Genomic DNA, 72,089 nt, shown 5'->3' on the forward strand with positions numbered 1-72,089 from the left:
TAGCTCCATAGAACACGCCAATACAATTCAAACACCTGATCAACACACACAATCACTCAGCCCAAAAGACCGTTCCCCTAACCCAAGGTTCATAAAGCTTATATATTTTTAAAAAGTTACGTACGTGACGCGCACATACGGTCAAGCTATCAAATGTTTAGCAGCCAAGGCTGCATACTCACGGTACCTGGTATTCAGCTGGGAATGACTACAACAGTAAATAAACACAAGACATATATATACTCTATTAGCCACAACACAACCAGGCTTATATTTAATATGCCACAAATTAATCCTGCATAAAAACACCTGCGTGTTTGTTATGCTAGCTCCTAGCTCCTCTGCTAGCTCCTAGCTCCATAGAACACGCCAATACAATTCAAACACCTGATCAACACACACAATCACTCAGCCCAAAAGACCGTTCACCTAACCCAAGGGTCATAAAGCTTATATATTTAAAAAAAGTTACGTACATACGCAAAAAAAAGTTGCGCACATACGGTCAAGCGATCAAATGTTTAGAAGCCAAAGCTGCATACTCACAGTAGCACGTCTGCGTCTTTGTCATCCAAATCAAAGTAATCCTGGTAAGAGTCTGTGTTGCCCCAGTTCTCTACAGGCGTCTGTGTATCGAAGTCAAAAGTCCTCCTGGTTAGAGTCTCTGTTATCCGAGTTCTTCCATCTTGACTGCATCTTTCGGGAATGTAAACAAAGAAGCGCCGGCTGTGTACTGTTGTTGCTGACTACGTTCGAAAAATACGTCCATTTCGCACCGACAACTTTCTTCTTTGCTTGCTCAGCTTCCTTCTTCATAATGTAATGAACATGATTGCAACAGATTCACGAACACAGATGTCCAGAATACTGTGGAATTATGAAATGAAAACAGAGCTTTTTCGTATTGGCTTCAATGTGGAAGGCATACCCGTGTTCCCCGGGCTACGTCACGCGCATACGTCATCCTCAGAGGCGTTTTGAACCGGAAGTTTAGCGGCAAATTTAAAATGTCACTTTATAAGTTAACCCGGCCGTATTGGCATGTGTTATAATGTTAAGATTTCATCATTGATATATAAACTATCAGACTGCGTGGTCGGTAGTAGTGGGTTACTAAAATGATTTTTTTTATTTAAACGGGAATAGCAGATCTATTCTATGTGTCATACTTGATCATTTCGCGATATTGCCATATTTTTGCTGAAAGGATTTAGTAGAGAAAATCGACGATAAAGTTCGCAACTTTTGCTCGCTGATAAAAAAAAAAGCCTTGCCTGTACCGGAAGTAGCGTGACGTCACAGGAGCTAGTATTCCTCACAATTCCCCGTTGTTTACAATGGAGCGAGAGAGATTCGGACCGAGAAAGTGACGATTACCCCATTAATTTGAGCGAGGATGAAAGATTCGTAGATGAGGAACGTTACAGTGAAGGACTTGAGAGGCAGTGATGGACGTATCTTTTTTCGCTCTGACCGTAACTTAGGTACAAGCTGGCTCATTGGATTCCACACTCTCTCCTTTTTCTATTGTGAATCACGGATTTGTATTTTAAACCACCTCGGATACTATATCCTCTTGAAAATGAGAGTCGAGCACGCGAAATGGACATTTAAAGTGACTTTTATCTCCAAGACAATACATCGGTGACACACTTAGCTACTGAGCTAACGTGCTAGCATCGTTCTCAAATGAAGATAGGAACAAAATAAATAAACCCCTGACTGGAAGGATAGACAGAAGAGCAAAAATACTATTAAACCATGTACATGTAACTACACGGTTAAAAATTCTCAGCCTGGTAAGGCTTAACAATGCTGTTGCTAACGACGCTAAGGCTAATTTAGCAACTTAGCAACCGGACCTCACAGAACTATGATAAAACATTAGCGCTCCACCTACGCCAGCCAGCCCTCATCTGCTCATCAACAGCCGTGCTCACCTGCATGATGAAATCTTAACATTGCAACACATGCCAATACGGCCGGGTTAACTTATAAAGTGCAATTTTAAATTTCCCGCCACACTCTATCTATGATGACGTTTGCGCGTGACGTCGATGGTTGAAGCAAAAGTATTCGGACACATTGTATCCCAGAACAAAAAGCTCTGTTTTCATCGGAAAATTCCACAGTATTCTGGACATCTGTGATGGTGAATCTTTTGCAATTTGTTTAATGAACAATGGAGACTGCAAAGAAGAAAGCTGTAGGTGGTATTAGCGGCTGGCTGCAGCAACACAACCAGGAGGACTTTGTGTTGGACGCTAGCCGCCGACCGCATCGATGATCGGGTGAAGTCCTTCGTCGCGCTGTCGATCGCTGGAACGCAGGTGAGCACGGGTGTTGATGAGCAAATGAGGGCTGGCATAGGTGGATAGCTAATGTTTTTAGCATAGCTCTGTCGAGGTCCCGTAGCTAAGTTAGCTTCAATGGCGTCGTTAGCAACAGCATTGCTAGGCTTCGCCAGGCGGCACAGCATTAACCGTGTGGTTACAGGTCCAGTGTTTGGTAGTATTGTTGATCTTCATTCTATCCTTCCAGTCAGGGGCTTATTTATTTTGTTTCTATCTTCATTTGAGAACGATGCTAGCACGTTAGCTCAGTAGCTAAGTGTGTCACCGATGTATTGTCTTGGAGATAAAAGTCACTGTGAATGTCCATTTCGCGTTCTCGACTCTCATTTTCAAGAGGATATAGTATCCGAGGTGGTTTAAAATACAAATCCGTGATCCACAATAGAAAAAGGACAGAGTGTGGAATCCAATGAGCCAGCTTGTACCTAAGTTACGGTCAGAGCGAAAAAAGATAAGTCCTGCACTGCACTCTAGTCCTTCACTCTCACGTTCCTCATCCACGAATCTTTCATCCTCGCTCAAATTAATGGGGTAATCGTCGCTTTCTCGCTCCGAATCGCTCTCGCTGCTGGTGTAAACAACGGGGAAATGAGAGGAGCCTTTCAACCTGCGACGTCACGCTACTTCCGGTACAGGCAAGGCTTTTTTTATCAGCGACCAAAAGTTGCAACTTTATCGTCGATGTTCTCTACTAAATCCTTTCAGCAAAAATATGGCAATATCGCGAAATGATCAAGTATGACACATAGAATGGATCTGCTATCCCCGTTTAAATAAGAACATTTCATTTCAGTAGGCCTTTACAGTCGTGGTCAAAAGTTGTAAAGAACATAATGAGTTTCCAATAATTTCTACAACTCTTGTTTTTTTGGTGGAGGAGGAATTATGATATGGGTTTGTTTTTCAGGAGTTGGGCTTTGCCCCTTAGTTCCAGTGAAAGGAACTTTGAATGCTCCAGGATAGACAATTCCATGCTTCCAACCTTGTGGGAACAGTTTGGAGTGGGCCCCTTCCTCTTCCAACATGACTGTACACCGGTGCACACAACAAGGTCCATAAAGACATGGATGACAGAGTCTGGTGTGGATGAACTTGACTGGCCTGCACAGAGTCCTGACCTGAACCCGATAGAACACAATTGGGATGAATTAGAACGCAGACTGAGAGCCAGGCCTTCTCCACCAACATCAGTGTGTGACCTCACCAATGCGCTTTTGGAAGAATGGTGGAAAATTCCTATAAAAGCAATCCGCAACCTTGTGGACAGCCTTCCCAGAAGAGTTGAAGCTGTAAAAGCTGCAAAAGGTGGACCCACATCATATTGAACCCTATGGGTTAGGAATGGTATGGCACTTCAAGTTCACATGTGAGTCAAGGCAGGTGGCCAAATAATTTTGGCAATATATATATATATATATATATATATATATATATATATATATATATATATATATATATATATATATATATATATGTATGTGTGGGAAAAAAATCACAAGACTATTTCATCTCTACAGGCCTGTTTCATGAGGGTTTTCCTCAATCCTCAGGAGATTTTTGATCCTGAGGATTGAGGAAAACCCTCATGAAACAGGCCTGTAGAGATGAAATAGTCTTGTGATTTTTTTCCCACACATACATATTACGCTCTACCACGGTATCGAGCACTATTTTTTGGATAATCTAATTAAGACATATATATATATATATATATATATATATATATATATATATATATATATATATATATATATATATATATATATATATATATATACATACATACATACATACATACATACAGTCGCGATCAAAAGTTTACATACACTTGTAAAGAACATAATGTCATGGCTGTCTTGAGTCTCCAATCATTTCTACAACTTTTATGTTTTTGTGATAGAGTGATTGGATCACATACTTGTTGGTCACAAAAAACATTCATGAAGTTTGCTTCTTTTATGAATTTATTATGGGTCTACTGAAAATGTGAGCAAATCTGCTGGGTCAAAAGTATACATACAGCAATGTTAATATTTGCTTACATGTCCCTTGGCAAGTTTCACTGCAATAAGGCGCTTTTGGTAGCCATCCACAAGCTTCTGCTGGAATTTTTGACCACTCCTCTTGACAAAATTGGTGCAGTTCAGCTAAATGTGTTGCTTTTCTGACATGAACTTGTTTCTTCAGCATTGTCCACACGTTTTGTGATAGAGTGATTGGAGCACATACTTGTTGGTCACAAAAAACATTCATGAAGTTTGGTTCTTTTATGAATGTTTTATCGTGACATCACATGGACAAAGATTAGACCTTCTGGAGGAAAGTTCTGTGGTCAGGTGAAACAAAAAATGTACCCGTTTGGCCGTAATACCCAGCAATATGTTTGGAGGAGAAAAGGGGAGGCCTTTAATCCCAGGAACACCATTCCTACCGTTAAGCATGGTGGTGGTAGTATTATGCTCTGGGCCTGTTTTGCTGCCAATGGAACTGGTGCTTTAAAGACAGTAAATGGGACAATGAAAAAGGAGGATTACCTCCAAATTCTTCAGCATTGGGTTGGGTCTTGGGCGCAGTTGACCCCAAACATGTCAAAAGTGGTCAAGGAATGGCTAAATCAGGCTAGAATGAAGGTCTTAGAATGGCCTTCCCAAAGTCCTGACTTAAACATGTGGACAATGCTGAAGAAACAAGTCCATGTCAGAAAACCAACACATTTAGCTGAACTGCACCAATTTTGTCAACAGGAGTAGTCAAAAATTCAAAGGACTAACATTTTTAACTCAATGCAGAATTGAACTGGAAGCCAATAAAGACTGGATAAAACGGGGGTGATATGGGCTGTTCTGGGTGCACCGGTCAAAAGTCTGGCAGCCGCATTTTGTACAGTCTGAAGTCTCTTTAGAGTTGACTTGTTGAAAAGGGTGAAGAGAGAATTGCAATAGTCAATCCATCCATCCATTTTCTACCGCTTGTCCCTTTAGGGGTCGCGGGGGCTGCTGGAGCCTATCTCAACTGCATTCGGGCGGAAGGCAGAGTACACCCTGGACAAGTCGCCACCTCATCACATGGCCAACACAGATAGACAAGACTACATTCCCACTCACATTCACACACTAGGGCCAATTTTTTAGTGTTGCCAATCAACCTATCCCCAGGTGCATGTTTTTGGTGGAGTACCCGGAGGGAACCCACGCAGTCACGGGGAGAACATGCAAACTCCACACAGAAAGATTCCGAGCCCGGGATTGAAACCCAGGACTACTCAGGACCTTCGTATTGTGAGGCACATGCACTAACCAATGCAAGACGAAATTAACGCGTGAATGATCATTTCGAGATCCAATTTTGACGACAAATTTCTCACTTTAGAAATATTTCTGAGATGATGAAAACAGTTTTTGGTCAGTTGACGACCGTGACCTTCCAAAGACATTGACTGATCAAACACAACCCCAAGGTTTCCGAGGCTGCTTTTAACAAATGCACCCTGAGCACCAAGGGAGGTCTTGATCAGGAGGACCTGGTACCCCAGCACACCTCCTGGTACCCAAGCACCTCCAAAACCCTCAAATCTAGACCCCAAACATCCCAGAACAAGCTAGTCAGATTACTTCTAGACCTCCACCCCAGATCACACCTCACTCCTACCCATACTTGCCAACCCTCCCGTTTTTACCGGGAGACTCCCGGTATTCAGCGCCTCTCCCGATAACCTCCCGGCAGAAATTTTCTCCCGACAAACTCCCGGTATTCAGCCGGAGCTGGAGGCCACGCCCCCTCCAGCTCAATGCGGACCTGTTCTCACGTCCGCTTTCCCGCAATATAAACAGCTTGCCTGCCCAATGATGTCATAACTGTAGAATGATCGAGGGCGAGTTCTTGGTTTCTTATGTGGGTTTATTGTTAGGCAGTTTAATTAACGTCCTCCCAGCGCGGTAACAACACACAACAACAGCAGTCACGTTTAGTCTACCGTAAAGCAGTTCGTCTGCCGTAAACAGCAATGTTGTGACACTCTTAAACAGGACAATACTGCCATCTACTGGATAGCCTCCAGAACACTGAAATTCAAGTATTTATTTTATTTATATGTATAATAAAATATATATATATATATATATATATATATATATATATATATATATATATATATATATATATATATATATATATATATATATATTATATATATATATATATATATATATATAGCTAGTATTCACCAACTCAAGTATTTTATATATATAATATATATATATATATATATATATAGCTAGAATTCACCAACTCAAGTATTTTATATATATATATATATATATATATATATATATATATATATATATATATATATATATATATATATATATATATATATATATATTATATATATAAAATACTTGAGTTGGTGAATTCTAGCTTAAATATATTCCCCTCTTAACCACACCCCCAACCCCCACCTCCCGGTATCGGAGGTCTCAAGGTTGGCAAGTATGCTCCTACCCACTTCTCCAAACTTGCACTGAGCCTAGTCTATAAAATCCGCTACACCTCCCTGATACCGAAGTACATGTCAAACTACTTCCATAACGTAAATGACCGCCATAACCACAACACCAGGGGGAGCTCCACTAACCACGTTAAACCCGAATTCCGATCTAACAAAGGTCTTAACTCATTCTCCTTCTATACCACATCAATATGGAATGCACTCTCAACAGGTGTAAAAGAAAGGGCATCTTTATCCTCCTTCAAAAACTCACTAAAAGAACACCTCCAGACAACTTCAACCCTAGACTAACACCCTCCCCCCACCCATAGTTGCCAACCTTGAGACCTCCGAATTCGGGAGATGGGGGGGCTTGAGGTGGGCGGGGTTGAGGGGGCTGGGTTTGGTAGTAGCGGGGGGTGTATATTGTAGCGTCCCGGAAGAGTTAGTGCTGCAAGGGGTTCTGGGTATTTGTTCTGTTGTGTTTATGTTGTGTTACGGTGCGGATGTTCTCACGAAATGTGTTTGTCATTCTTGTTTGGTGTGGGTTCACAGTGTGGCACATATTTGTAACAGTGTTAAAGTTGTTTATACGGCTACCCTCAGTGTGACCTGTATGGCTGTTGATCAAGAATGCCTTGCATTCACTCGTGTGTGTGTGTAAAAGCTGTATATATTGTGTGACTAGGCCGGCACGCTGTTTGTATGGAGGAAAAGCGGACGTAACGACAGGTTGTAGAGGATGTTAAAGGCAGTGCCTTTAAGACACGCCCCCAATATTGTTGTCCGGGTGGAAATCAGGAGAAATTCGGGAGAATGGTTGCCCCGGGAGATTTTCGGGAGGGGCACTGAAATTCGTGAGTCTCCCGGGAAAATCGGGAGGGTTGGCAAGTATGCCCCCACCACATCCCACCTCCCCGGATTGTAAATAATGTATATAATTCAATGTATATACTCTGGTGATTAACTTGTGTGATGACTGCATTATGCTGATAGTATATATTTGTACCATGAATTGATTAACGTGGACCCCGACTTAAACAAGTTGAAAAAGTTATTGGGGTGTTACCACTTAGTGGTCAATTGTACGGAATATGTACTGTACTGTGCAATCTACTAATAAAAGTCTCAGTCAATCAATCAAACCTTTTTGTCGGGGGCAATTATCAGAGTTTCTGTTTCGTTTGAAAAGCTCAGGGATCCAAACTTACCGAAATACGTCATGTGTGAGGAACCCACGTGGCTGCAATTGTCATGACCCCAAGATGCAGGAACCAGCAGACCACGAACAGGTAAGATGATCTTTATTATCATCTACAGAGGAGAAGCAGTCTTGCATGTAATAGTTCCTAACATAAAGTGATCTTCCAGCACTGAGGCGTGCTCGAGACAAGGCATGAATAGGAACATGCTGATTGGCAGCAGGTGTGGACTGGCTGCCAATCAACAGCAGATGAGGAAATAAACACAGCGCCCAGCGTGACAAACAGGAAGTGGAAACAAAACAAGAGCACTGACAGGAAGTGAATACCAAACAAAGGAAACAAACAGAAAGGAAGTGACAGATTGCCACATCATGCATTGCAGTAAAACTGACATGGACGAATGATAAAGACCACAACAACAATGATTCAAAAAAGCCCTTAGCCAAGAAGTTGTGTAGCATACTTGAGCAATAACAATGCAAACAACAGATGTCGTATTACTTTGATACTCTTCATCTTTGTTTACCACTTTAACCACCAGGCCACCTACTCAGTGGCCTAGTGGTTAGAGTGTCCGCCCTGAGATCGGTAGGTCGTGAGTTCAAACCGTGAGTCATACCAAAAGCTACAAAAATGGGAGCCATTACCTCCCTGCTTGGCACTCAGCATCAAGGTTTGGTATTGGGGGTTGAATCACCAAAAATGATTCCCGGGCGCGGCCAACGCTGCTGCCCACTGCTCCCCTCACCTCCCAGGGGGTGAACAAGGGTGATGGGTCAAATGCAGAGGACACATTTCGTCACACCTAGTGTGTGTGTGACAATCATTGGTACTTTAACTTTTTTAACTTATAAAGCACTCTTAAACCAATTCCGCATAGGTCAAAATATACAAACCCCGTTTCCATATGAGTTGGGAAATTGTGTTAGATGTAAATATAAACAGAATACAATGATTTGCAAATCCTTTTCAACCCATATTCAATTAAATGTACTATAAAGACAAGATATTTGATGTTCAAAATCATAAACTTAATAATAATTAATTAACTTAGAATTTCATGGCTGCAACACGTGCCAAAGTAGTTGGGAAAGGGCATGTTCACCACTGTGTTACATGTCCTTTCCTTTCAACAACACTCAGTAAACGTTTGGGAGCTGAGGAGACACATTTTTGAAGCTTCTCAGGTGGAATTCTTTCCCATTCTTGCTTGATGTACAGCTTAAGTTGTTCAACAGTCCGGGGGTCTCCGTTGTGGTATTTTAGGCTTCATAATGTGCCACACATTTTCAATGGGAGACAGGTCTGGACTACAGGCAGGCCAGTCTAGTACCCGCACTCTTTTACTATGAAGCCACGTTGATGTAACACGTGGCTTGGCATTGTCTTGCTGAAATAAGCAGGGGCGTCCATGATAACGTTGCTTGAAAGGCAAAATATGTTGCTCCAAAACCTGTATGTACCTTTCAGCATTAATGGCGCCTTCACAGATGTGTAAGTTACCCATGTCTTGGGCACTAATACACCCCCATACCATCACACATGCTGGCTTTTACACTTTGCGTCTATAACAATACGGATGGTTCTTTTCCTCTTTGGTCCGGAGGACACGACGTCCGCAGTTTCCAAAAACAATTTGAAATGTGGACTCGTCAGACCACAGAACACTTTTCCACTTTGTATCAGTCCATCTTAGATGAGCTCAGGCCCAGCGAAGCTGACTGCGTTTCTGGGTGTTGTTGATAAACGGTTTTCGCCTTGCATAGGAGAGTTTTAACTTGCACTTACAGATGTAGCGACCAACTGTAGTTACTGACAGTGGGTTTCTGAAGTGTTCCTGAGCCCATGTGGTGATATCCTTTACACACTGATGTCGCTTGTTGATGCAGTACAGCCTGAGGGATCGAAGGTCACGGGCTTAGCTGCTTACGTGCAGTGATTTCTCCAGATTCTCTGAACCCTTTGATGATATTACGGAGCGTAGATGGTGAAATCTCTAAATTCCTTGCAATAGCTGGTTGAGAAAAGTTTTTCTTAAACTGTTCAACAATTTGCTCACGCATTTGTTGACAAAGTGGTGACCCTCGCCCCATCCTTGTTTGTGAATGACTGAGCATTTCATGGAATCTACTTTTATACCCAATCATGGCACCCACCTGTTCCCAATGTGCCTGTTCACCTGTGGGATGTTCCAAATAAGTGTTTGATGAGCATTCCTCAACTTTATCAGTATTTATTGCCACCTTTCCCAACTTCTTTGTCACGTGTTGCTGGCATCAAATTCTAAAGTTAATGATTATTTGCAAAAAAAAAATGTTTATCAATTTGAACATCAAATATGTTGTCTTTGTAGCATATTCAACTGAATATGGGTTGAAAATGATTTGCAAATCATTGTATTCCGTTTATATTTACATCTAACACAATTTCCCAACTCATATGGAAATGGGGTTTGTATGTACAACTTAATTTAAAATCATAAATAAATAAAAACAAGCAGATATTTAACTATTTGTTTTTATCTCACAAAAATAGTTTTGCAATACAGCATATACCGTATTTTGCGGACCATAGGGCGCACCGGATGAATTTATTTTCTCTTTTTCCCCTAATATATAAAGCGCACCGGATTATAAGGCGCATTAAAGGAGTCATATTTATTTTTATTTTTTTCTAAATGTAAAAGACTTCCTTGTGGTCTACATAACATGTGATGGTGGTTCTTTGGTCAAAATGTTACCTATTTGATGTTTTACACATCATCATCAAGTCGCTTTCTGACAGTCGCTTCAGGATGCGCCGTTTTGTGGGCGGTCTTATTTACGTGGCTCACCTTCAACAGAGTCTTCTCCCCGTCATCTTTGTTGTAGCGGTGTAGCGTGCAAGGACGGGAGTGGAAGAAGTGTCAAAAGATGGCGCTAACTGTTTTAATGACATTCAGACTTTACTTCAATCAATAACGGAGCAGCATCTCCTCATCCGGAAACAACAACACCCGAAATGTGTCCCGTGAAAAACCGTCCGACCGGAACTCTCTAATAACTAAAGTTCCTTGGGTGAATTATGTAAACTCACCACACCGGTATGTTTTAGTGCTTTCATGGCGAGTTTACTGACAGATATAAGTAAGAACTTTACACTACTTTATACTAGAAATGGCAACAGCGGAGGATGAATGTCACATAACAAGAAGATAGAGAAAAAGAAGAAGCTTATTGACTACGGTGTCCGCACGGACTACAAAGGCGGACGGGTGCAATTTTTCAGGATTTATGCAGATCCCTAAAATAGATCAGCAGGTACACAAAAGGTAAGAAAAGTTGATTTTGCATAATATTGCAAAACAAAACACCAGATAATATGTCTTACCTTATGCACACACCCTAACAACACTCGTATGTTTAATGTGCCGACAATCCATCAAGCGGTGTGGCTTCAAAACATTTTGATAGATTTTCTAGCGCCGTGTGTAACTTTTTATATTTTCAATGGAACATATAAAATGTTAGTGTTGTTTACTTGAGCCATATTGCCATCATAGTGCAGTTTAAATGGATCTCCTATGTTTGACTGCCATCTACTGGTCACACTTATCATTGCACCATGTACTAAATGAAATTCTTTGTAGGTCGTCGGTAAGCAAAACCAGAATTATTCCGTACATTAGGCGCACCGGGTTATAAAACGCGCTGTTGAGTTTTGAGGGGGGGAAAAATGATTTTTAGTGCGCCTTATAGTCCGGAAAATACGGTAATAATATAATTGGCATGATCAGATAATATTTAATATCTAATATTTTATATTAGACTACTGCAACTCACTTCTTGTCGGGATCCCCAGCAAGAACATCCAGAAGCTGCAGTACTTACAAAATACTGATGCTAGGATCCTGATGAGAGTGCGGAAATATGACCACATCACACCGGTTCTCAAATCCCTTCACTGGCTTCCTGTTCCACTCAGGATTGAATACAAAGTCTCCCTACGAACTCACCAGTGCCTCCATGGAAATGCTCCCCTCTACCTCAAAGAACTGCTCACCCCCAAATCCTCCACACGACACCTCCGCTCCGGACAGGCTAACCTCGTCCAACCTCCTAGGACAAAGCTCCGAACTATGGGGGACCGGGCTTTCTGCTACGCCGCTCTAAGTCTGTGGAACGCCCTCCCTGACCACCTGAGGGCACCATAGACTGTGTATGCTTTTAAAAAAGGCTTAAAAACCCTTCTTTTTTTTCCTTTTTTTTAAAAAGGCTTTTTTTTTAGATATATATGTGTGCTAGTTCTAGCTATTTGGCTGTTCTAGTTTTTATTTTTTTTACTATTTATTTTACTTGTTGGGGGCAGCTATTTGTGGTTCTAGCGTTGTTGTTTTGTTTTGTTTTTTTTAAATGCACTGTAGCACTTTGGGGTTGTTTGTTCAATTTAAAGTGCTTTTACAAATAACATCTATTATTATTATTATATTAAAGTTGAAAATATGCATTTTTTTCCTGTCAAAATTGAAAGGACGAATGCATTTATCCATCCATCCATCCATTTTCTACCGCTTGTCCCGTTCGGGGGGTGGCGGGGTAGTAAAAATAAATCAATAAGTATGTAGAGGTTGCCCTCTAGTGGGTTCTCCTGACCACCACACACTGGCACGAGAGCCCGGTATTCTGGATTCAATATCGTTTTATTAAGTCCACTCTGCGGCAAACGCACTCAACTTTTCATTCCTCAGTCTCTCTTGCTGCTCTGTTCTGCTCTCCAGCATGTGTCTCCCTCTCTCTCTCCAACTCCAACAACGTGTCTCGTTCCGGCTGCTGCTAATAAGGTCGACAGGTGATTAGATAACCAGCCACAGCTGGGCGTCGTTCCGGCTGCTGCTAATAAGGGCGACAGGTGATTAGATAACCAGCCACAGCTGGGCAATCTACTCACCTGCCGCTGGCTTCGAGGCCGGTCCTTACACACCCCGCTCCGCGGCAGGCCCGCAGACCACGCCCCCCTCCACAAAGTATTTTATTGAAACTCATTTTTTCCAGGCTTTCGCGGGCCACATAAAATGATGTGGCGGGCCAGAACTGGCCCTCGGGCCTTGAGCTGTTCAAATTAAGAGTGTTTGGCGGTTTTTTGCGTAGCCCTATTGGACTAGGTAACAAACTAACAAATAGTAAGCAAGTTGGGCTTTGAGCAATCTATAATTAAGTTGCATTTAATTTAAATTGTTTGTTGTTGAACTGACCTTTGCGCAGCACTCTGATAAAATCAAAGCTCCACTGTGTTGCCGAGGTTAAAGGTAGCAGCAGTTATCGTGTCCTCAGGAGGAAACTCAATAACAATCACCACCCTTCTGCCCCAAAGGTAAATATTTGGCTGCTTTTATTTTTAACTTAAAAAACAGGACGAGAGACTTTTTATATCAATGTAAATAATCTTCTTTTGTCCAGGACTACCCCGCAGAGTGTGGATGTGCCGCAGACATCTTTTCTTTTATTACTCCAAACAATCACGTAGATGCTGTGGGTCAAAGTAGCGTGTAAATAAGAATATCCTGCCCTCACCTTTCCGCCCGACTCACGGGTCCAGTGGAGCGATGCGATCTGTTTTGCGGGTCCGGAAAAAAAACAGCTAGCCATTCCTGATGCAGTTAAAACGGGAGAAAACATATTCTTTTTTTTTTTTTTTACTAGTGCTTTCAAACTGATGTTGTTTTTAAAAATCAGATTAATCACACTTTTGAATTTGGATTAATCGCAATTAATCTAGGTCAGTGTTTTTTTTTTTTTCCACCAAGTACTGCCTCAGAAAAGACTTGGCTCTCCAAGTACCACCAGAATGACCAACACTAAATTACAGTAACGTAGTAGGCCTAAATATGCATTAAAAACAAGGTTTATTTAACAAGTATATTTCATATTTTTGGCCACTGTAACATTACACACAGTTTGAACTAGGGTTGTCCCCGATACCAATATTTTGGTACCGGTCCCAAAATGTATTTCGATACTTTTCTAAATAAAGGGAAACACAAAAAAAATCGGCATTATGGGCTTTATTTTAACAAAAAAATATTTTGGTACATGAAACATATGTTTCTTATTGCAATTTAGTCCTTAAATAAAAATAGTGAACATACTAGACAACTTTTAGTAGTAAGTAAACAAACAAAGGCTCCTAATTAGTCTGCTGACTTATGCAGTTACATATTGTGTCATTTATCTACCTATTATTTTGTCAACATTATTAAGGATTATTAATCTACATGTTAATTTACTGTTAATATCTGCTTATTTTCTGTTTCAACATGTTCTATCTACACTTCTGTTAAAATGTAATAATCACTTATTCTTCTGTTATTTGACACTTTACATTAGTTTTGGATGATACCACAAATTTAGGTATCGATCCGATACCAAGTACTTACAGGATCATACATTGGCCATATTCAAAGTCCTCATGTGTGCAGGGACCTATTTCCTGAGTTTCATAAACATAACATGAATTTTTTTTAAAGGAAAAAAGATTTTGTCAAAATATTGATGTAATCATATTAGTATCGATTAGATACGCTCTTGTACTTGGTATCATTATAGTGGATGTCGGGTGTAGATCCACTGATATTTAAAAACAAATCAGATTAATCACACTTTTGAATTTGTATTAATCACAATTATTCTAGGTCAGTGTTTTTTTTCACCAAGTACTGCCTCAGAAAAGACTTGGCTCTCCAAGTACCACCAGAATGACCAACACTAAATTACAGTAACGTAGTAGGCCTAAATATTCATTCAAAACAAGGTTTATTTTCATATTTTTGGCCACTGTAACATTACACACAGTTTGAACTAGGGTTGTCCCGATACCAATATTTTGGTACCGGTCCCAAAATGTATTTCGATACTTTTCTAAATAAAGGGAAACACAAAAAAATCGGCATTATTGGCTTTATTTTAACAAAAAAATATTTTGGTACATGAAACATATGTTTCTTATTGCAATTTAGTCCTTAAATAAAATAGTGAACACACTAGACAACTTTTAGTAGTAAGTAAACAAACAAAGGCTCCTAATTAGTCTGCAGACGTATGCAGTAACATATTGTGTCATTTATCTACCTATTATTTTGTCAACATTATTAAGGATTATTAATCTACATGTTAATTTACTGTTAATATCTGCTTATTTTCTGTTTCAACATGTTCTATCTACACTTCTGTTAAAATGTAATAATCACTTATTCTTCTGTTATTTGACACTTTACATTAGTTTTGGATGATACCACAAATTTAGGTATCGATCCGATACCAAGTACTTACAGGATCATACATTGGCCATATTCAAAGTCCTCATGTGTGCAGGGACCTATTTCCTGAGTTTCATAAACATAGTATGAATTTTTTTTAAAGGAAAAAAGATTTTGTCAAAATATTGATGTAATCATACTAGTATCGATTAGATATGCTCTTGTACTTGGTATCATTATAGTGGATGTCGGGTGTAGATCCACTGATATTTTTTTTAAAATCAGATTAATCACACTTTTGAATTTGTATTAATCACAATTATTCTAGGTCAGTGGTTTTTTTCACCAAGTACTGCCTCAGAAAAGACTTGGCTATCCAAGTACCACCAGAATGACCAACACTAAATTACAGTAACATAGTAGGCCTAAATATTCATTCAAAACAAGGTTTATTTTCATATTTTTGGCCACTGTAACATTACACACAGTTTGAACTAGGGTTGTCCCGATACCAATATTTTGGTACCGGTCCCAAAATGTATTTCGATACTTTTCTAAATAAAGGGAAACACAAAAAAATCGGCATTATTGGCTTTATTTTAACAAAAAAATATTTTGGTACATTAAACATATGTTTCTTATTGCAATTTAGTCCTTAAATAAAATAGTGAACATACTAGACAACTTTTAGTAGTAAGTAAACAAACAAAGGCTCCTAATTAGTCTGCAGACTAACATATTGTGTCATTTATCTACCTATTATTTTGTCTACATTATAAAGGACAGGCTGTAAAAAATTATTATTAATCCACTTGTTCATTTACTGTTAATATCTGCTTATTTTCTCTTTTGACATGTTCTATGTACACTTCTGTTAAAATGTAATAATCACTTATTCTTCTCTTGTTTGATACTTTACATTAGTTTTGGATGATACCACAAATCAAAGTGTCGATCCGATACCAAGTAGTTACAGGATCATATTCAAAGTCCTCATGTGTCCAGGCACGTATTTCCTGAGTTTCAAAACATAATATGAATTTTATAAAAAGGAAAAAAAAAATTGTCAAAATATCGATCTAATCATAGTAGTATCGATTAGATACGCCCTTGTACTTGGTATCATTATAGTGGATGTCGGGTGTAGACCCATGGCATTTGTTTACATTCAGGAAAGCTAGCTTTTGTTAGCGGTGACGCCAGTGAGCTATTGTGTGCTCCTATGGTGTGTAGTGAAACATGTTTAGCTATTCCTCGTCCTCCAGTGATAATGCTACTTGTAAGAAACTTACTTTATTTGTCGCCATGGAGGCGACAAATTCAGTGTTAATATTTGAGTGGGTCCCGGGCCCCACTGTACATATATTATGCAAATATTACGTATATATGTTACGGTATATTTTATATCGCTATATTTAGTCTATTTATACCTGCATTGTCCTTTCCATCCTTACACGAGCTACTGTGTGGAACAATTTACCTTGTGGATCATTAAAGTTTGTCTAAGTCTAAGTCTAACAAGGTTAAGAACGCCTGATTTAAAGTAACTTATACAATTCGGACACAAATGCAACTTTATTGTCAGAATGTCATTTAGCAACATTTTTTAAATGTACGTCACTTATTTTCTCAAAACTTGTAACTTTATTTGATATACAAACCCCGTTTCCATATGAGTTGGGAAATTGTGTTGGATGTAAATATAAACTAAATACAATGATTTGCAAATCCTTTTCAACCCATATTCAGTTGAATATGCTACAAAGACAACATATTTGATGTTCAAACTGATAAAAAAAATTTTTTTTGCAAATAATCATTAACTTTAGAATTTGATGCCAACAACACGTGACAAAGAAGTTGGGAAAGGTGGCAATAAATACTGATAAAGTTGAGGAATGCTCATCAAACACTTATTTGGAACATCCCACAGGTGAACAGGCTAATTGGGAACAGGTGGGTGCCATGATTGGGTATAAAAGTAGATTCCATGAAATGCTCAATCATTCACAAACAAGGATGGGGCGAGGGTCACCACTTTGTCAACAAATGCGTGAGCAAATTGTTGAACAGTTTAAGAACAACATTTCTCAAGCAGCTATTGCAAGGAATTTAGGGATTTCACCATCTACGGTCCGTAATACCATCAAAGGGTTCAGAGAATCTGGAGAAATCACTGCACGTAAGCAGCTAAGCCCGTGACCTTCGATCCCTCAGGCTGTACTGCATCAACAAGCGACATCAGTGTGTAAAGGATATCACCACATGGGCTCAGTAACACTTCAGAAACCCACTGTCAGTAACTACAGTTGGTCGCTACATCTGTAAGTGCAAGTTAAAACTCTCCTATGCAAGGCGAAAACCGTTTATCAACAACACCCAGAAACGCCGTCAGCTTCGCTGGGCCTGAGCTCATCTAAGATGGACTGATACAAAGTGGAAAAGTGTTCTGTGGTCTGACGAGTCCACATTTCAAATTGTTTTTAGAAACTGTGGACGTCGTGTCCTCCGGACCAAAGAGGAAAAGAACCATCCGGATTGTTCTAGGCGCAAAGTGGAAAAGCCAGCATCTGTGATGGTATGGGGGTGTATTAGTGCCCAAGACATGGGTAACTTACACATCTGTGAAGGTTCCATTAATGCTGAAAGGTACATACAGGTTTTGGAGCAACATATGTTGCCATCCAAGCAACGTTACCATGGACGCCCCTGCTTATTTCAGCAAGACAATGCCAAGCCACGTGTTACATCAACGTGGCTTCATAGTAAAAGAGTGCGGGTACTAGACTGGCCTGCCTGTAGTCCAGACCTGTCTCCCATTGAAAATGTGTGGTGCATTATGAAGCCTAAAATACCACAACGGAGACCCCCGGACTGTTGAACAACTTAAGCTGTACATCAAGCAAGAATGGGAAAGAATTCCACCTGAGAAGCTTCAAAAATGTGTCTCCTCGGTTCCCAAACGTTTACTGAGTGTTGTTAAAAGGAAAGGCCATGTAACACAGTGGTGAACATGCCCTTTCCCAACTACTTTGGCACGTGTTGCAGCCATGAAATTCGAAGTTAATTATTATTTGCAAAAAAAAAAAAAGATTATGAGTTTGAACATCAAATATGTTGTCTTTGTAGTGCATTCAACTGAATATGGGTTGAAAAGGATTTGCAAATCATTGTATTCCGTTTATATTTACATCTAACACAATTTCCCAACTCATATGGAAACGGGATTTGTATTATTGAGTTTATTTTGTGACCATGCCAGTCAGAGTATCCTCAGCCATCCGTATTCATTGAAATGATCATTGATCATAGGTAACCATCTACACTGCAAAAACTGAAATCTAAGTAAGATGAAATATCTCAAATAAGGGTGATATTTGCTTATTTTCTGTCTGATAAGATCATTCTTCTCACTACGCAGATTATATGTTAGAGTGTTTTACTCGTTTTAAGTGTTTTGGTCCTAAATGATCTCAGTAAAATACTACAGCTTGTTGCTGAGATTTGATGACCTATATTGAGTAAAACATGCTTGAAACTAGAATATCAACTGATGCAAAGCTGTGTCATCAACACTCACTAGTATAAAACTACTTTTTTAAAGTAATCATTTCTTATTTCAAGCATGCAAAAAAAAAATCATGACTTTGACACAATTGTGTCTCATAATTAAAACAGATGACAGCCAAATGGACTTTGCTGTTTTATTTTCAATGAAACAATAGAAAATACGTACTCATATAGTAGTACAGTTGTTATTAGTGAGAATATACTTATTTTAAGGTATTTTTGGGTTCATTGAGGTTAGCTAATTTTACTTGTTTTGGAAAGTCTTGACAAGCCAAATTTTCTTGTTCTATTGGCAGATAATTTTGCTTAGTTCAAGTAAAATACCCCTCATTTCTTGTTTTTGAACACTGCCTTTTTGCAGTGTATAGTTAAGGTAAAGAAGCATGCGTGCTCAAAATATTCTGCATGATTAATCTGCCTACAACAGACTTGGGCAAAATACGGCCCGCGGATCACATGCGGCCCATTAAGCTTTTCAATCCCGCCCGCCGGACGTTCTACATAATTTTTCAAAACTGTCACCGCCATTATGATGTGCAGTGCTGTTTTTAAATGACCTTAAGTCTTGAACTATAGAAAGTATTTCAACGGTTGAAATCTGCTCTTTTATACGAGTTGTTACGGTAATCTACGTCACAGCAGCTCAGACCAGGAACAAAGCAGGTGGCCGGGGTTTGTTTTCAGAACGCATGTGTCAGAAACAGCTGCGGAAGCAGATTTTTACAACAAAGTTCTGGATAAAAGTGATAATACATCATATTATAGGTGTTTATTACACTTTGCATTCATATTTTGCTTGATTGTAAAAGGCCCTAGCAACCCCGCCCGTGACCCCGGAAGGGACAAGCGGTAGAAAATGGATGGATGGATGTAAAAGATGTCTTTCGAGGAGCTGGTCTGAAGTAAAAGAGGAGCGATGTTCATATGTTGTTAATATTCAGTGTTTTATTGTTCGTAGTTAATATTGTACATTTCTTTATTTCCATGTACATTTTGGGTGTCCCATTTACTAAAAAAATTTAAAATTCCATTCCATTTTTTTTTGAGGTGGTCTGTCATAACTTTTTTAGAATTCTATCAGACATTGTGACTTTTGCTATTAGTGTCTCTGAAAAAAGGGAGCCAAACACACATACTGTACAGCAGATTTTTACAGCTAAATGTGTACATATCATTTATACACACATCAAAATGCAACACGGAACGACACAGGAAGTCCTTCATACCGACAGCCATCAGACTGTATAATGCATATGTTCCTTTTTGACTGTACTTGAATGTATAATAGATTGTATTTATATTATTTACATGTGAATTATGCTGTATAATAGACTGTATTTATATTTTTCACATGTGAATAATGCTGTATAATACACTGTATTTACATTATTCACATGTGAATAATGTTGTATAATAGACTTTATTTATATCATTCACATGTGAATAATGCTGTATAATAGACTGTATTTATATTACTCACTTGTGAATAATGCTGTATAATAAGTTAAATAATAAGTTAAATAGACTGTATTTATATTATTCACATGTGAATAATGCTGTATAATAGACTGGATTTATATTATTCACATGTGAATAATGCTGTATAATACACTGTATTTACATTATTCACATGTGAATAATGTTGTATAATAGACTTTATTTATATCATTCACATGTGAATAATGCTGTATAATAGACTGTATTTATATTACTCACATGTGAATAATGCTGTATAATAAGTTAAATAATAAGTTAAATAGACTGTATTTATATTATTCACATGTGAATAATGCTGTATAATAGACTGTATTTATATTATTCACATGTGAATAATGCTGTATAATAGACTGTATTTATATTATTCACATGTGAATAATACCTAAGTGTTTATTGTTTATTGTGAGCGAACTGTGGTGATGAATTTCCCCCAGGGATCAATAAAGTACTTTCTATTCTATTCTATAGGCCCCCCAGAAAAATTTTTTCTCTCAATATGGCCCCGACTCAAAATATTTGCCCAGCTCTGCCGTAGATGGTCGAGGTAGTTAATATTGTAAATGTCTTTATTTCCATGTACATTTTGGGTGTCCTATTCACTAAAAAAATTTAAAATTCCATTCCATTTTTTTTGAGGTGGTCTGTCATAACTTTTTTACAATTCTATCGGACATTGTGACTTTTGGTATTAGTGTCTCTGAAAAAGGGAGCCAAACACACATACTGTACAGCAGATTTTTACAGCTAAATGTGTACATATAATTTATACACAAATAATGCATATGTTCCTTTTTGACTGTACTTGAATGTATAATAGATTGTATTTATATTATTCACATGTGAATTATGCTGTATAATAGACTGTATTTACATTATTCACATATGAATAATGCTGTATAATAGACTGTATTTATATTATTAACATGTGAATAATGCTGTATAATAGACTGTATTTATATTATTCACATGTGAATAATGCTGTATAATAGACTGTATTTATATTACTCACATGTGAAGAATGCTGTATAATAGACTGTATTTATATTATTCACATGTGAATAAAGCTGTATAATAGACTGTATTTACATTATTCACATGTGAATAATGCTGTATAATAGACTGTATTTATATTATTCACATGTGAATAATGCTGTATAATAGACTGCAAATTTTTGACAAAGGAACCAGAATGACATGTTATGTGGACCACAAGGAAGTGTTTTAAATGTAGAAAAAACAAATGACCTCTTTAAGTGAGGTTTACACGCACAGCCATACTAGCTGGAATCTGTTACATAAGCACGTTCAAAAGCCTATAAACTATTACCATGTGTGACTTAGAGACAAGATAATCACCCACACAAGACGCTTTGAACACTGAGGTGACATTTTGGAGGTACAGTCCATTTAAACACACATTCTAAACGATTGTGAACACTCAGCGTGGGACGACTTGAAAGTCCTGACATTCTTAGCAGATAAGACGCCTCGGAAACAATTGGTGGAAGTCGCTGGCTAAGATGGGAGGCTTTCTATTTTCCCATTATTCCGGTGCTACAAATATATGCTGAAGGATGGACGGGTTCAGCACATGAACTCAACTTATTTGCCGATACCAGGGGTCGGCGACCCAAAACGTTGAAAGAGCCATATTAGACCAAAAATACAAAAAAACAAATCTGTCGGGAGCCACAAAAAATGAAAAGTCTTATATTAGTGTTATAATGAAGACAACACATGATGTAAGTGTCTATATTAGCTATATTACCCTACTATTAAAATTACTTTAAATGTCTTATATAGTGTTATAATGAAGGCAATGCATGATGTAAGTGTCTAAATTAGTTATAATAGAAACACTTGAAACGGTACATACCTTCAAGGACCTTCTAAGTTGCTGAAATACTTGAAACGGTACATACCTTCAAGGACCTTCTAAGTGGCTGAAAGACTTGAAACTTTACATACCTTCAAGGACCTTCTAAGTTGCTGAAAGACTTGAAACGGTACATACCTTCAAGGACCTTCTAAGTTGCTGAAAGACTCGAAACGGTACATACCTTCAAAGACCTTCTAAGTTGCTGAAAGACTTGAAACGGTACATACCTTCAAGGACCTTCTAAGTTGCTGAAATACTTGAACCAGTACATACCTTCAAGGACCTAAGTTGCTAAAATACTTGAAACGGTACATACCTTCAAGGACCTTCTAAGTTGCTGAAAGACTTGAAACGGTACATACCTTCAAGGACCTTCTAAGTTGTTAAAACGGTACATACCTTCAAGGACCTTCTAAGTTGCTGAAAGACTCGAAACGGTACATACCTTCAAGGACCTTCTAAGTTGCTGAAAGACTCAAAACGGCACATACCTTCAAGGACCTTCTAAGTTGCTGAAATACTTGAACCAGTACATACCTTCAAGGATCTTCTAAGTTGCTAAAATACTTGAAACGGTACATACCTTCAAGGACCTTCTAAGTTGCTGAAAGACTTGAAACGGTACATACCTTCAAGGACCTTCTAAGTTGTTAAAACGGTACATACCTTCAAGGACCTTCTAAGTTGCTGAAAGACTCGAAACGGTACATACCTTCAAGGACCTTCTAAGTTGCTGAAAGACTTGAAACTGTACATACCTTCAAGGACATTCTAAGTTGCCGAAGGACTCAAAACGGCACATACCTTCAAGGACCTTCTAAGTTGCTAAAATACTTGAAACGGTACATACCTTCAAGGACCTTCTAAGTTGCTGAAAGACTTGAAACGGTACATACCTTCAAGGACCTTCTAAGTTGCTGAAACGGTACATACCTTCAAGGACCTTCTAAATTGCTATAAGACTCGAAACGGTACATACCTTCAAGGACCTTATAAGTTGCTGAGAGACTCGAAACAGTACATACCTTCAAGGACCGTCTAAGTTTTTGAAAGACTTGAAACTTTACATACCTCCAAGGACCTTCTACGTTGCTGAAAGACTCGAAACGGTACATACCTTCAAGGACCTTCTAAGTTGCTAAAAGAATTGAAACGGTACATACCTTCAAGGACTTTCTAAGTTACTGAAAGACTTGAAACGGTACATACCTTCAAGGACCTTCTAAGTTGCTGAAACGGTACATACCTTCAAGGACCTTCTAAGTTTCTGAAAGACTTGAAACTTTACATACCTTCAAGGACCTTCTAAGTTGCTGAAAGACTCGAAACGGTACATACCTTCAAGGACCTTCTAAGTTGCTGAAAGACTCGAAACGGTACATACCTTCAAGGACCTTTTATGTTGCTGTGAGACTCGAAACGGTGCATACCTTCAAGGACCTTCTAAGTTGCTGAGAGACTCAAAACGGTACATACCTTCAAGGACCTTCTAAGTGGCTGAAAGACTCGAAACGGTACGTACCTTCAAGGACTTTCTAAGTTGCTGAGAGACTCAAAACGGTACATACCTTCAAGGACCTTTAAAGTGGCTGAAAGACACGAAACGGTACATACCTTCAAGGACCTTCTAAGTTGCTGAGAGACTCAAAACGGTACATACCTTCAAGGACCTTCTAATTTGCTGAGAGACTCAAAACGGTACATACCTTCAAGGACCTTCTAAGTTGCTGAATGACTCGAAACATTGCATACCTTCAAGGACCTTCTAAGTTGCTGAGAGACTCAAAACGGTGCATACCTTCAAGGACCGTCTAAGTTTCTGAAAGACATGAAACTTTACATATCTTCAAGGACCTTCTAAGTTGCTGAAATACTTGAAACGGTACATACCTTCAAGGACCTTCTAAGTGGCTGAAAGACTTGAAACTTTACATACCTTCAAGGACCTTCTAAGTTGCTGAAAGACTTGAAACGGTACATACCTTCAAGGACCTTCTAAGTTGCTGAAAGACTCGAAACGGTACATACCTTCAAGGACCTTCTAAGTTGCTGAAATACTTGAACCAGTACATACCTTCAAGGACCTTCTAAGTTGCTAAAATACTTGAAACGGTACATACCTTCAAGGACCTTCTAAGTTGCTGAAAGACTTGAAACGGTACATACCTTCAAGGACCTTCTAAGTTGCTGAAATACTTGAACCAGTACATACCTTCAAGGACCTTCTAAGTTGCTAAAATACTTGAAACGGTACATACCTTCAAGGACCTTCTAAGTTGCTGAAAGACTTGAAACAGTACATACCTTCAAGGACCTTCTAAGTTGCTGAAATACTTGAACCAGTACATACCTTCAAGGACCTTCTAAGTTGCTAAAATACTTGAAACGGTACATACCTTCAAGGACCTTCTAAGTTGCTGAAAGACTTGAAACGGTACATACCTTCAAGGACCTTCTAAGTTGTTAAAACGGTACATACCTTCAAGGACCTTCTAAGTTGCTGAAAGACTCGAAACGGTACATACCTTCAAGGACCTTCTAAGTTGCTGAAAGACTCAAAACGGCACATACCTTCAAGGACCTTCTAAGTTGCTGAAATACTTGAACCAGTACATACCTTCAAGGATCTTCTAAGTTGCTAAAATACTTGAAACGGTACATACCTTCAAGGACCTTCTAAGTTGCTGAAAGACTTGAAACGGTACATACCTTCAAGGACCTTCTAAGTTGTTAAAACGGTACATACCTTCAAGGACCTTCTAAGTTGCTGAAAGACTCGAAACGGTACATACCTTCAAGGACCTTCTAAGTTCCTGAAAGACTTGAAACTGTACATACCTTCAAGGACCTTCTAAGTTGCTGAAAGACTTGAAACGGTACATACCTTCAAGGACCTTCTAAGTTGTTAAAACGGTACATACCTTCAAGGACCTTCTAAGTTGCTGAAAGACTCGAAACGGTACATACCTTCAAGGACCTTCTAAGTTCCTGAAAGACTTGAAACTGTACATACCTTCAAGGACATTCTAAGTTGCCGAAGGACTCAAAACGGCACATACCTTCAAGGACCTTCTAAGTTGCTAAAATACTTGAAACGGTACATACCTTCAAGGACCTTCTAAGTTGCTGAAAGACTTGAAACAGTACATACCTTCAAGGACCTTCTAAGTTGCTGAAATACTTGAACCAGTACATACCTTCAAGGACCTTCTAAGTTGCTGAAAGACTTGAAACGGTACATACCTTCAAGGACCTTCTAAGTTGTTAAAACGGTACATACCTTCAAGGACCTTCTAAGTTGCTGAAAGACTCGAAACGGTACATACCTTCAAGGACCTTCTAAGTTGCTGAAAGACTCAAAACGGCACATACCTTCAAGGACCTTCTAAGTTGCTGAAATACTTGAACCAGTACATACCTTCAAGGATCTTCTAAGTTGCTAAAATACTTGAAACGGTACATACCTTCAAGGACCTTCTAAGTTGCTGAAAGACTTGAAACGGTACATACCTTCAAGGACCTTCTAAGTTGTTAAAACGGTACATACCTTCAAGGACCTTCTAAGTTGCTGAAAGACTCGAAACGGTACATACCTTCAAGGACCTTCTAAGTTCCTGAAAGACTTGAAACTGTACATACCTTCAAGGACCTTCTAAGTTGCTGAAAGACTTGAAACGGTACATACCTTCAAGGACCTTCTAAGTTGTTAAAACGGTACATACCTTCAAGGACCTTCTAAGTTGCTGAAAGACTCGAAACGGTACATACCTTCAAGGACCTTCTAAGTTCCTGAAAGACTTGAAACTGTACATACCTTCAAGGACATTCTAAGTTGCCGAAGGACTCAAAACGGCACATACCTTCAAGGACCTTCTAAGTTGCTAAAATACTTGAAACGGTACATACCTTCAAGGACCTTCTAAGTTGCTGAAAGACTTGAAACGGTACATACCTTCAAGGACCTTCTAAGTTGCTGAAACGGTACATACCTTCAAGGACCTTCTAAATTGCTATAAGACTCGAAACGGTACATACCTTCAAGGACCTTATAAGTTGCTGAGAGACTCGAAACAGTACATACCTTCAAGGACTGTCTAAGTTTTTGAAAGACTTGAAACTTTACATACCTCCAAGGACCTTCTACGTTGCTGAAAGACTCGAAACGGTACATACCTTCAAGGACCTTCTAAGTTGCTAAAAGAATTGAAACGGTACATACCTTCAAGGACTTTCTAAGTTACTGAAAGACTTGAAACGGTACATACCTTCAAGGACCTTCTAAGTTGCTGAAACGGTACATACCTTCAAGGACCTTCTAAGTTTCTGAAAGACTTGAAGTGAAGTGAAGTGAAGTGAATTACATTTATATAGCGCTTTTTCTCAAGTGACTCAAAGCGCTTTACATTGTGAAACCCAATATCTAAGTTACATTTAAACCAGTGTGGGTGGCACTGGGAGCAGGTGGGTAAAGTGTCTTGCCCAAGGACACAACGGCAGTGACTAGGATGGCGGAAGCGGGGATCGAACCTGCAACCCTCAAGTTGCTGGCACGGACGCTCTACCAACCGAGCTATACCGTCCCTTGAAACTTTACATACCTTCAAGGACCTTCTAAGTTGCTGAAAGACTCGAAACGGTACATACCTTCAAGGACCTTCTAAGTTGCTGAAAGACTCGAAACGGTACATACCTTCAAGGACCTTTTAAGTTGCTGTGAGATTCGAAACGGTGCATACCTTCAAGGACCTTAAAAGTTGCTGAGAGACTCAAAACGGTACATACCTTCAAGGACCTTCTAAGTGGCTGAAAGACTCGAAACGGTACGTACCTTCAAGGACTTTCTAAGTTGCTGAGAGACTCAAAACGGTACATACCTTCAAGGACCTTTAAAGTGGCTGAAAGACACGAAACGGTACATACCTTCAAGGACCTTCTAAGTTGCTGAGAGACTCAAAACGGTACATACCTTCAAGGACCTTCTAATTTGCTGAGAGACTCAAAACGGTACATACCTTCAAGGACCTTCTAAGTTGCTGAAAGACTCGAAACATTGCATACCTTCAAGGACCTTCTAAGTTGCTGAGAGACTCAAAACGGTACATACCTTCAAGGACCGTCTAAGTTTCTGAAAGACATGAAACTTTACATATCTTCAAGGACCTTCTAAGTTGCTGATAGACTCGAAACGGTACATACCTTCAGGGACCTTATAAGTTGCTGAGAGAATCGAAACGGTGCATACCTTCAAAGACCTTCTAAGTTGCTGAGAGACTCAAAACAGTACATACCTTCAAGGACCGTCTACGTTTCTGAAAGACTTGAAACTTTACATACCTTCAAGGACCTTCTAAGTTGCTGAAAGACTCGAAACGTTACATACCTTCAAGGACCTTCTAAGTTGCTAAAAGAATTGAAACGGTACGTAGCTTCAAGGACTTTCTACGTTGCTGAAAGACTTGAAACGGTACATACCTTCAAGGACCTTCTAAGTTGCGGAAACGGTACATACCTTCAAGGACCTTCTAAGTTGCTGAAAGACTCGAAACAGTGCATACCTTCAAGGACCTTATAAGTTGCTGAGAGACTCAAAACGGTACATACCTTCAAGGACCTTCTAAGTGGCTGAAAGACTCGAAACGGTGCATACCTTCAAGGACCTTCTAAGTTGCTGAGAGACTCAAAACGGTACATACCTTCAAGGACCATCTAAGTTGCTGAAAGACTCGAAACATTGCTTACCTTCAAGGACCTTCTAAGTTGCTGAGAGACTCAAAACGGTACATACCTTCAAGGACCTTCTAAGTTGCTGAAAGACTCGAAACGGTACGTACCTTCAAGGACCTTCTAAGTTGCTGAAAGAATTGAAACGGTACGTACCTTCAAGGACCTTCTAAGTTGCTGAAAGACTCGAAACGGTACATACCTTCAAGGACCTTCTAAGTTGCTAAAAGAATTGAAACGGTACGTACCTTCAAGGACTTTCTAAGTTGCTGAAAGACTTGAAACGGTACATACCTTCAAGGACCTTCTAAGTTGCTGAAAGACTTGAAACGGTGCATACCTTCAAGGACCTTATAAGTTGCTGAGAGACTCAAAACGGTACATACCTTCAAGGACCTTCTAAGTGTCTGAAAGACTCGAAACGGTGCATACCTTCAAGGACCTTCTAAGTTGCTGAGAGACTCAAAACGGTACATACCTTCAAGGACCTTCTAAGTTGCTGAAAGACTCGAAACATTGCATACCTTCAAGGACCTTCTAAGTTGCTGAGAGACTCAAAACGGTACATACATTCAAGGACCGTCTAAGTTTCTGAAAGACTTGAAACTTTACATACCTTCAAGGACCTTCTAAGTTGCTGAAAGACTCGAAACGGTACATACCTTCAGGGACCTTATAAGTTGCTGAGAGACATGAAACGGTACATACCTTCAAGGACCTTCTAAGTTGCTGAGAGACTCAAAACGGTACATACCTTCAAGGACCGTCTGTTTCTGAAAGACTTGAAACTTTACATACCTTCAAGGACCTTCTAAGTTGCTGAAAGACTCGAAACGGTACATACCTTCAAGGACCTTCTAAGTTGCTAAAATACTCGAAACATTGCATACCTTCAAGGACCTTCTAAGTTGCTGAGAGACTCAAAACGGTACATACCTTCAAGGACCTCTATGTTGTGGAAACGGTACATACCTCCAAGGACCTTATAAGTTGCTGAAAGACTCGAAACAGTGCATACCTTCAGGGACTTTATAAGTTGCTGTGAGACTCGAAACGGTGCATACCTTCAAGGACCTTCTAAGTTGCTGAGAGACTCAAAACGGTACATACCTTCAAGGACCGTCTACGTTTCTGAAAGACTTGAAACTTTACATACCTTCAAGGACCTTTTAAGTTGCTGAAAGACTCGAAACGGTACATACCTTCAGGGACCTTCTAAGTTGCTGAAAGAATTGAAACGGTACGTACCTTCAAGGACTTTCTAAGTTGCGTAAACGGTACATACCTTCAAGGACCTTCTAAGTTGCTGAAAGACTCGAAACGGTGCATACCTTCAAGGACCTTATAAGTTGCTGAGAGACTCAAAACGGTACATACCTTCAGGACCTTCTAAGTGGCTGAAAGACTCGAAACGGTGCATACCTTCAAGGACCTTCTAAGTTGCTGAGAGACTCAAAGCGGTACATACCTTCAAGGACCTTCTAAGTTGCTGAAAGACTCGAAACATTGCATACCTTCAAAGACCTTCTAAGTTGCTGAGAGACTCAAAACGGTACATACCTTCAAGGACCTTCTAAGTTTCTGAAAGACTTGAAACTTTACATACCTTCAAGGACCTTCTTAGTTGCTGAAAGACTCGAAACGGTACATACCTTCAAGGACCTTCTAAGTTGCTGAAAGACTCGAAACGGTACGTACCTTCAAGGACCTTCTAAGTTGCTGAAAGAGTTGAAACGGTACATACCTTCAAGGACCTTCTAAATTGCTGAAAGACTGGAAACGGTACATACCTTCAAGGACCTTCTAAATTGCTGAAAGACTGGAAACGGTACATACCTTCAAGGACCTTCTAAGTTGCTAAAAGAATTGAAACGGTACGTACCTTCAAGGACTTTCTAAGTTGCTGAAAGACTTGAAACGGTACATACCTTCAAGGACCTTCTAAGTTGCTGAAAGACTTGAAACGGTGCATACCTTCAAGGACCTTATAAGTTGCTGAGAGACTCAAAACGGTACATACCTTCAAGGACCTTCTAAGTGTCTGAAAGACTCGAAACGGTGCATACCTTCAAGGACCTTCTAAGTTGCTGAGAGACTCAAAACGGTACATACCTTCAAGGACCTTCTTAGTTGCTGAAAGACTCGAAACATTGCATACCTTCAAGGACCTTCTAAGTTGCTGAAAGACTCAAAACGGTGCATACCTTCAAGGACCTTCTAAGTTGCTGAGAGACTCAAAACGGTACATACCTTCAAGGACCGTCTACGTTTCTGAAAGACTTGAAACTTTACATACCTTCAAGGACCTTTTAAGTTGCTGAAAGACTCGAAACGGTACATACCTTCAAGGACCTTCTAAATTGCTGAAAGAATTGAAACGGTACGTACCTTCAAGGACTTTCTAAGTTGCTGAAAGACTTGAAACGGTACATACCTTCAACGACCTTCTAAGTTGCGTAAACGGTACATACCTTCAAGGACCTTCTATGTTGCTGAAAGACTCGAAACGGTGCATACCTTCAAGGACCTTATAAGTTGCTGAGAGACTCAAAACGGTACATACCTTCAAGGACCGTCTACGTTTCTGAAAGACTTGAAACTTTACATACCTTCAAGGACCTTTTAAGTTGCTGAAAGACTCGAAACGGTACATACCTTCAAGGACCTTCTAAATTGCTGAAAGAATTGAAACGGTACGTACCTTCAAGGACTTTCTAAGTTGCTGAAAGACTTGAAACGGTACATACCTTCAACGACCTTCTAAGTTGCGTAAACGGTACATACCTTCAAGGACCTTCTAAGTTGCTGAAAGACTCGAAACGGTGCATACCTTCAAGGACCTTATAAGTTGCTGAGAGACTCAAAGCGGTACATACCTTCAAGGACCTTCTAAGTTGCTGAAAGACACAAAACGGTACATACCTTCAAGGACCTTCTAAGTTTCTGAAAGACTTGAAACTTTACATACCTTCAAGGACCTTCTAAGTTGCTGAAAGACACAAAACGGTACATACCTTCAAGGACCTTCTAAGTTGCTGAGAGACTCAAAACGGTACATACCTTCAAGGACCTTCTAAGTTTCTGAAAGACTTGAAACTTTACATACCTTCAAGGACCTTCTTAGTTGCTGAAAGACTCGAAACGGTACATACCTTCAAGGACCTTCTAAGTTGCTGAAAGACTCGAAACGGTACGTACCTTCAAGGACCTTCTAAGTTGCCGAAAGAGTTGAAACGGTACATACCTTCAAGGACCTTCTAAATTGCTGAAAGACTGGAAACGGTACATACCTTCAAGGACCTTCTAAATTGCTGAAAGACTCGAAACTATACATACCTTCAAGGACCTTCTAAATTGCTGAAATAATTGAAACGATACTTACCTTCAAGGACCTCCTTCGCGGCAAACTTCAAGGGTGCCGGCCGAGGGCTAAGCTAGCTCAACAGGACCATCAGAGGTGTTTTTTGTCGGTGAAACATGCAAAATGGAGCGGTTTGTTTCCTCTGTCACGAGTAAGTATCTGACGACACACAGTTCTTTATTTTTTACAATTGTTTTTAATACAGCTTGGCGGGCAAATCGGCTATTAAATGAGCGCCATCAGGTAGGTAGGCTAACAAAGCTAATGCTAATCGGTTAGCTCGTGATGCTAACTGGAACTCTATATTAATTATTTTTGCTATATTTCAGTTTCCAATGTTTATAAACGTTTATTGTCTGTGTTCACAAGTATCCAATACTATTTTAAACATGATAAATAGTAGTTAGTGAACTCACATGGTAGTTACATTGTCACAAGATTTAGCTAATGTGCAGTCATGTGTTTGTTGCTCATATGTCATAAAAGCTGGAATATCAAGACACAATAAAGTCTCTAATTATGTCTTAGAATTGATTATTCTGGTCCAAGTATTGAAACAATTTTCAATCAATCAAAGTTTATTTATATAGCCCTAAACCACAAGTGTCTCAAAGGGCTGCACAAGCCACAACGACATCCTCGGCTCAGATCCCACTATCAGGGCAAGGAAAAACTCAACCCAATGGGGTGAAAACGCCCTTTTTTCCCCAGGACATGTCCGGTTCTCACTTGTTCTTTTTTTTTTACGTGAAGAAATTGTTAGTTTTTATTGTTTTTATTTGGGTCAATATCAATTTCGTCCGTATAGTTAGAGGTAAAAAATAAATGTAGATATTGCTGATATAGCCAATACTATTACATTAAGAAACATGTAAAGTCACTTATTAGACTTAAGAGTTAATCTTTCATGTTATCAGTTTGAGAACTTATTTTTTTCTTTTTTTCTCTTTCCCTTTTTCCTTTCTTTTATTGTAACTGGATTTGCGTATGTTCTGTAACTGGATCTGTGTACTGTTATTTTATTTTATTATTTTGAGCATTTTCTTTTTCTTTTCCTTTCTTTAATTTGTAATTTGATTTGTGTATGTTTTGTAACTGGATCTGTGTATTATTATTTTACTTTAAACTTTTTGAAAAGGACCCCAGGAAGAGTAGCCTGGCGTTTGTGCGTCGGCTAATGAGGATCCTCAATAAACAATATTATTATTTAATATATTTTACTCTTTGTCCAGTTAGACTTGTAAAGAGTGATATTATTTTCTTAAAAGGGTGATTTTTTTTCAAACGGTACCAGGGTTTTTTTGATAAATTTGAAGACTTTGATTTGTGATCACAACCCATCGCAATTCAAAGCGGTTGCCAAGCAACCAGAAGCTACACAAAAGTTTGAAGCCGTTTTTAAAGTGCTTCCGACGACACAGAGTGAGATAAGTTGACAGGCTGACGCCTCAAGTTGATCTCTGAACGGCGCAAGGTACGAAATTGTTGAAATAAACAAGTTAAAAGTGCCGCAAGTAGCTAAAAAAGCAACTCCGTTAGCGAGCTGATACGTTGATGTCAGCTAGCTGCTGTGATGTCAAAATTTAAAGAAAATCTCAAATCCTGAAACCTTCGGTGTCATCTAAATCAAATGATTCTCTGGACACAGGACACGAGGGAAAGCAAGATTTGATGCTGGACACAGGACATGATGGGAAGCAAGGCTTGATGCTAAAAAAAAATAGTTGCTGACCTCAAAAGAGAACACAAAGCAGACCTGGAAAGATTAACAAGAGAGCTTAAAGAGGATCTGAGAAAAGCATCAACAGAACAGTCTGCGGGAAAATCTAGAAAGTCCGCAAAGTCCGAATAACAACATAAAGGACTTTCAGGAAATGCGTCAAGAAATGAGGATTCTTCAAGAAGTTATTGCAGTGAAACGAAACAACATGAGTAATATCGTAGATGAAATGGATCAGGATAAACGAATGATTGATATCATCGTGACAGGGCACCGAATCAAACGAAGATCCTAGGCGAAAGCTGTGAATAATGGAGGCCAACCAGATGAAATGGATGTTGCCTCAGCGGAACAGCAAGTGGTCAACTTCCTGCATTCAAAGGAAATTGAAATCAACATTAATACCATCGAAACATGCGTCCCACTAAATGGAAGAAACAACAACACCACTCCAGTCATCCGTGTGAAACTTGTTAACAGAAAATCTAAAATGGCACTGCTGAAACAGGTAAAGAAGCTGAAGGGAACAAATGTTTTCATGATTTAGCATCTCACAAAACGTAATGCTGAAATCGCCAAGAAAGCACGCGACTTGAGAAAGCAGAGGAAAATTCAGGGAACTTGGCGCACCAACTGTAAAATCTACATCGAGCTGAACAGAGGTCCAGAAGCAAGAGTCCTTGTTGTCCATGACATCAAGGACCTGGACAAATATTAACGTTGACACTGCTTCCACAACGAACGATGATAATGGAGTCTGACGGAAAACCAAACACCTAAATTCAGCACCAACACTACTATTTTACAAGGGACCACTAAACAAGAAGACCTAGATTCAGAAGCGCATCCACTTACACTTGTAGAAATTATTGAAACAACATCAAAGATTGTTGAGCAAGAAAATATGGAACTGAAACACTTCTGCAACAAAGACCACAAAAACCAGGATTTGGACAATGGTATATATCCAGATTAGGGCTGCAACAACTAATCGATTAAAATCGATTGTAAAAATAGTTGGCGATTAATTTAGTTATCGATTCGTTGGATCTATGCTATGCGCAGAGGCTACTTTATTTTTTATTTTATTTTTTATAAACCTTTATTTATAAACTGCAACATTTACAAACAGCTGAGAAACAATAATCAAAATAAGTACGGTGCCAGTATGCTGTTTTTTTTTCAATAAAATACTGGAAAGGATATAAATGTAGTTTGTCTCTTTCCCGGGGATCGAACCCAGGACCCTCTTATTGTGAGGCGCACACACTAACCCCTGTTTCACGGTGCTGCCCTCCATGAAAACAACTCAATAAAAAGCAGAAACTGTTTAAATCAGCTGACCAGACAACATCTCGTGACAACCTCTCAGGAAGGCAACGGTTGTGGCCGAAACCGTCAGGTACGGAAATAAACACAGGTCTGGCTATAAGGATAACAAGATCACATCATTTTTTGAAGACCTTATGAACCTCTTTGGATTACTGAAAAGGGGTGAATTAAATAAGCTCTGCTTCTTCTTGGTCCTTTTCAAACATGTTGAAAAGAGAAACTAGAAATTGTGATGCATCATGTTGTATGCATGCATGTTCGAAATAAACCCAAACTCAACGCAACTGAACACATTTTTTGTATGATTATTTCATTTTAGAGATTATAAAGTTATTTATTCAGCTTTGAATCTTATTAAATAGATATGCTTAACATGTTGAGCTTATCTGAATTTGTATATTTTATTGTTGATAGTTTTTTGTAGTCTATCAATCAATCAATCAATCAATCAATGTTTATTTATATAGCCCTAAATCACAAGTGTCTCAAAGGGCTGTACAAGCCACAACGACATCCTCGGTACAGAGCCCACATACGGGCAAGGAAAAACTCACCCCAGTGGGACGTCGGTGAATGACTATGAGAAACCTTGGAGAGGACCGCATATGTGGGTAACCCCCCCCCTCTAGGGGAGACCGAAAGCAACGGATGTCGAGTGGGTCTGACATAACATTGTGAAAGTCCAGTCCACAGTGGATCCAACACATCAGCGGGAGTCCAGTCCACAGCGGGGCCAACAGGAAACCATCCCGAGCGGAGACGGGTCAGCAGCGCAGAGATGTCCCCAACCGATGCACAGGCTAGTGGTCCACCCGGGGTCCCGGCTCTGGACAGCCAGCACTTCATCCATGGCCACCGGACCTATGCAACTCCCCCTCGCAAGGGACAGGGGAGAAGAGGAGAGAAGAAAAGAAACGGCAGATCAACTGGTCTAAAAAAGGGGGGGTCTATTTAAAGGCTAGATTATACAAATGAGTTTTAAGATGGGACTTAAATGCTTCTACTGAGGTAGCATCTCTAACTGTTACCGGGAGGGCATTCCAGAGTACTGGAGCCCGAATAGAAAACGCTCTATAGCCCGCAGACTTTTTTTTGGCTCTGGGAATCACTAATAAGCCGGAGTTCTTTGAACGCAGATTTCTTGTCGGGACATATGGTACAATACAATCGGCGAGATAGGCAGGAGCTTGACCGTGTAGTATTTTATACGTAAGTAGTAAAACCTTAAAGTCGCATCTTAAGTGCACAGGAAGCCAGTGCAAGTGAGCCAGTATAGGCGTAATATGATCAAACTTTCTTGTTTTTGTCAAAAGCCTTGCAGCCGCATTTTGTACCAACTGTAATCTTTTAATGCTAGACATAGGGAGGCCCGAAAATAATACGTTACAGTAATCGAGACGAGACGTAACGAACGCATGAATAATGATCTCAGCGTCGCTAGTGGACAAGATGGAACGAATTTTAGCGATATTACGGAGATGAAAGAAGGCCGTTTTAGTAACACTCTTAATGTGTGACTCAAACGAGAGAGTTGGGTCGAAGATAATACCCAGATTCTTTACCGAGTCTCCTTGTTTAATTGTTTGGTTGTCAAATGTTAAGGTGGTATTATTAAATAGATGTTGGTGTCTAGCAGGACCGATAATCAGCATTTCCGTTTTCTTAGCGTTGAGTTGCAAAAAGTTAGCGGACATCCATTGTTTAATTTCATTAAGACACGCCTCCAGCTGACTACAGTCCGGCGTGTTGGTCAGCTTTAGGGGCATGTAGAGTTGAGTGTCATCAGCATAACAGTGAAAGCTAACACCGTACTTGCGTATGATGTCACCCAGCGGCAGCATGTAAATACTAAAGAGTGCAGGGCCAAGAACCGAACCCTGGGGAACTCCGCACGTTACCTTGACATAGTCCGAGGTCACATTGTTATGGGAGACGCACTGCATCCTGTCAGTAAGATAAGAGTTAAACCAAGACAAGGCTAAGTCTGACATACCAATACGTGTTTTGATACGCTCTAATAAAATATTATGATCGACGGTATCGAAAGCGGCGCTAAGATCAAGAAGCAGCAACATAGATGACGCATCAGAATCCATCGTTAGCAATAGATCATTAGTCATTTTTGCGAGGGCTGTCTCCGTAGAGTGATTTGCCCTGAAACCGGATTGAAAAGGTTCACAGAGATTGTTAGTCACTAAGTGTTCATTTAGCTGCTGTGCAACAGTTTTTTCGAGAATTTTGGAAATAAACGGAAGGTGGGAGACCGGTCGGTAGTTTACCATGAGGTCAGGATCGAGGTTAGGTCTTTTGAGCAGAGGATGAATAACCGCTTTTTTGAATGCTAGGGGAACAGTGCCGGAGGAAAGTGATAAGTTTATAATATTTAACACTGATGGACCTAATAATACAAACAGTTCCTTGATAAGTTTCCCAGGAAGTGGGTCAAGTAAACATGTTGTTTGTTTTATCCCACTTACACGCTGTAATAATTCCTCTAATGTTATTTCATCAAAAATAGAGAGACTATTTTGGAGGGCAGTGTCCGTCGTATATACAGTCGTATTTGTGTTAATAGAGCCCAGTTGTAGCTGGGATGCGTTGTCTTTAATCTCCTTTCTAATGAGTTCAATTTTCTTATTAAAGAAATTCATAAAATCATCTGCCGAGTGGGTGGAGCTACTGGGAGGAGTCCCTTGTTGGGTTAGCGATGCTACTGTACTAAACAGAAATTTAGGATCGTTTTTGTTGAGGCGGATGAGATTTGAGTAGTATTTAGCTTTAGCTAAGGTAAGCATGCGTTTATAAGTTATTAAACTATCACTCCATGCTTGATGGAAAACCTCAAGTTTAGTCGCGCGCCATTTGCGTTCCAGTTTTCTACATGATAATTTATGAGCTCTAATTTCTTCTGTAAACCATGGAGTGCGCCTTTTAGGGGCCCTTTTTTGCTTTAGCGGTGCTATACTATCAATAATTTCGCGCAAGGCATCGTCAAAGTTGTTAGTGAGTTTATCAATAGAGCCGACATAATTTGGGAATGGTGCTATTACCGAAGGCAGTAGGTCAGCAAGTCTACAGCGTAGGCATACTTTAAATTAGGGATGTGCCAATCAATCGTGAAAAAGTATATGATCGGCCATTGCTGATTTATTTTTTTTAATGCCGATCACAAACACCAAACCTGTCTGACTAACACTTTATTTTTGTTCCCCCAGTTGACAATTATGTATCTCCATACACTGTGTGGAGCTGGTCCCCTAAATGATAATAATAATCACCTCCATTATGACACGTAAACGGCATTTTCTAGTTTCTTAAGTATCATTATCAAGTAACATTATCGCTGTGTGATAAGACTAAACATGTTACACACCGAGCCAGGAGCAGGCTTGCTAATAGCTAAGCCAACTGCTAAAATAGCTTGAAACAACACCAAAAAGTAAGTGCATAGTAAACTTTGAGAAGTCCAGATGGACAATAGAGGACTGTAAGGGCCAAAACCACATGATTTAAACAAGTAATAGAGAATAATTTTTAGTTGTGTTTAGTTATTGTGTACTTCTGACATGGTTTTGCTAAGACAATTGTGTGGAATAAAAGAAAATAGTTTAAATATTGCGTTGATATTGTTGTTACAGTGCCAATAGCACTCACCTTAAAAAACTGGAAACATTTACAGTTAATACATGTGATCCGTATCAGGATTGATATCAGCCCATCTCACTCATAGATGATCGGAATCGGCAGCAAAAAACCCTGATTAGAAGGCGTCTTTGAGTAATCAATCAATCAATCAATCAATCAAAGTTTATTTAAATAGCCCTGAATCACAAATGCCTTAAAGGGCTGCACAAACCACAACTACATCCTCGGCTCTGATCCCACATCAGGGCAAGAAAAAACTAAACCCAAACTTTGACTATCATTTGAGTATCACCTTGCCGAGTTGGTCAAGTGTCCTGGTTATCGGTATGGGTGTAACGGTACGTGTATTTGTATTGAACCGTTTCGGTACGGTGGTTTCGGTTCGGTTCGGAGGTCTACCGAACGAGTTTCCACACGGACATATTAAATAGCGTAACGCACGTTGTGTAAACAATGCACACCGAGGCACAACACCCGGCATGCTAGCAGCGACCGGGCTACTACAACATGCAAAAGCCAGAGCTGGAAGACCCTCCTGCCTCGTTAATATCTCCCGTTTGAGAACACTTCGGCTTCGCGGTGCGATACAACAATGGAAGAAGGAGGTTTGCCGACATTGTTCAGCAGTAGTAGGGTATGCTTCTGACAACACGTCAGACATGCTAACCCATTTGAAGCGTCACCACCCCCAAGTGAACATCGCTTCAACGAAGATAAAGACGAGCGTTGGGCAAACACCGCATTCAAGCAGCCTCTCCTCGGCGAGTCAGGCAGGGCTAAAGCAATAACAAATGCCGTTGGTGTTTTTATAGCAGCAGATTTAAGACCATATTGCATTAAAAACTAGATTTTGACCCACTGAGACATTGTAACTGCAAGCAGGTCTGCTCTTTCTGCAGACAATGTGGATAAACTGATTTTTCTGGCAAAAAACATGAAGATTGAGTGAAAGTGACCAGGGTTAAAGGCTGGGGGGGGGAAGAAAAGTTAATCTGAGGCTGAGTTGACTTGAAACTATTTAATGTTGCACTTTTTATATGTAGAAGAAAATTGTATTTAATATGAGCAACAACTTGAGGCAGTTTAATGTTGATTAACGTGGACCCCGACTTAAACAAGTTGAAAAACTTATTGGGGTGTTACCATTTAGTGGTCAATTGTACGGAATATGTACTGTACTGTGCAATCTACTAATAAAAGTCTTGATCAATCAGTCAAAAAAAGCACTTTATACGTAGAAAGGTTTTGTTAAGAAACCATTCTGAGCCTTATCTTATTTAGTTTTTATTTTATATATGTTGACCACATTAACCCTGGCAATGGACCCTGTGTGTATATGTATGTTATTGTTATGCTTAGCATTCATGACTGCCTGCTGTTGCACTGATCAGCCCAGTGGTGGCTCACATCCATCACACACACAGCTATTTTAAAGCAATGTTAAAAGGATAAAGCCATTGTTTACAAATTTGGTAAATAAATAACCAAAAAAATTTATATTTTGTTGTTTTCTTACTGTACCGAAAATGAACCTAACCGTGACCTCTAAACCGTGGTACGTACCGACCCGAAATTTTTGTGTACCGTTACACCCTTAGTTATCAGTAATCAAAATATGGTCACTCTAAGAGTCTAGACAAAAACATACATCCTTCTTTTGCATTTGATTTCAATAAAGGATTTGAGTAAGTTTCTTTAACTGAATAATACTAGAATTGTTGCCATTTTGTAATTCACGATTCCATCTTTCAATGTAAAAAGTGAGGCGCTTCTTTGTTCAGGCCTCACAGAGAGCCTTCTGCAGAGTCAGCAAACCGATTCCAGTGATGTCATTGAGAAGATCTTCTCTGAAATTTCTGGTCTGGAGGATAACGTGAAAATCGTGGATCCTCAGGTTGATTCGACCATTGGAAATGTGACAGATGTCATCTGCATGACAGTGATGTAAAACTCATCTCTTTCTGTGTCACAGCTTGAGGAGTGTGCCATCCAGCTGTGGAACTGGGCTGTTAGTAAGAATGTAGGTGCCTCCTTGAGTAAAAGTCAGAAAGCTAAAGGTAGAAGAGCACATTTTTGGAAATACTGTGTGTTTAATTAAAGGTGGCTTGTCAAGCCTGTGTTATTTTTGCAGTGCGCCATGCTGCATGCCGCCTGCTGTACTGCAGTGAGCCTGATCATCCAACAGAGGGCATCATCCGCAAGCAGATCCTAGTGAGTGGATGCCTGTGAGTGCTTAATAAAACTCCAAAGAGGATAAACTGGATTTGCCCGACTTTATTCTTTACAGATGGCCAGCAGAACTGGAAGGACCTGGCTGGACTGCAAGAATCCCCACATGGCAGATCACTTCCTCAGGCTTGGTGTCAAGGTGACGAAAGACAATAAACTCTTAAATTGAGAGCGCGTTGATCCGACGTCCTCACATTCTTTCTGATGTCTGTCTCCAGAGCGTGGAAACTCTCTACAACCAGCTCGCATCCAGAGGTGACGGTGCATCTGACCTCAGCTCATGCAAAATGGATGTGGAGAAGGACCTGCTCCGAGTCATCTCCTATCAGGCAGAATCGGTGGGGCTGTCACGACACCTGCGACGTGAATGTTTGTTCTTGTGAGGTTTGGCAGCTGAGCAAGTGCTATTCTGACAGACTCGCCGCGTGAGACAGTTAAAATGTGAAGTGAGAAACAATGAGCGAGCGAAATCGGAAGTTAATGCATCTTTCTTGCTCTGCAGGCTTTAATCCAAGGGAGTCACCAAGAGGCTGTTGGCTATGTGCAGCGTTGTAAAGACATCTTACAGCGCCTACCATCACAAGTACACACAACCCGCTCGAATCTACACAGCCTTTTACACTGCACAGTTCAATACATTCAGTTATAGCAGGGGTCGGCAACCCAAAATGTTGAAATAGCCATATTGGAAAGGATCCAGCACCCCCCGCGACCCCGAAAGGAACAAGTGGTAGAAAATGGATGGATGGATGGACCAAAAATAAAAAAATTAAATCTGTCTGGACCCGCAAAAAATTAAAAGTCTTATGTAAGTGTTATAACGAAGGCAACACATTATGTAAGTGTCTATTTTAGCTATATTAGCCTACTATCAAAGGCTGATGCAAATCTTCGTTGACTTTTTATTCTACACATTTTTGCAACATTGGAAATCATTAGTAAAATGGAGGCTTCTCACAGGATGAGATAACTTCTGGAAATTACTAGCTCAAAATGGCCAAAGGTGCAGATATGTGTGTCCAAGTTAAAAAAGGAAACGGCAGGCTGTCTTCTTCTAATGGATGTATTACAATCTTTGCAAGCTGGGTAACATTTGCTGTGGTCTGGAACAACACGGCACATAAACAACTCTGAGAAATGCAGCCAATATTACCTACAGATAATGTGTCATGAACATGCAAATATAAATTAAAAACACAGAGGACATAAGTAAAGGAAGTTAAATGAGCTCAAATATACCTATAAACGAGACATAATGATGCAATATGTACATACTGCTAGCCTAAATAACATGTTAGCATCGATTAGCTTGCAGTCATGGATTGACCAAATATGCCTGATAAGCAAGCACTCCAGCAAATAAATAAAATCAACGAAGCTCACCTTTGTGCATTCACGCACAGCATAAAACGTTTGGTGGACAAAATGAGACAAAGAAGGAGTGGCATAAAACACGTCTTTCTGTGGCAGCATCGTAGAAAGTTGTACATGTGAACAAACTACGATGAGTTCAAGGATCGCTGAAATTAGTAGGACAAAACGGTGCTCGCCAAATACTCTCATCAGTGAAACATGTACAACATAAACAGTGGGATTTCTGACAATTATGAAGGTTTGTGTCATGTTTGTTTTCCTACAGAAAATATAGTAAAACAAAAAATATATTTTTTTATTTATGTTTTTCCATTTTCACACATCTCTGAAAGAGGTCTAGGAAGCCACTTGGTAGGCGCTAAAGAGCTGCGGGTTGCTGACCCCCGAGTTATGGAATGCTGGATAATCCCTGACTTTTCCTATTCAGAAACTATTTGTCCCATAGAAAACACAGATACTCTGTTCCAAGGTCAAAGGCAATTTTTGATACACATTTTAACGCCGGTAACTGTTATACAAGTAAGTTTACCAAAAAGTTAAAGGCCTACTGAAATGAATTTTTTTTATTTAAACGGGCATAGCAGATCTATTCTATGTGTCATACTTGATCATTTCGCGATATTGCCATATTTTTGCTGAAAGGATTTAGTATAGAACAACGACGATAAAGATTGCAACTTTTGGTATCTGATAAAAAAAGGCTTGCACCTACCGGAAGTAGCGTGACGTAGTCAGTTGAACATATACGCAAAGTTCCCTATTGTTTACAATGATGGCCGCATGAAGTGAGAGAGATTCGGACCGAGAAAGCGACAATTTCCCCATTAATTTGAGCGAGGATGAAAGATTTGTGGATGAGTAAAGTGCAAGTGAAGGACTAGTGGGGAGTTGAAGCTATTCAGATAGGGAAGATGCTGTGAGAGCCGGGGGTGACCTGATATTCAGCTGGGAATGACTACAACAGTAAATAAACACAAGACATATATATACTCTATTAGCCACAACACAACCAGGCTTATATTTAATATGCTGGTTGAGAAATGTAGACTCTCATTTTCAAGAGGATATAGTATCCGAGGTGGTTTAAAATACAAATCCGTGATCCACAATAGAAAAAGGAGAGAGTGTGGAATCCAATGAGCCAGCTTGTACCTAAGTTACGGTCAGAGCGAAAAAAAATATGTATTTCACTGCATTCTAGTCCGTCACTCTAACGTTCCTCGTCCACAAATCTTTCATCCTCGCTCAAATTAATGGGGTAATCGTCCGAATCGCTCTAGCTGCGTTGAAAACAATAGGAAAATATGAGGGAGTGAACAACTGACAACGTCACGCTACTTCCGGTAGGGGCAAGGTTTTTTTTTTATCAGAGACCAAAAGTTGCGAACTTTATCGACGTTGTTCTATACTAAATCCTTTCAGCAAAAATATGGCAATATCGCAAAATGATCAAGTATGACACATAGAATGGATCTGCTATTCCCGTTTAAATAAAAAAAAATTCATTTCAGTAGGCCTTTAAACGCAAGAAATTGCTTATTGAAAGATGTATTATAATATTATATTTCCTATATGAAAAAATGGCATTAAAAAATAGCCAGTAGACATCAAAACGCCTCAATTAAATGTTTTATTCAGCCCCTTAAGTCAACCAGCAGCTATACAATTATAAAATTATATTACTTAGTAGACGATATGTCCAAAATATTACATTTTATGACAGTCCACATATGTTGACACACACACACGTGGACGGAGGATTGTCTCTCCCTCTTTACAGCACGAGTACCTCTTTTCTCAGCCGTGTGTCTACCTTTTCAGAGTTTGCACATACTTTTCAGACGTGCCAGATAAAGACGCAAAATAGCGCCTGCAGAACAGTGATTACCCTTGATAAATCACATTCCGCGTACTGAATGATTATATTTGCATCCAGTATTGTGGGTATTCTGATGACCGCCATACATTCCTTATATTTTTAAAAATATATGATATTAATGAACACATAGATATATATACATACATATATATGTATATATATATGTGTACATACAGTCACGATCAAAAGTTTACATACACTTGTAAAGAACATAATGTCATGGCTGTCTTGAGTTTCCAATTATTTCTACAACTGGTATTTTTTTGTGATAGAGTAATTGGAGCACATACTTGTTGGTCACAAAAAACATTCATGAAGTTTGGTTCTTTTATGAATTTATTATGGGTTTACTGAAAATGTGACCAAATGTGCTGCGTCAAAAGTATACACACAGCAATGTTAACATTTGGTTACATGTCCCTTGGCAAGTTTCACTGCAATAAGGCGCTTCTGGTAGCCATCCACAAGCTTCTGGCTGAATTTTTGACCACTCCTCTTGACAAAATTCATCTGTTATCACATGGACAGAGATAAGACCTTTTGGAGGAAAGATCTGTTCATTCTGCTCACATAAGAGACAATCCTCTGCCCACAAGTTTAGTGGATCATCTTTGTGTGTGATATTTGTAGATCAGGCTCTTAATGTATTTTTTGACTGTTGCAGACTACGTACCTTTCCCTGATGTGCTACAACTTCGGAATAGACACTTACAACCAACAAAAGTATGAAGACAGCGCATTCTGGTTACGGTAAATATAATATGTCATTTGTGTACCCACACCGTACTGTAGAAACAGTAAAGGGGTTTGCATATTTGTATATTTCAGGCAAAGCTATGACATAGGCAAGATAAATGTGAAGTATGCTCCTGAAGCAAAGGTCCAGGTAAGATAACACTGCATAGTTCTCTGGACACAATTTATTTAGTATTGCATCATACTGAGATTTTTACCATTCCCCCATTTTTACTAAAAACACACACTAAATTTCATACCTAATAAAGTGTCCAGTAAGTGTATAGTTTATCTATACAAACTTGAAATGACTCAATTTATTGTGTTGTGTTTACCCAACTTCAGGCAAAGGTTTTGCGTCTCTTGGCCACAGTTCTTTTCGAGTGGGACGCTCAAAGGTTTCGCGAAGAGACTCTTACTGCTGTCGACTTGGCCAACAAGGTGAAATACGAAAATGAAACAGTCCTGCTCATGGTCTCAGTCATACGCGAGTCAATGCATTTTGCAGCATCTGCAAAAACAAATACCAAAATCTGGGATTCCCTGTAACCAGCAACTCTGTGCCAATGTTGTCAGGAGTGTGTGAGCGCCCAGGGGCTGTACTTAAAAATCACAATACTCTTGAGATGTGGGGCCTCCGATGAAATCGTCAGAGCAGGTTAGTTATTAGACACAAAGCATCCATTAAGAACCTGTTTATCATAGTTAGCTGCAGGGCTTTCAAAAAGATGTGTTAGTGGGAGATGCAGAATATCAAATTTTTGCATGATGTTTGAATGTATGTCTTATGTTAGTTAGTGTATATGAAGAGACAACATTTTACCCTGTGTTCCAAATTATTATGCAAATTGGATTTAAGAGTCAAAACATTTTTGCTTTTTTTGTTTTTCCATTAAACTCATGGATAGTATTGTGTCTCAAGGCTCTGTAGATCATTGAGATCAATCTCAGACACCTGTGATAAATAGTCCCCCAGGTCAGCACAGTCAAAGGAAAACTGCTTAAAAGTGATGTTCCACATTATTAAAGGCCTACTCAAATGAGATTTTCTTATTCAAACAGGGATAGCAGATCCATTCTATGTGTCATACTTGATCATTTCGCGATATTGCCATATTTTTTCTGAAAGGATTTAGTAGAGAACATCGACGATAAAGTTCGCAACTTTTGGTCGCTGATAAAAAAGCCTTGCCTGTACCGGAAGTAGCGTGATGTCACAGGTTGTGGAGCTCCTCACATCTGCACATTGTTTACAATCATGGACACAAGCAGCGAGAGCGATTCGAACCGAGAAAGCGACGATTTCCCCATTAATTTGAGCGAGGATGAAAGATTTGTGGATGAGGAAAGTGAGAGTGAAGGACTAGAGGGCAGTGGAAGCGATTCAGATAGGGAAGATGCTGTGAGAGGCGGGTGGGACCTGATATTCAGCTGGGAATGACTAAAACAGTAAATAAACACAATACATATATATACTCTATTAGCCACAACACAACCAGGCTTATATTTAATATGCCACAAATTAATCCCACATAACAAACACCTCCCCCCTCCCGTCCATATAACCCGCCAATACAAATCAAACACCCGCACAACACACTCAATCCCACAGCCCAAAGTACCGTTCACCTCCCCAAAGTTCATACAGCACATATATTTCCCCAAAGTTACGTACGTGACATGCACAAAGCGGCACGCACGTACGGGCAAGCGATCAAATGTTTGGAAGCCGCAACTGCGTACTCACGGTAGCGCATATCCAACTCAAAGTCCTCCTGGTAAGAGTCTCTGTTGTCCCATCACCACAAGCATGCATATCCAACTCAAAGTCCTCCTGGTAAGAGTCTATGTTGTCCCAGTTCTCCACAGGCCAATGGTAAAGCTTGACTGTCATCGTTCGGGAATGTAAACAATGAAACACCGGCTACGACGTAGCCGCTACGTGTTTGTGTTGCTGCAGCCGGCCGCTAATACACCGCTTCCCACCTACAGCTTTCTTCTTTGCTATCTCTATTGTTCATTAAACAAATTGCAAAAGATTCACCAACACAGATGTCCAGAAAACTGTGGAATTTTGCGATGAAAACAGACGACTTAATAGCTGGCCACAATGGTGTCCCAAAATGTCCGCTACAATCCGTGACGTCACGCACAAACGTCATCATACCGAGACGTTTTCAGCAGGATATTTCGCGGGAAATTTAAAATTGCACTTTACTAATCTAACCCGGCCGTATTGGCATGTGTTGCAATGTTAAGATTTCATCATTGATGTATAAACTATCAGACTGCGTGGTCGGTAGTAGTGGGTTTCAGTAGGCCTTTAAGCAGGCCACAGGTTTCAAGCGATATGGGGAAGAAAAACGATCTCTCTGCTGCTGAAAAGCGTAAGATAGAACACTGCCTTGCTCAGGGTATGAAAACATTAGATATATCCAAAAAACTTATGCGCGATCATCGAACTGTAAATACATTTGTTGCTAATTCAGAGCACAGGCGAGTTCGCGCAGATAAAGGCAAAATAAAAAAAATCTCTGCCAGACAACTTCATTGGATTAAGAGAGAAGCTGCTAAAAGGCCAATGCAAAGCAACACATAGATATCTGAAGCCGCTGGTGCCTCTGGAGTCCCACGAACCTCAAGGTGTAGGATCCTCAAGAAGTTTGCAAGTTTGCTTAAAGCTAATATTCGGTCACCCTTAAACAATGCTCACAAGCAGAAACGGTTGCAGTGGGCTCAGGAATACATGAAGACTAATTTTCAAACAGTTTTGTTTAGCGATTAGTGCAGTGCAACTCTAGATGGCCCAGGTGGCTGAAGCAGCGGATGGTTGGTGAATGGCCGCAATGTCCCAACAAGGCTGAGACGGCAGCAAGGGGGTGGGGTTGTCATGTTTTGGGCTGGAATCATGGGGAAAGAGCTGGTAGGTCCCTTTAAGGTCCCTTAGAGTGTGAAAATTATCTCTGCAAAGTATGTAGAGTTTCTGACTGACCACTTTCTTCCATGGTACAAAAAGAAAAACCGTACCTTCCGACAAAAAATAATCTTCATGCATGACAATGTCCCATCTCATGCTGCAAAGAACACCACTGAGTCACTGGGTGCTATGGGCACAAGAGGAGAGAAACTGATGGTGTGGCCACTATCCTCTCCTGACCTCAACCCTATTGAGAACCTATGGAGCATCATCAAGCAAAAGATCTATGAGGGTGGGAGACAGTTCATATCCAAGCAGCAGCTCTGCGACGCTATTCTAACATCCTGCAAAGAAATTAAAGCTGAGACTGTCCAATAACTCACAAGTTCAATGGATGCAAGGCTTATGAAAGTGATATCAAGCAAGAGGTCCTATATTAACATGTAACTCAGCCTGTTTAATCAAAAGTTATTTCAATCAAAAATATTTAAATTTATATGGTCTTATATGCTACAAATTTAACATGTGACCAATTTGAGTTCTTTACAGCCTATAAAATGTATTGAAATGCTGTTGTGCTTAATAATTTGGAACAGTGGACTTTGAGTTATTGTATTTATTTATTGTAAAAATACTGTTATCATTTCGAGATTTGTTCAATGAAATTTGAATTAAACTCTATAAACGGCTGATGACTTGAAAATTATACTGACTGATATTTGCATCAATTATTTATCAAAATTTGAGTATAATGTACTTTGCATAATAATTTGGAACACAGTGTATGTGTATATACATACACTACCGTTCAAAAGTTTGGGGTCACATTGAAATGTCCTTATTTATGAAGAAAAAGCACTGTACTTTTCAATGAAGATAGCTTTAAACTAGTCTTAACTTTAAAGAAATACACTCTATACATTGCTAATGTGGTAAATGACTATTCTAGCTGCAAATGTCTGTTTTTGGTGCAATATCTACATAGGTGTATAGAGGCCCATTCCCAGCAACTATCATTCCAGTGTTCTAATGGTACAATGTGTTTGCTCATTGGCTCAGAAGGCTAATTGATGATTAGAAAACCCTTGTGCAATCATGTTCACACATCTGAAAACAGTTTAGCTCGTTACAGAAGCTACAAAACTGACCTTCCTTTGAGCAGATTGAGTTTCTGGAGCATCACATTTGTGGGGTCAATTAAACGCTCAAAATGGCCAGAAAAAGAGAACTTTCATCTGAAACTCGACAGTCTATTCTTGTACTTAGAAATGAAGGCTATTCCACAAAATTGTTTGGGTGACCCCAAACTTTTGAACGGTAATGTACATACATATACATACATAAGTTGTTATAATCAGATCTTAAATCGTGTTCTCAGGTCTGAACGAGATGCTGAAGTCGGAGGTTTCTCTTGAGGTGTGTCTCAGTACAGTCAAGCTTCTCATATCCGAAGATAGGTAAACACCACTGTAGAGGACATATTGTTTCCTGCAAATGGGCCCTGAATTATACTTTGAATTTTTCTAGAGAAGCGCTGGCCTTTGAGCTGTTGAAACGTGCGAGTCAGCAGTTTGAGTCGTCGCCCGACCTGGGAACTGCTCTTGTCCTGCACATCGAGCTGCTGCTGCAGAGAGGCAAAGAGCTGCTGGGCAAACAGAAGATAGAGGACATCATCACCGGTGCGGACATTGTTAAGGGTCCTCGACGGCACCTCATGACAAGTTTGTAACGTGTGCTATGGTTTGTACCATGTCAGGACACTACACGGGCAAACAGCTGGCACAACAGGAGCTCTCAAGCCTACATGCTATATTGTGGGATAAAGCATCAAAAAACTTTGAGGTATGCTTCTTTAAGTTCTCCGTTATGCCATAAAAATGTGAGAGGCTCAAAATATGGATCTGAACATACTGTGCAGGTATAATGCCATGTTGTGGCAAGTGAGCATGCAGTCATAGCTTTCAACTTATACAAGAAGCGCGCACATAGGCCTGTATTCTCCAGTTTGCACTTAAGTGTTTTTTTACACCCTTCAAGTTACGCACGTTTCTCTTATTCGTATTCTCCCATCCAATAAGTGGACATGCCCACCCCGTGTTAAGGCGACGCCTTTTTTGGAAAATCATTAACTAAAAAATGTGGATGTCATTGTAATCCGTGAAAGAGAAAACACTTCAAATTTGATAAATCTATGTGTGTGTCGTCATGGTGGTTGTGTATGGATATACATTTGATAGCTTTCTGAAAGTATCTTTGATCATTTTGTTATGTGCGGTGTACAAATCATTTCAACTTCAAGTGCTATATAATGTCCAACCTTCCCGGGACGCTGGACTTATTGCAGCCTTAAAAGCAGGTAGGAGCGAAAGTATTCAAGTCAATGGGAGAATACGTGCTGGCCAGATTTTACATACTAGGATTGCTCCACGCAGTGACAGACTTTGGTTAAAAGGGGGAGACTTCCTTGTGCCATTGCCATCCATGATTACATCCCTGAGGCCAGTACATCACCACCAGGAATATGCTTTCCCAGGCCTGCTTGGGTCTGGCTTAATCGCCTTTGTACTGGCGTAGGCCTCTTCCGCTCAACTATGTGCATATGGGGTATGGCTTCATCTGCGGCATGTGAGTGGGGTGCAGAGGAGCAGACTGCAGACCACATCATAACATCCTGTCCCATATACCGCCATTCTAATGGGAATCGTGGTGTGGCGGCTGTGGACGAGAGCTTGGTCAGTTGGCTGTTAAACACTTGCACAGCTGCATTGTGGTTACACCTCTAATCAACCACTTTATCCAAACGAAGAAGAAGAAGATTCCTTTTGCCAGAACCCGCATAACACAGCTTATCCCACTTCAGCACATGGGAGAATAGCGATTATTATTACGTTTGATCTTCCTAGTCCACAGACTATGCTGAGGCTCTGCAGTGGTACAACTACTCCTTGAGTTTCTTTAAGGCGGGAGAGATGGACACCAACTTGTCTAAACTGCAGAGAAACAGAGCTTCCTGTTTCTTGCACCTGAAGCAAATGGAAAAGGTACCATAGATAGTCCTCTTACAACAAGTGCTCCTCATGCATGTGACCTTTTCTCACTGTCTATCAGGCCAAAGAAGCCATTAAAGAGGCAGAGCGGTGTGATCCTGACAGCATTTTCACACAGTTCAGCATTTATAAGATAGCAGTGCTGGAGAATGATGTGGCGAGAGGTACCTCCATCTTCATACACACCAAAAAGCTCACGTTCAGTCGGTGTGGTCAGACTCGACTCAATCGTATGTTTTGTCCTAGCTGCGAAGGCAGTGAGCATGATGGCACTTATGTCCCAGAATCCTGAAGCCAACGGTCCCGTGCCTGAGAACGCCACGTCTAAACTTCTCAGTCTGGCTGCTCAGATAGCCTTGGAGGTAAGACGGTCACATGACACCAAATGCCTCGTCCGCCAACTTTGTAGTTATAACTAGGAGTAAGTTCTGCACAACAATCACAAACACTGTCAGAGAGGTATTATTTCAACAATATCCATCCATTTTCTATACTGCTCGTTCTGATTAGGGTAAGCTAGAGCGTATCCCAGCTGGGTACATTCACAATGATGAATCACACCTATGGACAGTGAACCTAACATTTTTGGAATGTGGGAGGAAGCTGAACTACCCGCAGTTCACCCAGGGGGTGAACAAGGAGATGGGTCAAATGCAGAGGTTAATTTCACCACACCTAGTGTGTGTGTGTGACAATCATTGGTACTTTAACTTTAAGACACGAGGGGAACATGAGAGATGTCACCAGGCAGCAGCTGAACAATATGTCTATTATTGTTGTAGGTTTTAACCCAGTAGTGTATGGTTTGAGGATGTGTTGATGCTTGTAACAGAACAACCAGCAGGACACTGCCATGAAAGCACTGGAAAGTTTGTGTGAAAGCTCCAAAGACGAAACTCTGGTTCTGAGGGCTCTCAGGTCTGTGACATTTGGAACATTTTAAATTTCCACATTAAATTAGTCATATACAGAACAGGCCAAAAGTTTGGACACACCTTCTCTTTTTCTTTATTTTCATGACTATTTACATTGTAGATTGTCACTGAAGGCATCAAAACTATGAATGAACACATGTGGAGTTATGTACCGTATTTTTCGGAGTATAAATCGCTCCGGAGTATAAGTCGCACCGGCCGAAAATGCATAGTAAAGAAGGAAAAATACATAAGTCGCACATTTTTTGGGGAAATTTATTTGATAAAACCCAACACCAAGAATAGACATTTGAAAGGCAATTTAAAATAAATAAAGAATATTGAACAACAGGCTGAATAAGTGTATGTTATATGAGGCATAAATAACCAACTGAGAACGTGCCTGGTATGTTAACGTAACATATTATGGTAAGAGTCATTCAAATAACTATAACATATAGAACATGCTATACGTTTACCAACACTCTGTCACTCCTAATCGCTAAATCCCATGAAATCTTATTCGTCTAGTCTCTTACGTGAATGAGATAAATAATATTATTTGATATTTTACGGTAATGTGTTAATAATTTAACACATAAGTCGCTCCTGAGTATAAGTCGCACCCCCGGCCAAACTATGAAAAAAACTGCGACTTATAGTCCGAAAAATACGGTACTCAACAAAAAAAGGTGAAATAACTGAAAACATGTTTTATATTCTAGATTCTTCAAAATAGCCACCCCTTGCCCTGACTACTGCTTTGCACACTCTTGGCATTCTCTCGATGAGCTTCAAGAGGTAGTCACCTAAAATAGTTTTCACTTATCAGGGTTCATTAGTGGAACTTCTTGCTTTATCAATGGGGTTGGGACCATCAGTTGTGTTGTGAATGAGAAGGTGTGTCCAAACTTTTGGCCAGTACTGTAGTCAATACTTTAATAACCTGAGACAGACACGGTATCAATTGAATGCAAACAAAATGCAACTGTGCATCCTTGTACAGGTGTCTTGTCCGACTTGTGCTCTCAACAATAGAAAAAATGAGTGACGACAAAAGGTGAGGTGCCTTAATTGTGTAATGTTTGACCCAAATTCACACTTGAGTCTGCGTGACACTGTGTAGGGGTGTGAGTCTGGACGTGCTGCTGCCATATTTAAAAATGGGTATGTAGACAGGGTGAGAGAGTGGAGGCGAATCCGTATCTGTGCACCTAACCCATAAATGTGTTTGCTTGCCATCACTGCAGCGCTGCAGAACATTTCACAGCGGCGGAGCATGACTGTAGAGCAGTGCACGGAGGAAGCCAACTGGTTTAGGAAAATTGGTACTAAAAAACACTCTTTACTCTCCTTATCGCAATCTGTGCAACGCTCTCTGGTAGAAAAATCACATGGTTGTGTGTGTCGCTGTGTTACAGCTTGGAACTCAGCACTGCAGTGTGAGAGCTGCCCTGACCGAATGAGGGATTTTTTTGTGCACTCTTACCAGGCAAGTGCTCTTATTCTGTTTTTGAAGTGTAACTATTGCAAAACCACAAGGGCAGTGGTAATTGTTTTGGTGTATTGTCAAGGTTACATTGACATGCGTCACATGTTTACACATGCACAATTCAACATGTCCTTTATGTAATCCTACTCTCCATCGTGTCACAACAAATACTGGTCGTGATCCTCAGAAGGCAGTAAAAACCTGTCGTTTCTACTCAAGTACAACATAAACGCAACTCGGAACAGATAAACAATGTGTAGTCTGCTCTCGTCTAGCTCTCTCAGGTGTGCCGTGCCGATCAATCACTCCTTCTGGCCCAGAAGACGTGTCTGCTCATGGCGGCTGCTGCCTCTCTGGAGTTCTACAGGAGGTCTCCTCACGAGGGCAGGGTATGTGTCGCCCAGTCCCTCAGCCACAACATTGAAACTCGGGGTGTTCCCCTCCGATTTTGATATTGGATATCGGTCCAATATCAACAAAAAAAATGATTATGTATCCGATTAGAAAACCCAAAACCAGTGAAGTTGTCACGTTGTGAAAATGATAAATAAAAACAGAATACAATTATTTGTAAATCATTTTCAACCTATATTCAATTGAATATGAATCAATCAAAGTTTACTTATATAGCCCTAAATCACGAGTGTCTCAAAGGGCTGCACAAGCCACAACGACATCCTTGGCTCAGATCCCACATCAGGGCAAAAAAAAACTTAACCCAATGGGTTGAGAATAAATTGCAAAGACAAGATATTTAACGTTTGGACTGGTAAACTTAATTTTGCAAATATTAGCTCATTTGGAATTTGATGCCTGCAACATGTTTCAAAAAAGCTGGCACAAGTGGCAAAAAAGACAGAAAGTTGAGGAATGCTCATCAAACACGTATTTGGAACATCCCACAGGTGAACAGGTTAATTTGGAACAGGTGGGTGCCATGATTGGGTATAAAAGCAGCTTCCATGAAATGCTCAGTCATTCACAAACAAGGATGGGGCGAGGGTCACTACTTTGTGAACTAATGCGTAGGCAAATTGTCCAACAGTTTAAGAACAACATTTCTCAACCAGCTACTGCAAGGAATTTAGGGATTTCACCATCTCCGGTCTGTAATATCATCAAAAGGTTCAGAGAATCTGGAGAAATCACTGCACGTAAGCAGCAAGGCTGAAAACCAACCTTGAATGCCTGTGACCTTCGATCCCTCAGGCGGTACTGCATCAAAAAGCGACATCAGTGTTTAAAGGGTATCATTACATGGGCTCAGAAACATTTCAGATAACCACTGTCAGTAACTACAGTTGGTAGCTACATCTGTTAGTGCAAGTTAAAACTCTACTATGCAAAGCCAAAGCCTTTTGTCAACAACACCCAGAAACGCCGCCGGCTTCGGCCCGAGCTCATCTAAAATGGACTGATGCAAAGTGGAAAAGTGTTCTGTGATCTGGCGAGTCCACATTTCAAATTGTTTTTGGAAACTGTGGACGTTGTGTCCTCCAGAACAAAGAGGAAAAGAACCATCCGGATTGTTCTAGGCGCAAAGTTGAAAAGCCAGCATCTGTGATGGTATGGGGGTGTATTAGTGCCCAAGACATGGGTAACCTACAGATCTGTGAAGGCTACATTAATGCTGAAAGGTACATACAGGTTTTGGAGCAACATATGTTGCCATCCAAGCAAGGTCTTTATCATGGACGCCCCTGCTTATTTCAGCAAGACAATGCCAAGCCACGTGTTACAACAGTGTGGCTTCATAGTAAAAGAGTGCGGGTACTAGACTGGCCTGCCTGTAGTCCAGACCTGTCTCCCATTGAAAATGTGTGGTGCAATATGAAGCCTAAAATACCTCAACGGAGACCCCGGACTGTTGAACATTTTAAGCTGTACATCAAGCAAGAATGGGAAAGAATTCCACCTGAAAAGCTTCAAAAATGTGTCTCCTCAGTTCCCAAACGTTTACTGAGTGTTATTAAAAGGAAAGGGCATGTAACACCGTGGTAAACATGCTCCTGTGACATTTTTTTGCAATGTGTTGCTGCCACAAATTCTAAGTTGATGATTATTTACCCCAAAAAAATGAAGTTTCTCAGTTGGAACATTAAATTCCTTGTCTTTGCAGTCTATTCAATTGAATATAAGTTGAAAAGGATTTGCAAATCATTGTATTCTGTGTTTATTTACCATTTACACAACTTGCCAACTTCACTGCTTTAGGGTTTTGTAAAATCTCTGATGTAAGCGCTCTGATACACGCATTCCTGCAACACCTTTCCTTGTGTAGGTTGGTCTTTGCTTGTGTTTCAGCAAAGTGATTTACAAAAGATTAACACATAGGTGATAGGCCACTAGGAACTCGTATCTACACAACAGCTTAGCACAAAATAGCACACAAACTAGACATACATAATATGTGTCCTTAGTTAAACAATTTGCAGTCCAAAACATGACATTTGTCAATATAAATAAGTATCAAATAATTATAGTTGCATGTTAATTACACATACAAAGTCTCCAAGTTTGTACCCAGTAACAAACGTGTTCGCATCATTCAACTTACTGGGTCATGAACTTAAAGGCCTACTGAAACCCACTACTACCGACCACGCAGTCTGATAGTTTATATATCAATGATGAAATCTTAACATTATAACACATGCCAATACGGCCGGGTTAACTTATAAAGTGACATTTTAAATTTGCCGCTAAACTTCCGGTTCGAAACGCCTCTGAGGATGACGTATGCGCGTGACGTAGACCGGCGAACACGGGTATGCCTTCCACATTGAAGCCAATACGAAAAAGCTCTGTTTTCATTTCATAATTCCACAGTATTCTGGACATCTGTGTTCGTGAATCTGTTGCAATCATGTTCATTGCATTATGGAGAAGGAAGCTGAGCAAGCAAAGAAGAAAGTTGTCGGTGCGAAATGGACGTATTTTTCGAACGTAGTCAGCAACAACAGTACACAGCCGGCGCTTCTTTGTTTACATTCCCGGAAGATGCAGTCAAGATGGAAGAACTCGGATAACAGAGACTCTAACCAGGAGGACTTTTGACTACGATACACATACGCCTGTAGAGAACTGGGACAACACAGACTCTTACCAGGATTACTTTGATTTGGATGACAAAGACGCAGACGTGCTACTGTGAGTATGCAGCTTTGGCTTCTAAACATTTGATCGCTTGACCTTTTGTGCGCAACTTTTTTTTGCGTATGTACGTAACTTTTTAAAAATATATAAGCTTTATGAACCTTGGGTTAGGTGAACGGTCTTTTGGGCTGAGTGATTGTGTGTGTTGATCAGGTGTTTGAATTGTATTGGCGTGTTCTATGGAGCTAGGAGCTAGCAGAGGAGCTAGGAGCTAGCGTAACAAACACGCAGGTGTTTTTATGCAGGATTAATTTGTGGCATATTAAATATAAGCCTGGTTGTGTTGTTGCTAATAGAGTATATATATGTCTTGTGTTTATTTACTGTTTTAGTCATTCACAGCTGAATATCAGGTCACCCCCGGCTCTCACAGCATCTTCCCTATCTGAATAGCTTCAACTCCCCACTAGTCCTTCACTTGCACTTTACTCATCCACAAATCTTTCATCCTCGCTCAAATTAGTGGGGAAATTGTCGCTTTCTCGGTCCGAATCTCTCTCACTTCATGCGGCCATCATTGTAAACAATAGGGAACTTTGCGTATATGTTCAACTGACTACGTCACGCTACTTCCGGTAGGGGCAAGCCTTTTTTTTTATCAGATACCAAAAGTTGCAATCTTTATCGTCGTTGTTCTATACTAAATCCTTTCAGCAAAAATATGGCAATATCGCGAAATGATCAAGTATGACACATAGAATAGATCTGCTATCCCCGTTTAAATAAAAAAAATTCATTTCAGTAGGCCTTTAACTTAATGAATTACTGTGGCTACCAGGTGTCACCAAAACATAATTACCACTCCACCTCAACTTAAAAACAGCGTAAGTCCATTCCAGATGGTTAATAATAAATATTTAATATTTTTCATACCTACCATTGTCTTCTGAGTAAATAAACTTGATCAAGGCTTTTCTCAAATTCCACTCGACAAAAAAATAAAAGTAGGTATGATTCATATCAATATCAGTGTCGGCCAATACTGAATGCTGCAATATTATGGTTTAAGTATATTTCAAACATGCATACAAATACAACATGATACCACAATTTCTTGTTCCTCTTTTCAAAAAGGAGTAAGAATAAGCAGACCTTATCAAATCCTACCCCTTTTCCATTTCATAGCAATTGCTAGCACTTGTATTAACTTCCTGTTCTCAATTAGTGCACAATCTACTCTTTAAACAATACAATAATAAATACTGAAGTTGTATTTCATAAGTGAGATAAATAAGATTATCAATAAGTAAAAAATGTTCATCATGATTATTTGTACTTTGTAAACACTTTGAGTGTGAACAGTTTCTTAAACTGGATCATGTTAGTACATTTTTTGATTTCTTTACTAAATCCATTCCATAATGTAATTCCACATTCAAGACTTACTGACGGTTTTAAGTGTTGTATGTGCATACAATTTTTTTAAATTACATTTTTCTCTGAGGTTGTAAACTGGTGCGGTATCGGAAGTGAAAAGGTTACATCATGACACCCCTTATTAAAACCACCCACACAATCTAGGATAATCTAATATCAGACATACATTTGTTTTTTAATAATGCTCAGTTTTGATTGTCAGTGTCAGAGGCATGAATTGAACAAAATGTTTATTATCGTGCAGTTGTACAGCACAGCAACCATCATAAGAAACATTTAACCATTTTCAATCCAAGCATAATGTGTAAGATTGAACACTAGATGGCGGTGATGACCTCTGAAAGTGTTTCCATTTGGTTTTCAGACTCAAGATCTGGTTCAAACTCTGGAGCTCATTCAGTCATGTGCAGAAGTCTGCAAGACTCTCAAAGCAACAGGTACACTGCCACCACTTTCACCTGACTGTTTACCTTTTTATATGTCAAATATAATTTGGGGGGGATGAATCCAAAGGAAGCTTTCCAAAAGACCCAACAGACACTCTGCTGCTCTTGTACGAGTTTGAGGCTCGCTCCAAACTGAACGACCCCAAGGTTGAAAGTGTGCTGGAGTCCATCTTGGAGCTTGAACACGTGGAGGCCAAAGTGCTGGAGACCATTGCAGGTAATAAATTGTAATAATCAGCTTTTATTTGCTGACGTTGCAGTCTTGATGTCATGCAGCGTTAGCCATGGAGCCTCCAGCACACTTCCCCTTGCTATGCAAAAAGGCCCTGAGGGTGGCGCTGTCCGTGCACAAGAAGCAACCGCCGGCCGACCCGGCACAGCGCAGGCATGGCGCCTTTCTAGCGGCCGCGCACACAACGAATGTTCATTGTTTGTGTCTCTCACCTCAGCAAGTGCATCCACAGCCTCATCAAGCTCTCCCTGCCCAGCGGCGTGTCCGACCTGGAGGCCCGCGTGCTGGAGGAGGCCTGGGACTACTACGAGGAGGCGCTGGCCGTCATCGCCGTGTCCGTGAGTCAGCAACGCCGCCGCCCCTACCCATAGAAGAGCTTCCGCGGAAGCCTTTCTGTATTTCTCAATGAGCTTCCAGCCGCACGGCAATTAGCGGAAGCTTCCATTCACCATCCTCTTCCTGCCAATTTCAATCTCTGAAAGACAGCACATGATCACTGCTGCTTCACTGGGATTGCACATTTCCCCGTTTCGTTTCACCAATTGAAGGAGCTCGCAGAGATTCTGTGAGATGGCGTTGAAAGGCCGGCATTAGAGCAAACAAGATGAATAAGACTTTAGAAAGATTCCAAAAGCATCAGTAAAGGTTAACATACTACAAAGTTGACTTCTCCATCTGGCCTTTTATGACGCTTGCCGCTTCCTGTCGTCGTTAGCCTGATGACTTCCCAGAGATGGAGATCCTGTGGCTGCTGACCCGGGCCTGGAACACGGGCATCCTGCTGTACAGCCTGGCTCGCTACGCCCAGGCCGAGAAGTGGTGCGGTCTGGCCATGAGCTTCATCCGCCACCTGGGGTCTCTGCAAGACAGCTACAAGACGCAGGCAGGTTACCTTTTCCACTACAGAGGGTCCCACTGATATATTAACATGGAATTAGTCATCTTACTCCCTATTTTAATTGTAATTAAAAATTATCTCTGACCTACGATACGATAGATCACAAAGATGATTACTTATAGGCTTCGGTAAAGCTGATTAGAAAAATAAGTGCTGACCAAATACACTGTGTTAGAAGCAACTCATTAATAAATGACTTTTACTTACAATTGTGGTCTGCCAAAATAAACTCAATTATTAATAAATATGTTCAACTAAACTGTCAATATAATTAAAGTCATAATTTGTGCTCTTAAGAAACTTATTTGACTTTTGCACCAGACTTCTTCTGTTTGTTTGAGATTGTCATTACCACAGCTGAGGAACAGATATTTTTTGGCGGCCCTCTAGGGGGTGCTGGCGACCCAACAATGTGCCCTATGGTTAAGAAACACTGGTCCATGTCAATGTGATCCTCTGCCCTGCAGATGTCGGGGCTCTACACTCAAATCCTGGATCGACTAGATAAAGCAAAGAGGAACATCTTGATGGAACAATAACCGCACCTATGCAGTTCTTTGTTGGTAATATTGCAGTTGTATTTACAGTATGTATTGTTCCACATGGTTATAGGCATCCAGTTTTATTTACAGTATGCATTGTTCCACATGGTTATACTCATCTAGTTGTGTTTACAGTATGTATTGTTCCACATGGTTATACTCATCTAGTTGTGTTTACAGTATGCATTGTTCCACATGGTTATACTCATCTAGTTGTATTTACAGTATGTATTGTTCCACATGGTTATAGGCATCCAGTTTTATTTACAGTATGCATTGTTCCACATGGTTATACTCATCGAGTTCTCCTATGCTCAAAATTTACTTTTTTTTGTGCAGCGCTACAAAATAAAGAATTAGATTCTATTCATTGCAACCTCAATTTCATGAGCTTAATCAAATTTACTAATGTATATTTTGATGTGGGAAGTTTAGCTGGTGAATTATTATTATAGATCATATTTTTTTACATGATTTTTTTGTGTTGACCAACTGAAAGCATGAAATTAAAACGTAGCAAACATGCTGTCCAATAAAAAACGTGCTTCTCCCCTTGTTCTCATAAACTATTTATTTGAATGAAAGAAAACAAGTCAATTGGACAGCGACACAATTCTAGAGCTGCAGCTATCAAATATTTTAGTAATCGAGTATTCTATCGAATATCCAGATCGATTAATCGAGTAATCGAATAAATCATATTTTTGCTTAATTAAGGTTTAATTATACATGTTAAGATGTGCCCTCATATATTGCTTTTGGCCTAATTGTCTTTTATTTCCTAAACGCCTGTTTTCTTTATTGAAGGCTGACACGCACAGCTGAAATGCGTCCGTGGTTGATTGTGCCAATTTGTATGTGCTAATAAAAACAGGTGCGCTCACAGCCCTATGTGCTGTGTGGTGTGACCACATAAACATTCTAGAGACTATAGAGCAGGGGTCACCAACCTTTTTGAAACCAAGAGCTACTTCTTGGGTACTGATTAATGCGAAGGGCTACCAGTTTGATACACACTTAAATAAATTGACAGAAATAGCCCATTTGCTCAATTTACCTTTAACTCTATGTTATTATTAATAATTAATGATATTTACACTTAATTGAACAGTTTAAAAGAGGAGAAAACACGAAAAAAATTACAATTAAATTTTGAAACAGTTTATCTTCAATTTCGACTCTTTATAATTCAAAATTCAAACGAAAAAAAGAAGAGAAAAACTTAAAGAATTTATGGAACATCATTAGTAATTTTTCCTGATTAAGATTAATTATAGAATTTTGATGACATGTTTTAAATAGGTTAAAATCCAATCTGCACTTTGTTAGAATATATAACAAATTGGACCAAGCTATATTTCTAACAAAGACAAATCATTATTTCTTCTAGATTTTCCAGAACAAAAATGTTAAAAGAAATTCAAAAGACTTTGAAATAAGATTTAAATTTGATTTTACAGATTTTCTAGATTTGCCAGAATAATTTTTTTGAATTTTAATCATAAGTTTGAAGAAATATTTCACAAATATTCTTCGTCGAAAAAACAGTAGCTAAAATGAAGAATTAAATTAAAATGTATTTATTATTCTTTACAATAAAAAAAAATAATTTACTTGAACATTGATTTAAATTGTCAGGAAAGAAGAGGAAGGAATTTAAAAGGTAAAAAGGTATATGTGTTTAAAAATCCTAAAATCATTTTTAAGGTTGTATTTTTTCTCTAAAATTGTCTTTCTGAAAGTTATAAGAAGCAAAGTAAAAAAAATAATGAATTTATTTAAACAAGTGAAGACCAAGTCTTTAAAATATTTTCTTGGATTTTCAAATTCTATTTGAGTTTTGTCTCTCTTAGAATTAAAAATGTCGGGCAAAGCGAGACCAGCTTGCTAGTAAATAAATAAAATTTAAAAAATAGAGGCAGCTCACTGGTAAGTGGTGCTATTTGAGCTATTTTTAGAACAGGCCGGCGGGCTACTCATCTGGTCCTTACGGGCTACCTGGTGCCCGCGGGCACCACGTTGGTGACCCCTGCTATAGAGGGTGCAAGTGCAAGCTATCCAAGTAGCGTGTGGTTGCATGACTTGAATAACTTTGCACGACTACTTCCGCGTGGTTACTAGTGAAAGGCTAATTGAACACGACGGCCCGGATAGCATTGTTAGTTTTCAACACCTTTTGGTTGCATTTGATGACTTTGCGGGAGTGAGAGAACACATCCTGGTTATCATAATGAATAACACTTATTTCACTAACACAACTTTTGCGTTTACATTTGATAATAGATGACTTATCTCGCTTGCGGACGTCCCTCAATCGGATGCTTTCTCGACAGGTGCTACAGCATCGAACTTGTGCTAATGCGAGCGCCACTTTGCAATGTTTGCATACGACTGCGTTTTCCTTCCATTTTAGTGTGAAGTGTTCCCACACCTTACACAACTTTTCTGGCTTCTTAATTCCCTCGTTTTGCTGTGGCTCTTGATAGGCTAAATTCCCCCAAAAAGTGCAGTTCCCTTTCAATTATAAATGTATATTTTCAGAGCTAGAGCATAAAAAAAAAAAATACTTTTTTCAACACTGAGAGCCCTCTGGACATGGAAAAACATCCTTTAGCCACCTTTACATCTTTTTAATCCAATCAACTCATGCTGCTTGAGCCTGAGCCAATCAGGGGCCACAATACTGAACAATGGTTTGGTCTCCTCTCATGGCCAATACTACTGTAGTATTGATACTTTTAGTTTGGTTAGCCATTGTTATGCTTGGAAATGCCTAACTCATGGCAAAAATGTTGTAGAATATACCGTATTTTTCGGACTATAAGTCGCAGTTTTTTTTTATTGTTTGGCCGGGGGTGCGACTTATACTCAGGAGCGACTTGTGTGTGAAATTATTAACACATTACTGTAAAATATCAAATGATATTATTTAGCTCATTCACGTAAGAGACTAGACGTATAAGATTTAATGGGATTTAGCGATTAGGAGTGACAGATTGTTGGTAAACGTATAGCATGTTCTATATGTTATAGTTATTTGAATGACTCCTACCATAATATGTTACGTTAACATACCAGGCACGTTCTCAGTTGTTTATTTATGCCACATATAACGTACACTTATTCAGCCTGTTGTTCACTATTCTTTATTTATTTTAAATTGCCTTTCAAATGTCTATTCTTGGTGTTGGCTTTTATCAAATACATTTCCCCCAAAAATGCGATTTATACTCCAGTGCGACTTATATATGTTTTTTCCCTTCTTTATTATGCATTTTCGGCCGGTGCGACTTATACTCCGAAAAATACGGTACTTAAAAAATATGATTTGATAAAATATTATATAAACTTTTTGCTCGAATGGGTTTTTATATCAGTTCCCTAAATCCCACAAGCTGCTGGTTTGAGACCCCCTACTGCAGGGGTGTCCAACTGGTTTTCATTGAGGGCCACATCGCAGTTATGGTTGCCCTCAGAGGGCCGTTTATAACAATGAGTAATATATGCATATACTGTACATGTATACATACACTATATTGCCAAAAGTATTAGGACACCTGCCTTGACTCACATATGAACTTGAAGTGCCATACCGTTCAATATGATGTGGGTCCACCTTTTGCAGCTATTACAGCTTCAACTCTTCTGGGAAGGCTGTCCACAAGGTTGCAGAGTGTGTTTATAGGAATTTTCCACCATTCTTCCAAAAGCGCATCGGTGAGGTCACACACTGATGTTGGTGGAGAAGGCCTGGCTCTCAGTCTGCGTTCTAATTCATCCCAAAGGGGTTCTATCGGGTTCAGGTCAGGACTCTGTGCAGGCCAGTCAAGTTCATCCACACCAGACTCTGTCATCCATGTCTTTATGGATACTTGCTTTGTGCACTGGTGTACAGTCATGTTGGAAGAGGAAGGGGCCCGCTCCAAACTGTTCCCACAAGGTTGGGAGCATGGAATTGTCTATCCTGGAGCATTCAAAGTTCCTTTCACTGGAAGTAAGGAGCCAAGCCCAACTCCTGAAAAACAACCCCACACCATAATTCATAATTTATACACCAGTGGCCGGGCCAAGTGATTTATACACCTGATTCTCATCAATTGGATGGGTGGCCAAATACTTTTTGCAATATAGTGTATAATATTTATTACTTTTTTACATAAACTGCAAAAAAAAAAAAGGTCATTTACTTTAAAAACTGGCAGCTCAGTCACCAGAATTTGACAGTAAAAGCAGTGGTTTACAAAAATGTAATAAATGGAATGGAGAAACAATAGCACTGTTTTTAGCGGTAAAATTCAAGCAACAGAGCTGCCAGTTTTGTTTTTTAATGTTTTAGTGTCTTACTGTATATGGAAAAAAACTATACCAAAGTTGATTTTACGGTAAAAAACGAATTTAACCGTAACATCTATTGTCAATTTTACAGTCTACAATTTGATTTTGTTTTGAAATCATAAGTCAAGCAGATATTTAAGTACAGTATTTATCTTTAACAAAAAATATTTTTGGAATACATAATATATTTTGATTTTGATACTGAATTTAAAAAGATATGCAATTGCATGCAGTACATGATTTTTAATGTCAAAAGGGAAATATATACAGTAAGAATAATAATGGGAGACAGGTCTGGACTACAGGCAGGCCAGTCTAGTACCCGCACTCTTTTACTATGAAGCCACGCTGTTGTAACACGTGGCTTGGCATGGTCTTGCTGAAATAAGCAGGGGCGTCCATAACGTTGCTTGGACGGCAACAGTTGGAGTCCTTAATCTCGTTATATGCAAATATAATGACAATAAAGTCCATTCTATTCTATTCTATATATTGCTCCAAATAATAGGCAATTTTTTTAACGCATATTATTTCCAGGCTTTCGCAGACCCGGAATAATGTGGCGGGCCAGATTTGGCACCCGTGCTTTGAGTTTGGCACCTGTGCCCTACTGTGTGGCGCAATCAACCTAGAGAACTTACTTTTTAAAACATTTTGATTATATATTTTATTTTGTAAAAGGCTAAACAAATCTGTTATTAGTATCAACATCAGCCTTTTTTTTCTTCTTCTATTTTTCCTTTCATTTGTACCAAGTCCCAACAAAAAACACCACCAAAGGTAACCGCGCGGTGTTCGGGTGCAATAACGAGTGTGCCAAAGTAGTAACTGAGTCACATTTTATTTCCAAACAAATAAAACTCTTGTCAAGTCCCCCAAAATAAAAGCCCGAGAAGAAAAGAAAAGTTTTGCAGGACCGCGTTGCGCTCATGACTAGGACAGGGAAGACCAAGGAGGCCGAGCGTCCTGATAGGCTGAACCACCTGCGGCGACAGGAAGGAAACTACTGTACAATCAAAAGGGTTTGCAAGCACTTACTGCACAGGTGTGCCCTCGACCCCTCCCTCACCAGAAAAATATAAATACTGTAAAAGCAACAGAAAAAACTCATAATGATGTCACCACTTGTGTCATCATGATACACATGTCACCACTTCTGTCATGATACACATAATGATGTCACCACTTGTGTCATCATGATACACATGTCACCACTTCTGTCATGATACACATAATGATGTCACCACTTGTGTCATCATGATACACATGTCACCCCTTCTGTCATCATGATACACATAATGATGTCACCACTTGTGTCATCATGATACACATAATGATGTCACCACTTGTGTCATCATGATACACATAATGATGTCACCCCTTCTGTCATCATGATACACATAATGATGTCACCACGATACACATAATGATGTCACCACTTCTGTCATCACGATACAAATGATGTCACCACTTCTGTCATCATGATACACATAATGTCACTACTTGTGTCATCATGATACACAATGATGTCACCACTTCTGTCATCATGATACACATAATGATGTCACCACTTGTGTCATCATGATACACAATGATGTCACCACTTCTGTCATCATGATACACATAATGTCACCACTTGTGTCATCATGATACACAAGTCACCACTTCTGCCATTATGATACACATAATGATGCCACCACGATACACATAATGATGTCACCACTTCTGTCATCATGATGCACATAATGATGTCAACACTTCTGTCATCATGATGCACATAATGATGTCAACACTTCTGTCATCATGATGCACATAATGTCACCACGATGCACATGTCACCATTTCTGTCATCATGATACACATAATGATATCACTACTTCTGTCATCACGATACACATGTTACCACGATGCACATAATGTCACCACTTCTGTCATCATGATACACATGATGATGTCACCACTTTTGTCATCATGATACACATGTCACCACTATACACATAATGATGTCACCACTTCTGTCATGATACACATAATGATGTCACCACTTCTGTCATCATGATACACATAATGATGTCACCACGATGCACATGTCACCATTTCTGTCATCATGATACACATAAAGATGTCACCACTTCTGTCATCACGATGCACATGTCATCATGATACACATAATGATGTCACCACTTCTGTCATCCTGATACACATAATGATGTCATCATGATACACATATTGATGTCATCATGATACACATAATGTCATCCTGATACACATAATGATGTCACCACGATGCACATGTCACCATTTCTGTCATCATGACACACATAATGATGTCACCACTTCTGTCATCATGATACACATGTCACCACGATACACATAATGATGTCACCACTTCTGTCGTCACGATACACATAATGATGTCACCACTTGTCATCATGATACACATGTCACCACGATGCACATAATGTCACCACTTCTGTCATCACGATGCACATAATGATGTCATCATGATACACATGTCACCACTTGTCATCACGATACACATAATGTCATCATGATACACATAATGATGTCACCACGATACACATAATGATGTCACCACTTCTGTCATCCTGTTACACAATGATGTCATCATGATACACATATTGATGTCATCCTGATACACATAATGATGTCATCCTGATACACATAATGATGTCATCCTGATACACATAATGATGTCATCCTGATACGCATAATGATGTCATCATGATACACATAATGATGTCATCATGATACACATAATGATGTCATCATGATACACAGGTGCTGTTAAGAGCAGAGTGAAGTCTTTGGGCTGGGACATGGCTGACTGAGGTGTGAGTACCGCACATTTCTTTTTAACAGTCAGCAACTCTTCCATCACAATCTATACACCCACACACTTTCCACAAGTCATCACATGTAGACAAGCCCCATCATTTGGGGCGGGGCTCTGGTTGGCTCCTCCCCCTCCCCTGCACTGACTAATTCCCCTGGGCGTGTTTAGAGAAATAGCAAGAATACAGCACATCTTTGAAGTCTTCAACTCCACTTACCTGACATTTGTGGTCTACAAAACAGATTTTTGTCCCAGTTTGAATCACACATGCATGAAGCATAGGTAAGAGGGGGGTGGGGAGGGGGCAGCGGTGGTATATCTGCTGGAGAAAGAAGGGGGCGGGGCTTATATACATTGTACAGCTACCACACCCTTTGAAACAGTCTGAAAACAGTTTTTTTTTTTTAATGGCTGTGTTCCCTTCGGTTTTTCCCTGAACTCGGGGGCCTGGGGGGGCGGCGAGGTTGACACAGGTGATGACAGCTGGTTTAGCAGGGGAGGGGCAGTGGGGGTGTGGGAAAAAAAACGGTCCTCTCTGAGGGAAAGGGGGTAAGACCTAAAGGTTCGTGTTGGCACTTCCTGTTGGCTCGAAGGAAGACAAAAACAAAACCAAATAAAAGGTTGTCGTGCTGCATTCAGGGCCCACTCAAGTCATTTATAAATACACTGGCCTCAGCTTTTAAGTTAGGGTGTTTTTTTGGTAAGGAGGGTTAGGGACAAGTCCTTAGATCAGCTCTTTTTTCCCCTGGTTTTAATGGTCATGACATCCAATACAATGTCTGCTTCTAGCGTACAAGCAGAAGAAATAAACCCCCCTGGAAGGAAGGCAGAGCGTGTAAGGGGGTGGTCTGCAGCCAGTCAAATGCTAATTGGATGGATTCTTGTTTTGCTTTGGGAAGAAAAAAAAGTCTTGGTTGTGTTGTGGCGAGTATTTGATGTAAGGCAGTTTGGTGTTTGGCAGAGCCCACCTACACGTCTCTACCCCCGGACCCTCTCTCCACACACAGCACAACCCAAACAACAGATGAAAAACTAAGGTGAAATCAAACAGGCCTCCAAATGGACGTGTCTAGTAAAAGTCTACTTTACTTTTTTCAATATATATATATATATATATTTATAATATATGGTAGTAAAATCTCAGTAGGATTTTCCTCATGTTGTGATCTGATAATATAAATCATTAGTTCCTGTCAGCAGATAAATAATTCTATTTCCTCAGCCGTTAGAAACAACAGTACCGTCAGCAGGGCTCCATTTTATTTCATCCAGTCACTTTTGGAAAAAGAAAAGCAAAAAAAAAAACAAAAAAAAAATCTCCATAACGATCTTCATTCTGTCTTTAAACGTGATTGGATGAACATTTACAAAGTGTTCCCACTCGGTGTGATTTGTCTCTGTTCCCCCCTCTTCCTGCCGGCTGTGGAAACATTCTGATCTTCAGTCAGTCACAAAAAGGAGCGTTTTCCTTTAGTTTCCCTTTTGTTTTTTTTCCATGATTATTATTATTAATATTATTATCTCCTCCTCCAGTCTTGGATGGTGGGTCTGAGTCAAGTCATGCAGGGGGCTTCTTTTTCATTGAGATAACATAATGATGACACTTTAGATGAAACATAGCTGTAAAAAGAGGCGAGGATGTGGTGGGGGTAAGGGGGCTCGTTGGGGCGTGTTGGCGAGGGCTGGGTGGGGGTGTGATCTCCAGGAGGCAGGTGGGGAACTGGTGCACCGATGGTGGGTCAGCTCAGAGCTTCTCAGGGGACGGGATCCAGATGTAAGGACCAGACTGCTCCTCAATGATGAGCTTGATTTTGTTGTAGATCTCCTCTAGTGAGTCACCCTGTACAATAGCTGCACACACACACACACACACACACACACACACACACACACACACACACACACACACACACACACACACACACACACACACACACACACACACACACACACACACACACACACACACACACACACACACACACACACACACACACACAATTAGTTCACAGTTGGACACAAGTCTCTAAAATAGCAGCGTTTTTATGCACTTAAAAGCTAACATGTAGAAATAGAACATACTGTTGCCACGCAACCCCCGAAATACATTTTTTGAAAATAAAAGCGACATTTCTTGCAATGTACTTTTATTATATTCTCATTTAACCAACAGGGCTGTCAAAGTCATTTTGGCTCAGCATGGAGGAAAATGTGTGCACACGGACTATTCAAATCGTGGCGTTAAAACTATCAAATGAAGACAAATTCAGATTGTTCTATTTTTGGCCAAAGTAAGACCAAAAAAACAAACACATTCTGAAAATATTACAACAAAAATATAGAAAAAAAAAACTACTGGCAGTGGTAAAGTTTAGATCCTTGAAGGAAAGAAGAAAGTGAATGAATGTTTATATCTGAATACATTTACATATGCATAAAACGTTTTGGTTTTTTTAATGAATCAAGTAACGTTTGACAACCTTTTTCCAAAAAACAATATAGAATGTGAGATGTAACAGCATAATGCATACATTTATTTTTTTTTTACAAAAAGGTGGGACACCACAAATTAAGTTAAAGTACCAATGATTGTCACACACACACATTAGGTGTGGCGAAATTATTCTCTGCATTTGACCCATCCCCCTTGTTCACCCCCTGGGAGGTGAGGGGAGCAGTGAGCAGCAGCAGTGGCCGCGTCCGGGAATCATTTTTGGTGATAATTTGCAGACTATAATTACTGGTTTGTAAAAGATATTTCTAACCCAAATAGGTGAAATTCGATAATCTCCCTTGATAACCCCCTGGGAGGTGAGGGGAGCAGTGAGCAGTTTTTGGTGATTCAACCCCCAATTCCAAACCTTGATGCTGAGTGCCAAGCAGGGAGGTAATGGGTCCCATTTTTATAGTCTTTGGTATGACTCGGCCAGGGTTTGAACTCACGACCTACCCATCTCAGGGCGGACACTCTAACCACTAAGTAACCAAAAATGCACTGTGGGACCCCATTTTTATGACTTGATGGGGCCCCTGGGACCCCATTTTGAAAAGTCCTAGCTCCAACACTGATTGGTGCGTGCAAAACAGCAGCAAGTTTTAGAACATTACGTGGATGGCGAGCTAGCGGTGGATGGTGGAGGGTGTGTCAGTCCATCGCCAGCCAGGCATAAAAAAAATAGAGCTAAAAATGATCGATCAATCTACGCCAAAACGTCACTTGATTGACTTGTGAAATGATGCCGGCTGCTAAGAAAGAAAAAATGACCGACAGGAAGGGCGAAAAAGTTTTTTTTTCCAACCGTACCGCCTACAGACTAACTGCACATTTCCTGTCTTCACAATAAAAGCCCTGCTTCATCCTAAGAGTCTCAGAAAGCTGGCAAGCGACGGAGTTTTGCCGCCAATATATTTCTTGTAAAGTGTATAAAAAGGAGTATGGAAGCTGGACTTTCATGTGGTATTGGACAGAAAGGAGGACTTTTTTTTTCCTCCTCCAATTTGAAAATGTGGACGTTATCATCACTACAGTCTGATTCCAATCAATGCAAGTCATCACAATCCACTTATAATCTTGTCTTCATGAAAGAAAGGAATGTTAAACAGGCTTTTGTTATCATTAAACTCTTTTAAGTTGTTAACCTCTCTTTCATAAATAAATCAATATAAATGATAAATATGAATGAGGTCAGTTGAAAAGTAGCTGGCCTGTAGTAAAAGTGTGGCCACCCCTGGTCTAGAAGATCAATCACTAAAATGATCATCATCGGGGTTTCCAGCAATGGTATTTGATAGTGGAGATGCACCATGGCCACACCTTAAAGTGAGGCTTTTTTTTACATGAAAACAAAATGAATATGTCAGACACTCTTTAGATTTTATTGCTAATTTTATGCTAACAACAAGCACAATTCCAACAAGTAGTTAGTCCAGAAGTCTGAGGCATGACTTTTAACAGGAAGCAAAAAAAGAGAGCGATTCTGGCTTCTCTGCATTGACTTCCTGTTTGTTGTAAAATCCAGAGGTACCGCCCCCGATGTCCAAGCAATGTTGCAGAGTCTTGTCAATCAAGACAGCCCTACAGCATCCGGAGCCTTAAGGAACTAACCTGGAGTTTTAACTACATTGGCAACCTCAGCCCCAGAATTAGGGGAGCCCACCACAGATTCCCCAGGCACTGCTTCTTCATAAGAAGATGTGTTGGTAGGATTGAGGAGGTCTTTGAAGTATTCCCTCCACCGATCCACAACATCCGCAGTGGAGGTCAGCAGAACACCGTCCTCACCATACACGGTGTTGACAGTGCACTGCTTCCCCTTCCTGAGGCGGCGGATGGTGGACCAGAATCGCTTCGAAGCCATCCGGAAGTCGTTTTCCATGGCTTCCCCAAACTCCTCCCATGTCCGAGTTTTTGCCTTTGCGACCGCTGAAGCCGCACACCGCTTGGCCTGTTGGTACCTGTCTGCTGCCTCCGGAGTCCTATGAGCCAAAAGAACCCGATAGGGCTCTTTCTTCAGCTTGACAGCATCCCTCACTGCTGGTGTCCACCAGCGGGTTCTAGGATTACCGCCACGACAGGCACCAACTACCTCGCGGCCACAGCTCCAATCAGCCGCCTCGACATTAGAGGTGCGGAACATGGTCCACTCGGACTCAATGTCCAGCACCTCCCTCGTGACATGTTCAAAGTTCTTCCGGAGGTGGGAATTGAAACTCTCTCTGCCAGACTTTCCCAGCAGACCCTCACAATGCGTTTGGACCTGCCAGGTCTGTCCGGCATCCTCCCCCACCATCGCAGCCAACTCACCACCAGGTGAGTTGGCCCCTCTCCACCCGAGTGTCCAAAACATGAGGCCACAAATCCGATGACAACTACAAAGTCGATCATGGAACTGCAGCCTAGGGTGTCCTGGTGCCAAGTGCACATATGGACACCCTTATGCATGAACATGGTGTTTGTTATGGACAATCTGTGACGAGCACAAAAGTCCAATAACAAAACACCGCCCGGGTTCAGATCCGTTGCCAACATGAGCGTTAAGGTCCCCCAGTAGGACAAGGGAATCACCCGAGGGAGCACTTTCCAGTACTCCCTCAAGGGAATCCAAAAAGAGTGGGTACTCTGAGCTGCTTTTGGTGCATAAGCACAGACAACAGTCAGGACCCGTCCCCCCACCCAAAGGCGGAGGGAAGCTACCCTCTCGTCTACTGGGTTAAAGTCCAACATGCAGGCTCTGAGCCAGGGGGCAACAAGAATTGCCACCCCAGCCTGTCGCCTCTCACTGCCGGCAACGCCAGAGTGGAAGAGAGTCCAGCCCCCCTCGAGAGAACTGGTTCCAGAGCCCTTGTTGTGCGTCGAAGTGAGTCCGACTATATCCAGCCGGAACTTCTCCACCTCGCGCACTAGCTCAGGCTCCTTCCCCCCCAGCGGGGTGTCATTCCACGTCCCAAGAGCTGGCTTATGTAGCCGAGGATCGGACCGCCAAGTGCCCTGCTCCTTTCTGAGCTGCCACCTTATCGTGGTAGAGGAGTTTGTGTGTCCCAATGATCCTAGGAGCTATGTTGTCCAGGGGCTTCTATGCCCCCTGGTAGGGTCTCCCAATACAAACAGGTCCGAGGTGAGGGATCAGACAAAGAGCAGCTCAAAGACCTTTATGAAAG

General features: G+C 40.2%; 3 protein-coding genes across 11 annotated transcripts in view; 1 reads left to right on the top strand and 2 right to left on the bottom strand.

The window, feature by feature from the left end:
• Positions 1-8,199, bottom strand: part of kdrl (kinase insert domain receptor like) — a 234,004-nt gene extending 225,805 nt beyond the window's left edge. The window contains exon 1 of the mRNA XM_062044282.1: positions 8,052-8,199. The gene's annotated coding sequence lies outside the window, so the exon portion shown is untranslated. The remainder of the gene's footprint in view (positions 1-8,051) is intronic.
• A 23,107-nt stretch (positions 8,200-31,306) lies between these two features.
• On the top strand, positions 31,307-59,621 carry tex11 (testis expressed 11). 3 transcript variants are annotated; one of them, XM_062044286.1, is made up of 29 exons: positions 31,307-31,455; positions 39,783-39,895; positions 39,974-40,058; positions 40,133-40,212; positions 40,289-40,369; positions 40,449-40,568; positions 40,733-40,813; positions 44,148-44,233; positions 44,312-44,369; positions 44,564-44,659; positions 44,795-44,876; positions 48,514-48,592; positions 48,663-48,814; positions 48,892-48,977; positions 50,039-50,176; positions 50,244-50,346; positions 50,429-50,544; positions 51,015-51,100; positions 52,103-52,156; positions 52,223-52,263; positions 52,347-52,424; positions 52,518-52,588; positions 52,864-52,977; positions 57,486-57,558; positions 57,635-57,784; positions 57,844-57,952; positions 58,017-58,137; positions 58,515-58,682; positions 59,165-59,621. In XM_062044286.1, exons 1-29 carry the CDS (start codon positions 31,428-31,430, stop codon positions 59,234-59,236), a joined length of 2,721 nt encoding a protein of 906 aa, XP_061900270.1. In that variant the 5' UTR covers positions 31,307-31,427; the 3' UTR covers positions 59,237-59,621. The 3 variants fall into 3 exon arrangements, 2 of the variants coding, with proteins under 2 accessions (XP_061900270.1, XP_061900272.1); XM_062044288.1 differs by having other exon boundaries at positions 39,974-40,021; positions 40,102-40,212; XR_009825841.1 differs by lacking the exon at positions 57,844-57,952.
• Positions 59,622-67,669: 8,048 nt separating this feature from the next.
• Positions 67,670-72,089, bottom strand: part of dlg3 (discs, large homolog 3 (Drosophila)) — a 282,485-nt gene continuing 278,065 nt past the window's right edge. For all 7 annotated transcript variants that reach the window (XM_062044293.1, XM_062044294.1, XM_062044295.1 and 4 more), the window contains one exon: positions 67,670-68,282. In XM_062044293.1, coding sequence (XP_061900277.1) covers positions 68,176-68,282 — 107 coding nt within the window. In that variant the 3' untranslated portion in view covers positions 67,670-68,175. The remainder of the gene's footprint in view (positions 68,283-72,089) is intronic.

Source organism: Entelurus aequoreus, linkage group LG04 (assembly GCF_033978785.1).
Source record: "Entelurus aequoreus isolate RoL-2023_Sb linkage group LG04, RoL_Eaeq_v1.1, whole genome shotgun sequence".
NCBI lineage: Eukaryota > Metazoa > Chordata > Actinopteri > Syngnathiformes > Syngnathidae > Entelurus > Entelurus aequoreus.

What these genes read in the sequence shown, in the direction of transcription:
- tex11 (XM_062044286.1), top strand. Translation starts at nt 31,428, where the DNA reads ATGGAGCGGTTTGTTTCCTCTGTCACGA. An exon ending in GACAGCGCATTCTGGTTACG is followed by an intron (nt 44,234 to 44,311) that starts GTAAATATAATA and finishes TGTATATTTCAG; the next exon opens with GCAAAGCTATGACATAGGCA. An exon ending in CTTCTCATATCCGAAGATAG is followed by an intron (nt 48,593 to 48,662) that starts GTAAACACCACT and finishes GAATTTTTCTAG; the next exon opens with AGAAGCGCTGGCCTTTGAGC.